Here is a 72089-nt window from a genome sequence, read left to right on the forward strand (position 1 = left end):
GTGTACCTTGTGTTACCCTATTATGTATTTTCATTTCTTTTCATGTACTAAATGATCTGTTTGAGCTGCTCACAGAAAAATACTGGGCGCGATTCTCCGATCGCGGAACAGAGTGTCCGCTCCGTCGTGACTGCCGTCGCGTTTCACGATGGTGTGAAACGGGCACGGGCAGTAGCGATTCTGGCCCCCACAGGGAGCCAGCACGGCGCTGGAGCGGTTCACGCCGTTCCAGCCTTACTTCGTGGCGCGCACTGGGTGCGGTGCCAACCCGCACATGCGCAGCGGCGACGCGCCAACCCGTGCATGCGTGGTGGCCTTACTGAACGCTCCGGCCCCCCCGCAGCATGGCACGGGGGTTCTGGGGCCGGACGTGCAACAAAGTAGGCCCGTAGGCCCGGGGGGGGGGGGGGGGGGGGGGGGGGGAGGCTGGCCCGCCGATCGGTGGACCCCGATCGCGGGCCAGGCCCCATCGGAGGCCCCCCTCGGGGATGGAGCCCCCCTCCCACCGCCCCTCCCCCTCCACAGGCCGCCCCCCGACCCTTCGCGCAGAGTTCCCGCCGGCAGTGACCAGGTATTTCCGTGTGGCCACTCTGCCCATCCAGGCCGGAAAGTCGGTGGCCCTGCCGCGTACAGCGGCCCGCGACCGACGCCGCGCCAAATGGCGCCGATTCTCCACACCTCGGAGAATCGAGCGCCGGCGTCGGGGCGGCGCGGTTGCACCGATTCTCCGGCCCAGCGCGGGGCCGGAAGAATCGCACCCATTTTTTACTGTACTTCGGTACACATGACAATAAACATATCCACAATGTATGCAGCAGTATCTATATAATGTACCTGAATTTTCTTTTTATTTTCTTTTCATGTACTTAATGAGCTGCTCGCAGAAAAATACTTTTCACTCGGTACACGTGACAATAAACATCCTCTGCATTCCCAGTGTAGGTAACAAGCTGAATGATTTCTGAAGAAGACGAGCATTAAATATAACATTGAAATTGTTTATGACCTTCAGGTGGCAACTAGGTATTAAAATGAAATTGTTCTGGTGTCAAATATTGTGCCTACTAATTACAAGTTTTAAATAGAGTAACCTAGAAGCAACTGCTTGCAATGTCAGCAAATGCTTGTGTTGATTTGGCACTCCTCTTCCTAGTATTTTTGGTATCGGCACACACCCATTCAGCCTCTGCTACAATTCTGGGTAGTAGAATGTTCTGGTACTGTCGACAGTAATTCCAGGTTACAGTTTCCAAAGAATCTTACTGGCTTAAAATGTAATAAAGAGACTGTATGTTTGTATGAAAATCTATAGCTACCCCTCTCTTATTCTTATGCTCATGAGACAGTCTATAACTGCGCTTGTCCTAGTATCCTGTGGCACAAGACCTGTGAAAATTAGCATGGAAAATAATCCGAAGAACCTCGCAACTTCATGATTGTGTAAATAGTTTCAACTTAAAATGCTTTCTGTGTGGTATCAGTCTGGTTTGTGCATTCACCCATATTAAAATATTTCACCTACCATCCAAATAAAACAAACTACAGAAATTCCAGCATTGATTGGCTGACTTTTTAGTGACGGTTCTCCCTCATATTACATCAGGTAAATCCTTAAAGTAAAGGCTGATTCTAGGTACAGAATTCTCCGTTGAAGTTGGGATTGTGAAGGTTAAAATGAACTTAGAATGTGCATCAATACCATCTAAAATCAATGATAACCTTTCTGAGTTTGTAATTTTTTAAACTATTAAATGTTTGGTATAATGGTACTTGGAAACCGTCATTTTTCACGTCCAGGTTCAAGTCCAGAACAAACTAATGGAATTGAAGTTTTCTCTGTAAAATTGTATGCAGTTTACAATCCAGTGGACACGCACACACAGCCCAACACTGCTGTCACTCCCAAGGTGACTGCTAGATTTCCAATAGATGCATGCTCGGGTTCAGTGACACCACAAAACAAAGGGGCTGGTTTAGCACACTGGGCTAAATCGCTGGCTTTGAAAGCAGACCAAGGCAGGCCAGCAGCACGGTTCGATTCCCGTATCAGCCTCCCCGAACAGGCGCCGGAATGTGGCGACTAGGGGCTTTTCACAGTAACTTCATTTGAAGCCTACTTGTGACAATATGCAATTTTCATTTTTTTAATTTCATAATACTGTGAGATGAAGCCAAGTGTGAATCATTAAAAGCTCCTTTATTGCAGAACTAGTGACCACAGAGTACCAGCCACTCAGTTTTACTTCTCTTCAATGCATAAAGAAGCTCCCCTTTAGAGGGATGGTATCACAGTGGCAATGTTACTGGATCTCCAATCCAGAGGCTGAGGTAAATGCTCTGAAAGTATGTGTGCAAATCTGACCACGGCAGTTGGGGGTAATTTACATTCAAATGAATCCAAATTAAAAATGCTAGTCTCATTAAAAAGAATCATGGAACTACCGTATCGGTCACTAATGTCCTTCAGGGGAGGAAATCTGCTGTCTTTACCCAGTCTAGCTTACTCGTGAATCCAGACCCCTGGCAACATGCTTGACTCTTCACTGCCAGAAGGACATGGAAGCTTTGGAGAGAGTACAGAAAAGATGTTGCCTGGTATGAAGGGTATTAGCTATGAGGAGAGATTGAATAAACGGGGATTGTTCTCTTTCGAGAGACGGAGGCTGAGGGGTGACCTGATAGAGTTTATAAAATTATTAGGGGTATAGATAGGGTGAACAGTTGAAGGCTTCTTCCCAGGGTGCAAATGACAATTACAAGGGGGCACAAGTTCAAGGTGAGGAGGATAGGTTCAGTGGGCAAGTTTTTTACTCGGCGGAGGGGGGGGGGGGGGGCGGTGGTGGCAGCCTGGAATGCACTGCCAAGTGAGGTGGTTCAGGCAGATACATTAGGGACCTTTAAGATGTATCTGGATAGGCACATGAACAGACGGGGTATAGAAGGATACAGGCGGTTGGTCTAGATAGGACAGGTGATCGGTGCAGGCTTGGAGGGCCAACGGGCCTGTTCCTGTGCTGTATTGTTCTTTGTTCTTTGTTTTGTTCTTTAAAATGGCCGAGCAAGCTACTTCATTCAAGGGCCATTATGGATGAGCAATATATGTTGGTCTCGTTAATGATGTCCACTTCCCAAGAACAAATTTAAAAATAAATGTATTGCCTCCATAACATTTTCAGAATGAATTTACTTTCTGTTGAAAATACTGGCTATAAGAAATTGAAGGTATTACAGTGTGATCTTCACGCCAGAGCAGAGTATCATGTTGCTGCAGTCTGTTGTGCTGTTTCACGTCAGCCTGCCTCCTCTGTCTGTTTTCAGGCAAACAGACATCTCCTCTCTCCATCCAACAATATAATTTGGTCATGACCCCCATTGCTGCCACTTAACCTGAATAAATAAAGATGTCACAACAGCAACAGAATCTGAACAAACATTAGAATGTCAATGGACTTATCTTTGTCTACAGCATGACATCTGAATCCAAATGTACAACCTCTAAACCTTGCTGTCCTATGAATTTATTCCCTCTAGAGATCGATATAGGTTCACACGAACGTTTTGAACACATATTACACCAAGGTCATTCGGTGACAATACAGTCAGATATCCCTAAAAATGGTTAAAAAAAGTTATTTTGGACAAGCTAAGAAAATGTTAGATGTTCCATTAAGTGCTTTCATTCTAATTAGACAATCAACCATAGGGCGGCTGGTGTGTGGGCCACAGTAGTAGAAATGATCTGATAAGTTACCATTTGAATGTGCTACATCTGGCCTTGGCGTGCTCAATGTTGACTAAAAAAAAATCATTCTTTTGCTGCACAGTTTCCCAATGGTGAGTTGATTTCTAGACCGCCTTAAGAAGGGTCGAATTGGAAAAGAGCTTCCTGTTCACGGAAGAGTCCACGTTGTTCAGAGGAGCATTGAGAATGTTCAGAATCTTCTTTTCATCTGATTTTGTCACATTGACTTTCATGTGCAAGATGGTTCTAATGTGCTCCTTTCTGCAGAGAGAAGAATGTTGGATGAGGAGGAGTGATTCAAAAGAATTCTGTTGTAACAGAAACTATGCTTGCAGCTACAGAAAAGTGAAGCATGATTATTCTCTCCAGGCATAGTGGTCAGCAGATATCTGTGTGTAAGTGCGAATTGCTAGCTTAGCTAGTAACAATTCTAGAAAGAAATCATCCTATTATAGGAACAAAATCTTAGTCTGTTATGCCTATTTTCCGCATTAACATGAATCGGAATTCTCAAAATTGTGACATGAGTTCTATGGAGTTTTGTGGCAATGGTGTGTGGCAAGTCTAACTTTACACTTTGGAAATTTCTATATCGGTAGATGAAAGAGTCAACAATGTCACCTGCTTTTTAGGAACACTGCTGGCTTCAGACTGGGGGGGGGCAGAAACTTGAGTTGACCGATATCACATACGATTTGAGCAGCTTTTGCTCTGATTAATGCAATTTCTTTAAGGTTATTGAAGTATGGATAATAATTGCCTATGCAAGTGATTGCAGAAGCTATTTTGGAATTAAAATGATGATACTGCCAGCTTGTATCTTGCCATAGGACTGCCAGTTACATGCTCAACAAGCCTCCAAGGCCACGAGTAATCCATACTTGCAGCATTCATTTTATGTCACCTCCGGGCAGACTCCCTGGCAGAGGCTGCAGAGCCTGTTTCAAATATACAAAATAATCTGACCCGGAAATTGGGCTGGGGTCAGAAAACTACAGTTGTGACGGATGATACTCAGTAGTTGTGCAAATATGGGAAGTCCAGGCCCATTTATGGAGGACTTAATAGAGAGTTTGCCTCTAACATTGTGTGCGAACAAAGCACTCATTCCATCATCACTACTGAGCCTGGAGATTCAATGCTGAGTGTAGACCTGCACATTAATGGCAGTACCAGGCAAAGTTTTCATAGAAGCACAGAATTGTCACAGGACAGAAGGAGGCCAGTCGGCCCAGCGCATCTGTACCAGCTCCCCATAGGAGCATTTTACCATCTGTCATCCCCTCACCTTGCCATAACCCTACACATTCTTCCTTTTCAGATAACAATCCAATTCACCCTTGGCTGCCTCGATTAAACCTGCCTCCACCACACATTCACAGTTAGTGCATCCCACAGTCTAATACTCATTGCGTGAAGAGGTTTTTCCCCTCATGCCAATATTACTGGGGCAGCACGATAACCGTGGTTATCATTGTTGTTTCACAGCGCCAGGGTCCCAGGTTCGATTCCCGACTTGGGTCACTGTCTGCGGAATCTGCACGGACTCCCTGTGTCTGCGTGGGTTTCCTCCGGTTTCCTCCCACAAGTCCCGAAAGACGTGTTGTTAGGTGAATTGGACATTCTGAATTCTCCCTCTGTGTACCTGAACAGGTGCCGGAATGTGGCGACTAGGGGCTTTTCACAGAAACGACATAAGCCTACTTGTGACAATAAAGATTATTATTATCATTGTACCTCTTTTCCCAGTTACCTTTTATCTGTGTATTCTTGTTCTTGATCCTACCACCAATGGGAACATTTTCCCCTCTCTACTCTGTCCAGATTTTGAATACCTCCATCAAATCTCCTCTCAACCTGTCCTGCTCCAAGGAAAACAACCCTTTCTCCAATCTATCTTTGTAACTGAAGTTCCCCATTCTTGGAACCATTCCTGTGAATCTTTCCTACCCTCTCTCTAATTCCTTCACATTTTTCCAAAAGTGTGGCAGCCAGAACTGGATGCAATATTACAGCTGAGGCCAAACCTGATGGTCGAGAGACATTTTACATAAGCTTCCTTGCTTTATACTGTATGCCCCTAATAACAAAAAAGCAGAGGATGCTGTATGTTTTATCAACCAATCTCTCCTGCCACCCATGATTTATGGACATATAAACCCAGGTTCCTCTGCTCCTGCACCCCCTTTAGAATTGTACCCTTTGTCTTTCCGAGTGTGAAAGGGAAATTAAATTTGTGAAGTTACTATTGAGAAAAGGGGTATATCGGCTATCTGTAAACCAGAAAGAATAATTTCCTATTGCGCGTCAGCCATTTCTTAGTGATTCCTTTTCATTGCCAGTATACTGCAGCCATTGTAGGGGTTCTACCAGGAGGCATGGTTACATCATCAGTTCACACAATCAACCCCTCACAAAGTCACAAACATTTCTTTAACATCAATTATCATTCAGTTTTGTAATAAAAATGTTTGCCTAGGCATGATTTGAAAGGAGCTGTAAACGGATCGCGTTAAGTTCCTGCTTTGCTGCATCGGATTACTCCATTTCCAATGAGATTGCACATTTTTTCACAAACATTTGGCAATACCCAGATTTGTTTAGAAGATGATTTCCTGTTGCAGAACTACTTTTCCCACGCATCGTTATTGCATATTTAGCTTTCATACAAAGATTAACTGAACATTGTGACAAAATGCTGTTTGAATGAGGTTACGAATATAAGTAAAGTCGATACGGTCCCAGATGACCATAGGCTGCTTTCCCCTTTGAGGGGGAGAGCCGACTGGTGGTGATTTAACCTGAGGGTCACCACACCTCAGGCAAAGGGCAAGGTTGAGAAGGCATCATGAATAACCTCAGCCGGTATGGGAATTGAACCCACGCTGCTGGCCTTGCTCTGCACCATGAACCAGCTGTCCAGCCAACTGAGCTAAACCGGCTGGGATCTGATGTGTATTGCACAGTGGGCTAAACAGCTGGCTTGTAATGCAGAACAAGACCAGCAGCGTGGGTTCAATTCCTGTACTGACCTCTCCGAACAGGCGCCGGAATGTGGCGACTAGGGGCTTTTCACAGTAACTTCATTGAATCCGACTTGCGACATTAAGCGATTATTATTATTATAATTAAATGCCATTGTGTTGTAATAAACCAAGTTTTATTTAACCTTCTCGGTACGGACTCACTTGTGGTCTACAAAATACAGCTTTCAAAATATGGAAACATCTTAGCAAAATGATCTGTGTAGATTTCAAAATGCAAGTACTACAAAGATTGCTTAAAGATCTTTAAATAACTTCACTACATGCCTGAACAGATGAGAATTGAACTCTTTTAAAAGCGAAAGCCAATTTCTAATGGGTCAACTTCCTTTACTAAATGTCCCGATCAGATGTATTGATATTTTTGTTTGAGACTTTTGTAACTGTTCTTACCCAACATCAGGGAAATCTTGAAAGAGTGCAGCAACTTCTATTATAATTGCATCAACATCTTTCAGCCTGATGATTTCAGCTATCTCAGGGAGTGCAGACCTGAGATATGTAGCTTCAGATCCCTGGTTAAGTGAAAAACAAAAACAATCCTCTTGTTAGATATATATATTTTTTAATGTTATGAAAGTGGCTGCAGAACAGTAATCAATGTATCTTGGTAATGTGATGAAATGCAACAAGTGATTTATAACCATCATCTGAAATCTCATATATAAAGTAACAACAATCAACTCATCCCTTTGTATTTGTTATTATTAATGATGGTGCATTGCTAGATTAACACCCTAAACCTCTGATGTATTTAATTGGGTGAGAAAGTGCAATGTGGGAACCCCACCAGCTTCCACCTGATCAAGTCTGGGATGGGAAGGCTCATGGACAGCTTTCCCAATTGGACTCCAATTGAAGCCCTTAAGTGGGCAATGCATAATGAAGCATACTCAAGTAAATCATGCATAATAAGACATGGCTGGGAGCCCAGGCAACCATTAGCGTACTAAAACACCTGTGCTCCAAAGAGAACACTGTTTGATTGACAGATCAAGCTTTCTGATCTCTGCAGTCAATTTCACAATGTTTGTTCACACAGGTTAAGTGGTTTCAATGGTTTGTAGGTTTTGGTATTGATACTTTAAAGGGTCTGAATGATTGTCACTTTTATTAGTTTGTAGTGAAATTACTTTTTGTTGAACGTAGGAGAAGTTATGAATTTCTTACAAAGCTTTTTTTTTCCACATCCCACTTTAAACTATGGGGTTCATTGGTTCCAGACAGTGTATAGTTAATCAATAGGCATGTAAGTGCCAAAGATTGGCAGTGGGCAAGAGGGGCCATATAAAGTGTGTGGAAGGACAGAGCATGGCCTCGAGGCATGAGCGGCCATAGGGGCTGGGTGGCAGGGCATAAACTGGAATAGAGGGCTTCAGGGACCATGAGGGAATATTAGGATGCATCGGGTGGAATGGATGGGGCCTGGGGAGTGTTTTGAGGGTGAGGGGTTCGGGTCTTTGTGTTTCTATTTTAACTGGGACATGGTACAAAGGTAGGCCTTTGAAACAATCCATTTCCACACGAGCAACTCCGAGGGCTGGCTCAAAACTCCTTCATGGGTCAGCTTGCTCTGCGTGGGTTTCCTCCGAGTGCTCCGGCTTACTCCCACAGTCCAAAGATGTGCAGGTTAGGTGGATTGGCCATGTTAAATTGTCCTTGGTGTCCAAAAAGGTTAGGTGTGGTTACTAGGTTATGGGGATAGGGTGGAGGTGTGGGCTTAAGTAGGGTGCTCTTTCCAAGGGCTGGTGCAGACTCGATGGGCTGAATGGCCTCCTTCTTTACAGTAAATTCTATGATTCTGACTCCAGCCCACACCTTGGCGATGCCTTTATGGTGACTTTCTATCGAGGCGGGCAGACCAAGACTGTAATTTTCGCGCCACCCACCTCAAGAATGAAATGCCACCACCGCCCCACCCGCTCCCCATGTCTTGGATAGGAAATAGCCCTTCTGTGATCTAGAATTTGGCACTTAAGAGTTTAAATTGGGGCAAGGGTGGGTGGGCCAGCAGAGGCCTCGCACGCCCTGGTGTAAAATTGCGGCGAGTTTTGGCATGCACTGGGGCCTTTTGGGAAGGCCATCTGAAACATATTTTCTGGTCGTCCACTCCCTTACCGACCAACCTGTTGGCGGGAAAATATGTAATCCTGCCCTTGAAAGTGAACACAGAAACATGACAGAAGTTGGCTTGTAAATTTACTGCAAATTATAGCATTTACTGGATTGGTGATATGAACAATGGGCTTGATTCTCCACTTGGCCATGCCGGAAGCGAGATTCATGATCGGGCAGAGAATTGCGCGAAAAGGAAACCAATCTGTTTGAGCCCGGCACCTATTCTGACACATTGCTCCAGTCCCTCGCTGGCGGTGATATTGAGGCTTGTGCTCCGTGTCGGCCGATCCATGGGAAAGCATGATTTGCATGGAATTTAACATCAATAACAGCTTGGACATTACAGGCTCCCCGATGCTCTGCCCCTCTTAGACGGAGGTGTCGCGGGCACAGATTAGTGAATGTATTTGCAAGCAGGTCTGGGTGCCATGGCTGCGGAGGGAGAGTGGGAGGCTAAAATAATTCTGAAAAAGCCTGAAAGTTGACGGGCTTGCTTGGGCATTGCTGCCCGGGCTGGGGGAATGACTTGGTGCCCCCTCGGGATTGGGTGGCCTGGATCAAACTGCCATTGCTGCAGTATGTGGATTTAAATGCGCCTCTTTGATGCTACTTACATGCCCCTGGCTGTTCACACTGCTGACTGCTCAGTGTGTCCTGGAAATGTTCAGCGAGCCTCTGGTCATCTGGAAGCCCACCCAGGCCACCCCTCTGGATATCCTCATACCCCAGCTGTTTCATGAAGGGGAAGGGCATGGCCAAGCTCAATCAAGGGCCCACCAGGTTTTAAAACTCCTCAGAAGCACTGCCCCACTGCAGAGGAAGCTGGAGATCAGCAGAGCTCACCTCAACCAAAGGACACCTGCACCGTGGCTGTTAGAGCTCCCCTGGTGCTCTGCCGCTCTCAGGGCAGAGGCCTCACCAGTGACCCTCCTGCCCAAGGATCACCAGCGGTCTTCTGGTGATGCTGGTAGCACTGACTGCCTCTGCCACTAACTCACAGACACTGTACAGGAGGGCAGGCTTGAGACTGTGGCCCACCCTGGGGAAGAGGGTGTCCCTCCTCTCCTCGATGGCATGGAGCTCTGGGTCCACCTTAGACTCCTGAACTCGAGGGGGCAAGTCTTCTGGGAGCCACCTTCATGGCTGCAGTGAGTGTTTGTGGTAAGTGGAGCGCTTAAAAGCAGCTCCATCTATCAGGCCACTAATTCCAGCCCCAGTGGTTACAACGTCCGCTGGGCCGGGAATTGCTCACAATTTGTTCCGGCAGAGTGCTGGCTCATTTGTATTTCCTAACTCGCTTACCGAATAGCGCCCCCAATGAAAGTGCGAATCGCATGTCATTCAGTCCCGGCGGGAATACTTGGGCCGAAATTCTCCGTTTGGGCGATTATGGGTGCGATTCTCCCAAAATATTTCTAAGTTAATTTGTGGGGGGGTTTTCAGGGAGTTTCCTGCAGGCTCTGCCAGCGGGTTCCCCACTGTTATTCAATGACACTTAGTCACTTTTTTGGGCCCTGGTTTAGTCCACACTTTGGGTGCGATTCTCTGGCCGCGTTATGTTCAAGGGAGAGCGCAACACAGCCGCTGAATGCCAGGAGTGGCTTCCTGCGAGATGTCAGAACTCCGCCCCAAGTGGGCGGGACTGAATGACGCTTCCGGAATTAGGTCATACCGTCATCCCTCGATTCTTTGGCCTCCCCAGGGAGGCTGCATCTACGTGCCGATCTGTGCTGGTCCACACAAATTGGGACCAGGCAGAACGGCACCCTGGGGGTCACCATGGCAATCGGACACCCCTGAGTGGTCAGGGTAGGTGCAGGGTGGCTCCCTGGCCCTCCCCCTCGAATGCGGGCAGCTTGGCACAGCCACCCTGGCACAGCGGGAACTCCGCTACCAGCGGCAGGAGGAGGAGAATCCATACCTTAGTCTCCCAAACGGAGACTTCCGGCCAATACAACAATATACCAGAATGCTTTTGTTAAATAGTTTAATGCTATTCTAAGTCGTCTTCAAATGGCAAAGGTTGTCTTTCTCAAATGCTCACTGGGAGATGTGTAGTGAACATTCCAACAGAGCAAATCCAGAGCAAAACAGGCCATTTGCCTCAGAAAGCCAACTCCATTCTGACGCCTCTTGGATTGATGTGTATCCAGACTGTTCAGGTTTTCTCTTGTCAAGTGGCTCTACTTATCTGGATCTAACTTTTTAAAATGTATTTTTTCATGAGGATGTGAGTATTGGTGGCAAGGCCATCATGAATTGCCCGTCTTTAATTGCCCTTGAGAAGGTGCTGGTGAGCTGTCATCTTGATCCAATGCAGTCCATGTGGTTTGGGTACACTCATGGTGATGTTATGTAGGGGATTCCAGCCTTTTGACACAGTAACACTGAAGAAACGGTAAAATAATTCCAAGGTGGGATGGTGTGAGACTTGGAGGGGAATTTGCAGGCGGTGGTTCTACGCATCTGTTGCCCTTGCCCTTCTTGGGGGAAGGGGTTGCACGGTGGTTAGCACTGCCGCCTCAATGTCAGGGGCCCAGGTTCAATTCTGACCTCGGTTGACTGTGTTGAGTTTGTACATTCTCCTCGTGTCTGTGTGGGCTTCCTCCGGATGCTCCGGTTTGCTCCTACAACCCAAAGATGTGCAAGTTAGGTGGATTGGCCGTGTTGAATTGCCCCGTAGGGTGGGGTTGCAGGAATAGGGCGGGGGGATTGGACCTAGGTAGGGTGGTCTTTCGAAGGGTCGGTGCAGACACGATGGGCCGAATAGCCTCCTGCACTGTAGAGATTCTATGATTTGCAAGGTGCTGGCAAAGAAGCCTTGGCAAGTAGCTGCAGTGCATCTGGAAAGACACTGCTGCCACTTTGCATCAGTGGTCGAGGGAGCACCATGTTTCTGTATGTATTTTTTATGTATTACTATTATTAATTATTATTGCACTATATTGTTCCTTATCTTTTTCCATGGCGGACCCAAACATTATTATGCTGTGACCACTGTTGCCTAAGGATTCCATTTTGACACTTCTCTTATTTTCCCCAATTAAGGGGCAATTTAGCGCGGCCAATCAACCTACCTTGCACATCTTTGGGTTGTGGGGGGGAACCCACTCAGACACAGGGAGAATGTGCAAACTCCACACGGACAGTGACCCAGGGTCGGGATCGAAACTGGGACCGCTGTGCCGAGAAGCAGCAGTGCTAACCACTGCGCCATCATGCTGCCTCCCATTTTGACACTTGATCCATTTTTTACCCATCTCATTCCTCAGGATCACCTTCCTTGTTGAGTTGGAAGCATTCTGATCAAGAACATTCTCCTGAAAACATTTCAACAACATGTCCCCCTTCCCTGACCTTTACACTATTTCTATCCCAATTTGTATTAGGATAATTAAAGAGCCCATTATCACTACCCTGTACTTTGTACTTCACAATAGTTTCCCTGCAAATTTACTACTCTCTATCTTTCCAACTATATATGGTCTGTAGAATACACCAGTCCCAGTATGGTACTTCTATTGTTTCTTAACTCTACCCAAATGAATTATCTCATTGAACCAGCAGCACGGTAGCACAGTTACTTCACAGCTCCAGGGTCCCAGGTTCGATTCCCGGCTTGGGTCACTGTCTGTGCGGAGTCTGCACGTTCTCTCTGTGTCTGCGTGGGTTTCCTCCGGGTGCTCCGGTTTCCTCCCACAGTCCAAAGTTGTGCAGGTTAGGTGGATTGGCCATGCTAAATTGCCCCTTAGTGTCCAAAAAGGTGGGGTGGGGTTACGGGGATAGGGTGAAGGTGTGGGCTTGGGTAGGGTGTTCTTTTCTAGGGCCGGTGCAGACTCGATGGGCTGAATGGCCTCCTTCAACACTGTAAATTCTATGAACCCGTTGGGACGTACTCTTCCCCCCCAGCACTGTAATTGTCTCCTTGATCAACACTGTCACCTCTTCTTCTTTCTTTCCTTCCCTATCTTTTCTGAATAACTTGTATCCATGAACATTTAGCGCCTAGTCCTTTTTTGAGCCTGAACTCCATTATCACCGCAACATCATACTAGCCTATGCTCGTCTGTGCCTGCAGCTTACCAGCCTTATTTGCTGAGCTTAGTGTGTTTGCATAGATGCACTGTAAACCTAATTTAGACCCATCACATCAGTATTTCTTACTCTAGTCTCTCCCAATCCTTTGTGCAACTTGTTCCTCCTTTCCGATGTCACATCCCGGGTCCCCATCATTGTCAGAACTCCTTTGGTTTACTTACAAAGCAACAGAATAATGCCCACAACTGGTCAGCTTCATACTGTATCTGGTCTGCCACTTGTTTCTGTTGATTTTCTGTTTTGCAATTCAGCCTTCTCTTCATAATTCTTAGGATATATTCCGTAATGAGCTGCTTGTGGATTTCTCTCAATAGATCCTGTTTTTGAAAAAGACAAGAAGAAAAGCTATAGTCGGGTGTGGACACAGAACATTTTTTATTCCTCTAAAAGCAAACATGTACAGGCACGGCAGAATCCTTTTTTTTAATGAAAGGACGTTCTGTTTCCAAGTAAAATGTTTATCGAAGAACTTTACTCAGAAGGGGAGGCTCCCCTCCAGCCCGCTGTTTCCTACAGTTTTTCTCTTCTGAAGGTTTGTTTTCATTCTGGCCACTTTCCACCAGCTGCCTGTGCTCTTTATGGATTGACTTTTCCCAAGGTAGAAGATAATTAGTAGGAGGAAACAGTTTTGGGCCCTGACGCCGCTCGTTGTCATAGGCCATTCAATGGCATAGTTCCTCCCTGTTCGCTGTCCAGCTTGGGACTCCGGCTTGGGGATGTCGGAGAGCCAATCAGAGGGCCAAAGTGAAGGGTGGTTGACAACCCCACTGTGAGTGCTGCTGAGGTGAATGGAGAGGGAGAGAGCGGAATCAGATAGAGGTTTGACATTGCTGATGGTGCTGATATATATTCCCTTATTTCCCCTTTTATTTTGCTGTCGCACCTTTGATCGATGGTTGATTTAAAAAAAAAAAACATTTTTTAAAATTCTCCTTTTTCACATTTTTTACCAAATTTACACCCACCAACAATAAACAATAATCAGTAACAAATATGTCAACCCCCATATCAATAACAACGATCCCATCCTCCCACCAACATTAGCCCGCATGTTCCCACAAACAAATGACAAAAAGGAATTAGGGATCACCCATAGTCGCCATTAATACACACCGGCCCCCTCCCCCCAACCCTCCCACCCACACGCCACAACTAATGTCCGATGTTATCCAGTTCTTGAAAGTGCATAATGATAATGCCCATGAATTGTAGAACCCCTCCATCCTTCCCCTCAGTTCAAACTTAACCTTCTCCAGAGTCAAGAATTCCAACAGGTCCCCCCCCGCCACGCCAGGGCACAGGGTGGAGCGGTTGCTCTCCAACCTATCAGGATCTGCCTTTGGGTGATCAATGAGGCAAAGGCTACAACATCTGCCTCCGCACCCGTTTCCAACCATGGCTGGTCTGACACTCCGAATATGGCCTGTCGAGGGCCTGGGTTCAGTTTCACGTGCACCACTTTAGAAATTACCCTAAAAACCTCCTTCCAGTAATCCTCCAGCTTTGGACCAAAACATATGAACGTGATTAGCGCCCCCCCCCCTCCTCATCTTTTACTCCTTCAAAGAATCGGCTCATCCTCGCCCTCGTGAGGTGTGCTCTGTATACCACCTTCAGCTGTATCAGCCCCAACCTCGCGCACGAGGTGGAGGCATTCACTCTCCGGAGCACCTCACGCCAGAACCCCTCCTTCATATCCTCTCCCAACTCTTCCTCCCACTTTGCTTTGATCCCTTCCAGTGGTGCCTTCTCCTCTTCCAAAATAGCCCCGTAAACCGCCGACACTACCCCCTTCTCCAGTCCCCCTGTCGTCAGCACCTGCTCCAGCAATGTGGAGGCCGGCTCCTCCGGGAAGTTCTGCATCTCCTTTCTGGCAAAATCTCGAAACTGCATGTATCTAAACATTTCCCCCTGCTCCAGCCCATACTTCGCTTCCAGCTCCTTCAATCCTGCAAACCGACCCCATAGAAACAAATCTTTCAGTGTCTTAATCCCCTTCTCCTCCCATTTCTAAAAATTTCCATCCCACCTCCCTGGCTCAAACCTGTGGTTCCCCCGAATCTGCATTTCCCTTGACCCTGCCCCCAACCCGAACTGTTAGCGAAACTGCCTCAAATTCTCAATTAAGTTATTATTACCGGACTCCCTGAATATTTCCCCGGAGCTATCGGGAGCGGCGCTGTTGCTAGTGCTTTCAATTCCGACCCCCTGCACAAACTCTCCTCCATTCTGACCCACATGAATCATCCCCTCTGACCCAGCTCCGCACCTTCTCCACATTCGCCGCCCAGTAGTAATACATCAGGTTCGGAAGACCCAAACCCCCTGCCTGCCTTCCCCTCTGTAGCAGCACCTTTCTAACTCTGGCCACCTTCCCTCCCCATATGAACGACGTAATCCTTCCCTCAATCTCTCTGAAAAAAGCCTTTGGCAGGAAAATCGGCAGGCATTAAAAAATAAACAGAAATCGCGGCAACACGTTCATTTTAACCGCCTGTACCCGACCCGCCAGTGACAGAGGGAGACCATCCCACCTTGCCAGATTAGCTTTCACTCTCCCCACCAAACTAGAAATGTTGTACCTGCGGAGCCCCCCCCACCCCCGGGCAAGCTGCACCCCCAGGTACCTAAAGTGAGTCCCTGCCCCACGGAATGGCCCACCCCTGCACCCATCCCCGACCGAGACACCACAAAATACTCACTCTTGTCTAGATTTAGTTTGTACCCCGAGAAAGACCCAAATATTCGAAGCAGCTCCAATATTCCTCCTATCGACACACTCTGTTCCGACACGTATAACTGCAAGTCATCGGCACATAAGGATACCTTATATGCTCTATCCCCCCCCGCACTATTCCTTTCCACACCCCCAAACTTCTTAATGCGATGGCCAACGGCTCAATCGCGAGTGCAAACAGCAGGGGGGACATAGGACATCCCTGCCTAGTCCCACAGTGGAGAGAAAAGTATCTTGAGCTGATCTTGTTTATGTGGACACTCGCCCTCGGCTCTTTATATAGTAGTATTACCCAGTTCGCAAATCTTGGTCCAATCCCAAACCGCTTCAGAACTGCCATCAAGTATCCCCATTCTACCCGGTCAAACGCCTTCTCAGCGTCCAATGCCACAACCACCTCTGTTTCCTTCCCCTCTGCCGGTGCCATAACAACGTTCAATACCCTTCTAATGTTTGAAAAGAGCTGCCTCCCTCTCACGAACCCCGTCTGATCTTCACCTATCACCTTCGGAAGGCACTCCTCCAGCCTACACGCCAGTACCTTTGCTAATACTTTTGCGTCCACATTCAGATGTGATATGGGCCTATACCACCCACACCCCATCGGATCTTTATCTTTTTTTAGTAACAGGGAAATCGACGCCTGCCCCAAAGTTTGTGGCAACAACCCCTTCCCTCTCGCCTCTTCAAACATCCCCACCATCAGGGGTGCCAGCTTATCCTTGAATTTTTTATAATATTCCACCGGAAACCCATCCGGCCCTGCTACCTTCCCCGACTGCATCCTCCCAATCGCATCCTTTATCTCCTGCTCCACTATCGCTCCTTCTAAGGCAGCCCTGTCCCCCTCCCGTAACCTCGGGTACTCCAACCCATCTAGAAATTCCTGCATCTCACGGTCTCCCCCAGGTGGCTCTGACTTGTACAACCTCACATAAAATTCCTCAAAAAACTTGTGAATCAGTTCCGGAGCCACCACCATCTTCCCTGCCCTATCCCTCACCTGAACAATTTCCCTTACCGCTGCTTCCCTCTGGAGCTGACCTGCTAACATACCTTATAACATGCCTTATCTCCATGTTCGTAAACTGCACCTTGCTCGTCTCAGTTGGCGCACCGCCTTCCTGGTAGATAGTGGGTCAAAGCTTGCCCGTAGTTCCTTCCTCTTTTCCATCTTCTGCATAACTCCTATCTACCTCCAACATCTCATCTATTGCCCTCTGCCGCTCCAACCTCTCCTCTTTGTCCACCCTGGCCTTAAACGAAATCACCTTACCCCTCAACGCCGCCTTTAGAGCCTCCCAGACGACTGCCTTCGACACCTCACCCGTACAATTGAAACCTACATATTCCTCAATTACCTATTCAATTTTGTCACAGAACCCTTGGTCCCCCAAATGTCCCACATCTAATTTCCACCCCGGCCTCTGCGCTACCCCCTTCTCCAGTACCATATCCACCCAATGCGGAGCGCGATCTGACACTGCAATTGCCGAGTATTCTGACCCCTTAACCCCAGCCAGCAAAGCCTTCCCCACCACAAAAAAGTCGATCCGCGAGTATACCTTATGGACTGCTGAGAAAAACGAGTACTCCTGTTCCCTTGGGTGCAGGAACCTCCAAGGGTCCACCCCTCCCATTTCCACCATTAGCCCAGCCAGCACCTTTGCCCCCCCCCCCGATGGGACCAGCGAGCGCGGCCGTGATCTGTCCAACCTTGGCTCCTGCACCAAGTTCCAGTCCCCCCCCACAATCAGCTCATGCGTGTCCAAGTCGGGAATGGCCCCAAACCCTTCTTTGCGAATCCCACATCGTCCAAATTGGGGTCATATGCACTTAACGGCGCCACTAACCTCCCCTCCAGCGCCCCTGTTACAATCACATATCTACCCCCCTGATCTGCCGCCACCTTCTCCATCTGGAAGCGTACCCTTTTGTTGACCAACACCACTACCCCTCGAGCCCTTCCATCAAATCCGGAGTGAAACACTTGGCTAACCCAGCCCTTTTTAAGTCTCACCTGGTCCTTCACCCTCAAGTGAGTCTCCTGCAGCATTGCTACATCGGCTTTCAAACTTTTAAGATGCGCAAGCACCCTTGACCTCTTGACCGGACCTCCTAACCCCTCACATGACTATCCTAACTGGGCGTCTCTCACCCCCCCCCCCCCCCCATTCTTCTTATCCACCATCATCATAGCACCGGGCCCTGCCCCATGAGCCTGACCCACCCCTTTCCATTGTTAACATCGACCCCCCCCCCGCCCCCAGAAACCCCTCCTACATTTCCTATTGAAGGGCTCCAATGTCCGCAGCCCTCCTCTCACCTCACCCCCATTCACTAACCGACTTTAGTTAGCTAGCGCGGGTGGCTCCCCCCATCAAGGTATACTGTCCCCTCCCACCCTGTCCCAGAGAAAGAAAAAACAACAACCCACCTCGGCCCATGTCTTTGCCACAGCTACCCTCACCGGGGCGATTGCCTCCACCAATTACTTCAATGCGACCACCATCTCCTGCCTCAAAGCTTCCATGTGCCTCGCAAACTGCTTTTCCAGCTCCACCGCCATCACGTCAGTCATCTTCTCCACCGTAAGCAGTGCGGCCCCCACCATGCGTTCCGGCATCCGCCATCCTGTCAGCACTTTTGCTGGTCCTCTCATTCAACAGCGAGCCCGCGCTTCCTCCCTTCCTCGACGCAGCTTTTCACATCATTTAACGACATTATTTTTCCTTTTTGTTTTTCACCCTTCTTTCCTGCTTCAATCTTTTTTTTAAACAGAAAAACAAAAAATGTCTTCCTTCAAAAAAAAACTTTCACCAAGTTTCTTTAAAACTTCTTTCTTTTCTTTTCTGTATTCCTCCAGAATTTCCCTGCGACCAGACTTCAGTTTTCTTACAACATTCTAGGCAGGAGCCACCCGATGTGGGACATCTCACCTACATCGCACCCTGGCTTCGGGCCTGCCGCCTTGACCTCCGTTTGGCTCCGCCCCCGTTGCTCCGACCTCCGCAGCACCAGTCGCCCGACACCTGCGCGGGGTTCCTCGCCGGTTTTCGAACCGGCCCCGCTTGATGCCCGGGTGGCCCCAAATGCCGACAATAATGGGGGCGGGGGACAGCGAAGAATCGGGGAAACCCCCGAAAGCGCTGCAAATAGTGGCCACCGGTGGGAGCTCCTCTCGATGTGGCTGACCCGCTTGCAAATGCCACCGGACTGATCGATGGTTGATTGATGGTCATCTCGCTTTAAGGTAAGCAGCCTGTAAGAAGCCTGTACCTTTCATTCAAACAGAAGAATCTGGAAGGTTGTGCTCATTTAAACTGGTGGTTGCAAACTGGCTGGCATCAGTGAGGACTCGGTTTAATTGACTGGCTGGTGGCCAATGAATTGGCCCAACGATTGTGCTCTGTCCGGTAACAGGTGGTGATTGGATCTGATCCCATTGATGTTTTTGACAGTCCCAAGGGCTTGATTTTGGTTTCAGTTTTTATTCTGGCAGCCTGGAGAAGAGATCCAACTAACTCTCTCCAAAAAGATCCAGCTAATTCTCTCCAGAAGGTCAGTGGGAGAGCTGACTCCCCCTCCAGCAAGCCTCTGGGTGCTATTGTCTTGAGACCGCACAGGCCTGAAGTCAAACCAGGAGCAGAAAGCAAAGTTTGATGTGAAATAGAGTTTGTCCCCTGAAAGACAGAGGCCTAAATGTGAACCTTGAGCTGAAGGCCCAGTTTGATGAGAAATAAGGGGCGTGATTCTCCGTTGGCCGATGCCGAAATCGGGAAAGGCGGTTGGGCGGAGAATCGGGTCCGGCGCCAAAATCGTGGTAGGCGCCGATTTGACGCCAAATCGCGATTCTCCGTCACCTCGAAAATGGGGTCAATGCGTTTCACCCTGCATGTACAGTAGTCACAGTTTGCATATCATGAACTGGTCCGACCTGGTATTTCCGGGACCTCCGCGATTCTCTGCCTCTGATGGGCCACGTTTCTGATGGAGTGGTTCACTTGTGCTTTTAAAAATCATGAAACTGGCGTGGCGGCTGCTGAGGGAGAGAGAGGGGGTACGGAAGGTGTCCAACATGGCCATAGTGTGCTGACAGTTGTGCCGCTGGCTGGGTGGTTTCTGCCAGGACCGTGGGGAGAAGTGTTGGGTGGCCAGGAGGTGGGCTGTGGGGTCATAGTGCGTGAGCACGGAGCACCATTGCCGCAGCCATGCAGCTGCGCACACAGCTAACAGCCCATTTTGAATCTGGCGCCACGGTTCATATAGGTGTCCCCTCAGGGCACCCCCCTGGGTGCCCTCTGGCCCCAGATGACCCATCAGCTGTATGGGTGTGCTCCAGCACAACCATTGACATCTTTTTGGCTGGGATGGTGTGTGGGGAGTGTAATGTGTTTATGCGGCTGCAGCTTGTCGGCCTCCCAAGTGGCAATCACCGGACCCAGCGAATCAGGCACCATTTTTCATTGGAATCGATTGCGTTACACGCGGCATCGGTGCTAGCCCCTCAATGGTAGCGGAATAGGTCCAGGTGCGGCGCCAAATTTTCTGTCGTGAATGTCCACGGATTCTCTGTTGGCGTCAACACTGAGTCTCAGAAATGGAGAAATAAGGCCTAAGGTGTCTCTCCAGAAAGCCTGCTGCCCATGAGTATGGCATTTCCCAAACTACAGGGCCTCTGAATGAATGAATCTATAAAGGAGAACATTACCGGCTGTAAACCAGAGACTTTAATCAGCAAGTTTTCTGTTAAGAAAGTGTGCTAAAGGACCACCATCTGAAGCAAAGACTCATGTTTTGACCTTCTCCCGTATTATTTTTTACTCCTTTTGTACCATCTGTGTTTGTCTGTCTTGTGTGTAGGTAATGGGTGGGGAGGTTAAAGTATGTAGCAGGTATTAGCTTGTCATTAACCAGTTGTATTTATTGCATTTTTCATGATCGTCCTTGTTATAAATAAACAGTAATCGTGTTTAAACTTTCAAACCTGGTGACTGTAATTATTGGGCAGCTAAGGCTTCGGGTATTTTTATAAGAATTATTGGTTCATTCACTTGTTGTGACTCCAGGGCACGCGGGACTGGAATTGACTGTGCACTAGCCCAAGGTGTCAGAACAATGGTACTGGCAGTTAATTCTTGACAGCCAGTACTATCCAGTCACACTGTCAGCAGGTGAATCACATACAATTTTATGCTTATGCAGGCAGATGTTCTGAGGCTTGCTAATTTGGTTCAAGCTTCAAAGTAAACACTGCATATGCATTGCAGGGTGCTCTGAACTCCCATTGTACTCTGACCTTCTGTGAAGGTACTCTGACCTTTCCTTGTGAACGAAAAAGGAGTGGCAAGGAGGCACAGTGGTTAGCACTACTGTTTCACAGCGCCAGGGACTTGGTTCAATTCCGGCCTTGTGTGGACACCTCCAGTGCTCCGGCTTCCTCCCATAGTCCAAGGATGTGCAGGTTAAGTGGATTGGCCATGATAAATTTCCCCTTAGTGTCCAAAGATGGGTAGATTGGGTGGAGTTATGGGGATGAAGTGGGGCAGTGGGCCTTGGTGATGTGCTCTTTCAGAGGGTCGGTGCAGACTCAATGGGCTGAATGGCTTCCTTCTGCACCGTAGGGATTCCATGATTCTAGAGTAGAAAAACTGCAGACAAGGCGCGTCTCCTGTGTGCTCTATTCTGCCTCAACAATGCCCCACTAATTGACTCAATACTTACTTTATTTGGCTTCCTGTCGCTGCTGAGTGAGCTCCCGTCAAATCCTTGAAGCTACCTCTGGAAAAATCATAAGGAGGCGTCAGCCTGTCGGGAAACCAGCACACTGTCCTTGACCGCAAATCTGTCACCACCCCTCCACCTCCAAAGGTGCCTCTGAATCTTTTGAAAAAGTCTCCCCCTCCATGTCCCCATGAATGGTGCAATTTTGATATCTGAGGTTTGGCACTGACTGTGAACCTTTGCAATCACACTTGATTCCGCCCACACCCATGCATGATTCCAGCATGGGTCCCTGGGCGGAGGTCACTGGGCATTTGGAAAAAGCTGACCATCATGATGTGTTTTCCTTCCCGAGCCCCAATCCTGTCGAATCTGTGACATACCTGATACTGTGGTGGTTTCAATTTCTTTAGCTCTGTGAGGTGCTCCTCTGTTATTTCAAATATTTTGTCTATGGGCTCCGGGCAGTCCAGCCACTTTGCTGTCACCAGCATTTTGCAGTGAGGCTAAGGAAGAATGTAAAGGACTTCATTTATAATAACTCTGAATTATGCAAATGGAAAATTAATAATTGTTCCTTTCAAAACCTGACCCTGAACAAAAGTCAACAATTTGTTAAGCCAGATATTTCCAAATTTTATTAAATATTTTCTAATGGAGATTTACACATTGTCAAGAGCAATGTAAGTTCAACAATTGTTTAAATAATGTGAGTAAAAACAGTGGAAAATGGAAGGGGTTACACACAGTACACTGAAGTGTTTATATACCATATACTAAATACGATGAAGAATCTTACTCCACATTTCTCAATTTTATGGGAACTTCTTCTCAAAATTCATGTTTTGCATACATGTTTATTGTGCTCACATCATACCTTTAATTTACAAAACAAGATCTTTATCAAGGTGTCTTTTCTCCTCTTTTCCACTTCATTCAGAATTGAAAGGATATTATCTTTCAGCGCAATATTTGTGATTTTCTCATCTTTATTGAGGTAATCCCTAAAGCAGAATAAAAAATTCAGAAATTAAACCGGTTTAAACCCAAAAGAGTCTTGAGAAAGTCACCTGCAAAGGTGAATCTATTGAATATTTGCTGCCTTGTTGGCAGCAGACCCTGGGTATATCCTGGAAGGTGGTAGGGTGGGAATTGGAGTGGGGAGGTAACTGGGTGTGCTGGGGAAAGAGCATGGAAGAAGGGTCAGTCGTGGGACATCAGCAGACCTCAGCAGTGCTGGTAGAGCTGCACCACTCCTGCTCCTCCCGGCTCCATAGGACAGTGAGTCAAATCTTCTTCTCTCGTTAGCATTGAATATATTTCTTGGGGCACCAGATACAGCCCTGTGAAATTGGTGGTTATTGTTTTCGTTTTCATCCTGGTAATGGGTGCATCGAGGATTATTTATCCCTTGTGTCAATTGTACCTCTTAAGTGTGGTCTATTTATGGTCGTAAAGAGATTTTTATATATTTTATTGATCTAAAAATCAATCTGAGAAATCTAACTTTTGTAAGGGGCAACAAAAGGAGACAACACTGAGTTGTAGAGAAAATCAAAACTTATTTTTATTTAAAATGTTAACTACATACACAGCTCCAGTAGTTCCCAACCTCGGTCTTCGCTAGCCGGTGCCTGACTGATCGACTCTATTTATATAAAACCACGTTGACTTAGTTAAGGGTGCTCCCCCCACCCCCCCACCCTTTATCGGGGGAAGCTCGTATTCTGCCAGATCCACTCTCTAGTGGATCACTCTGACCCATAAGACCCGTGTGGGATATAACATAAACTAAATTCCGTCAACTAATTATTGTCCACACCAAAATATTTTAAATTATTTTGCAGAAACTCTGGGCGGGATTCTCCACTCCCACGCCGTTGTGAACGCCGTCGAGGTTCACGACGGCGCGAAACGGCCCCGATCCCGACCGATTCAGGCCCTGACAATGGGCTAGGATCGGGGCCATGTCATCTACACGCGCCAGGCCTTGTCGCCCGCGTAAAGGCGGCGCCGCATAGATGACGCGGCCGGCGCCGCATAACAGGCGTCATCCCCGCATGCGCGGGTTGGCCGGCGCCAACCCGCGCATGCGTGGTTGCCGTCCTCTGAGTCCGCCCTGCAAGAAGATGGCGGATGGATCTTGCGGGGCCGCGGAAGGAAGGAGGTCCTCCTTCAGAGAGGATGGCCCGACGATTGGTGGGCACTGATTGCGGGCCATGCCACATTTGAGGTACCCCCCGGTGCAGGATCCCCCCCCCCCGCAGGCCCCCCCCCCCCCCCCCCCCCCCCCCCAGCGTTCCTGCGCTGTTCCCGACGGCAGCGACCAGGTGTGGACGGCGCCGGGGGGAACCCGCCATTTTGGCCTGGCCGCTCGGCCCATCCGGGCCTGAGAATAGCGGGGGTGCCGGAGAATCGCCGTTTTGGGTGTCTCCGGCGATTCTCCGGCCCGCGGAACTCGACGGTGCCGTTCCTGCCGCTTGGGAGAATCGCGGGAGGGCGTCGGACCGGCGTCCCGGGAAATTTTGGCGGCCCAGGCGATTCTCCCAACCAGCGCGGGAGTGAAGAATCTCGCCCCATGTTCACACGTCTATACAACTTCATTTATGCTTAGCATTGCATGATGCTGGACTCATTTTCAATTTGGCAGATTAAAACACTCAGTTTACCAAAGGTACCTGATAGCTTCACAGCTGTTGATAATTGCGATTACAACGGGAATGAAATTTGGATGGTTAAAATGCTTCTTTTCAAAATTCTCTGCAGAACTCTGGAAGCTGAAAAATATTTGATATTTTATTCATTATTTGTGCCACAAGAGCTATAAACATATCAACGTATTTGTATCACTATATGAAGTGCAGTGGTATTTCAGAATAATTCAAATTTATCAATTAGATCATTGATTTGTCTCAGCTTTCTCTGTTTATCAATATTATTGAATATAGAAGCTTGGAGGCAGCATGACTGAGGTTTCAAAATATTATAAAAATTGAATAGATAGAAATACACTATTTTCTTTGATGGGAAATCAGGAACAAAGGAGCATAATCATAAAATCATTGAAACGGCACTTATGAGTGAAGTCATGGAAATCAAAAGACTTGGACCCTGTGTCAATTGAAATTTTAAAGATTAAGATTGAAAGATTTGTTAAGGTACAGATACAAAGGATATGGAGAATGAAGGGTTAATAAACTTGAAGAATAGATCAATCATGCTCTGGTTAAATGCTGGAAAAAGTTCAAGGGCTACATCTATTCTAATGTTACAATGTACCAATGTTACAATGTACCATAGGCAATATTTCTCTGAATGTGCCACCCTCTTTCTCCTAAATACGTTATCCTTCACAATTATGCTTATCTTTGCGCCCTTATCTATTTCCTTCTTGTTCACTGCAATCTCCAGCCATTCCAGCAGCAGTTCTAATGGAACACGATAATACATTCTGAAGCTGGGTACATGCTGTGACTTTAACACAGTTTTCACAAAATTATAGTTTTGGAGCTGAAACTAAGCATCACATTGCCATTGGAGGTATTGTGGTCCAGTGGGTAATGTCCCTGCCTCTGAGCCAGACGCTCTGGGTTTGAGCTCCACCCTGGATTTGATGGCCAAGGAAGGTGCGTTCATAACGTGATCAAACAGGTGGAGTGTCAGCCTGTAAATCCTTCTAAACGTGCCGATGGCTGGTGGTAGGAATGGGAGAGGCTCCTGGCCGGCCACTCTTGATGTGGAGTGGCACCCCGCAAGCGCTAAGCTCCTGGCAACAGACGAGCTACCTGTTCCGGGAATTGATAGCTATGGAAACAGACAAAAGTCTGCCTTTGTGCACTACTAGGTGCGGGAAGAGAATTGAAATTGGAACCACTGCCATTATATTTTCCCTAAAACAGATGGCAGCGTGCGGGGAGGGGCGGGTGGCATAACAAGAACTGTGAGTATCACTTCTGCTCTCTGGCGTTTTGCTGTTTTCTGCATGGTTCTAATTCAAAGTTAAATTGCTGGTGGTGTGCAGGGGGATGCATTCAACCACCTGGCAGGGAAAGCTTTTCAGTGACAATGCTTCCGATATGGGTGAGCTATATACCCGATGGTGAAACAGATCTGCATCACCAACAAAACCTTCCTGCCCAACTCCATTGCCTTTAACATAAGACTTGAGAACACAGAGCTTGTACAGGTGTTTTCGAAAGTTAAATTTCACTTAGAAATATTTCACATAAAATTGGCTCCACTTTACTCACATGTGCATTACAGTTGTTTGTTGAGACTAGCTTAGTCAGAGAGCTCATGGTTGCCATACATTGATGGTTATGGGGCATTTCCTTAATTGTGGGAGGAACAATGTTGTGTTTATATGTTCACCCCTTATTGAGTGTTTATGTTAGTGTCCAGTGTTGTATTTGCCACTCTGTGAGACATGGCTGGACTTGCAGACTCCAGTGGCCCTCCCTTCAATACATTGTAAAGGACATTGTCCGAGATAGCTCAGCAGGGTTAACTGAATTGTTGCGGGTGAACCCAGGACCCGGTAAGGACTCTCTGCCAGTCAAAACCTGAGATTGACACACATTTGGACAGTACTGACATTGCCATTCAAGCCCCTCATTTTTTACCTTGATTGATTGTATATACCCACCACTACCCTGCAGCCCCCCCCCCTCCCCACACACACAACAGATGATAATTTTGTGTTCTATTCTTTCACAGGAAATAACCATACAATCATGAATAAGCCACTTCCTTCCTGTTAACTGCAACCTTCAGACATTCAAGCTGCAGTTCAGAAAAATGAAAACATTCTGAGGCTGGCTACTTGCTGTGTCTTTACCGCAGCTTTCACAAAATTATAGCTTTGTAGCTGAAACATTGCTTTGCCATCACATTTCCTTCAAACGCATCTGTTTTCTATTATAGGAAGCCAAGGAAAATAATGTTTTATCCCAATAGTTTCCATCCAAGAATTCTTGGCTGTATGAAATTAGGAAGGGGGAAAGGAATATATCCCTTCTTTAGTGGGATGAAATGGTGGCCTGACGACAGCATCCATTTATCAAATTTAAGGTGTAAAAAGTTGGAGAGCTGGAACATCAAAATGGAAGAGTTTGAGATTGTGCAGTTCCATCAATTAAGTTTTTAAGTCACTCAGGGACTCATAGGCCACTGGTAATTTTTCCCAGCCTGGCCGGGTCCATGTTCCACATATGTAAAAAATGTGAGAGGTTGCAGTTCCTCTTCCATTATTGGAAGGACTTGTGCCTAATTTCTGGCAACTTTTCTGTCCTATTATCCTGATCTTTGGCCACCCAGTGCAGAATGGAGTGGACAAATCAGAGGACCTCCTCATGGATATGTTCTTGGGACTGGCCAAGGTAGCCATTGTATCACTTAATCCATGCAGGAACTGATCCAGCGTGACAGGTCATTGACTTGCTCGATTGGTGAAGAACATCCACCAAACACCAAGACATTGTAAGGACCAAAATTCCAAGGGGAAGAAGACCAATGTCTCAGGCAGAAATTAGCCTGACCCAAAAGAGAAATTCCATGAAAAACCCAGAAAATCTTCACACATCCAACTAAATTCCAGAACAGTGGGATAAAACAAAGTCAGCTTTACTAGATTCCTATACCCAGGCCATTGGGTGTGGGTATTATCATCACCAGAAATGGTTTGATGTGCAAATAAGTGACCTCCTGGAACAAAAATGAATAGCCCTCATTGCCTGGCAGAACAACCCAAGAAGGCAGCATTTCAACAACTCAAAGCTGATGTTAAAAGATAACGGCGTTGAGAAGAGAAAGCCAGGACATCCAACAATATGCTGATCATCTGTCATGTAAAGTTTTTTTTGAAGTCACCAAGGTCAAATGGAGAAAATCCCCTTTGCTCATAGGGTGGTGGTCCAGCGATGCTGGAAAGAATAGTTTGACCAACTCCTCAACTGTAAATCCGCAGTGACAGCTGGTACTCTCCAGGCTATACCCTGGTAACCTGTGATAGAATCCTTGGGTGAACTACCATTGATGGGAGAACTGCATCAAGTAATCAAACGCTTGGAAAACAACCAAGTCGACAGTCCTGACTGTATTCTAGTGGAGGTCTTCAAAGCTGGCAGATTTTTGTTCTCATCAAGTCCCAATGCTTTTATTCTATGGATTTGGGAGGAAAATTAATTCCCCCCTCCCCTGACTTCAGGAATTCAACAATTCAAGAAGGAAGATGGATCATGCAGCGGAAATTGAGATATTTTCCTTTTGACCATAGCAGGGAAAATCATGAGACACAGTCTCCCGAATCATCTACTTCCAATAGCTGGCACAGCGTTCCTTCAGAACTTATAGGGGAACTTCAATTGTCTGTTGCCAGACAAATTCAAGAAAAATGCTGAGAACAGCACCATTGCATTCCTCAACCTGACCGAAGCATTTGACTCAGTAAATCACCAGGCTCTGTGAATTGTGCTCCAAATTTGGATGTCCAAGAAACCTCATTGCTACCTTGCAATTGCTTCATGCTGATATGACTGCAATTGTCTCGAGTGGGAGATCTGAAACTGACAGCTTCAAGATCAGGACCCGGGTCAGGTAAGGCTGTGTGATAGCCCACATATAATTCACAGTCTACGTGACAGTAGATACTTTCCCCTGCTCTTTGGTGTCGGGATCAAATACCAACTAGATGGAAAACTCCATAAGCTTAGTTGCCTTTGTACCAAAACTGAACTGACCACCAGAAATACACATTGTCTACAGTTTGTGGAAACTGCAGTGTGATGTCTACTCTGCACCAGATTTGCAAGGCCCTCTCGATCTCTTCAGTTCTCCATAGAAAAAAACCCAGTCTGTCCTTATAGGTTGCCAAAATAAAATTCACATATCAACCCATATGTGTTGAAGGAGAGACTCTAGAATATGTTGAGCAGTTCCTAGACCTCCCCTCTCTCAAAGGCCACCAATGATGAGCAGATCCAATACCGGATCAGAGCACAGCCATCTACAAACTACAGCAGCAAGTGTTTGACAACAAAGCCTTTAGCGACTTTACTTTATTACTTTACTCTCTGTAAAAGGTAAAGTCGACATAGTCCCAGATGACCATTGGCTGCTTTCCCCTTTGAGGGGGAGAGCTGATTGGTGGTGATTTAACCTGAGGATCACCACACCTCCGGTGAGGGGCAAGGTTGAGAAGGCGGGGCCTTCATGAATCATAGAATTTACAGTGCAGAAGGAGCCCATCGAGTGAGCCCATCGAGTCTGCACCGGCTCTTGGAAGAACATCCTACCTAAGCACCCGGCGGAAACCCACGCAGACACGGAGAGAATGTGCAGACTCCGCACAGACAGTGACCCAGCCGGGAATCGAACCTGGGACCCTGGCGCTGTGAAGCAACTGTGCTAACCACCGTGCTGCTGTGTAGGTACCGGAATTGAACCTGCACTGTTGGCCTTTTTCTGCATCACAAACCAATGATCGAGCCAACTGAGTTAAACCGGCCCCATCTGGGGTTTTGGGACAACCTCTGTGCTATGATATAAATAGCATTAAGTTAATAACCTCTAACATTATCTACATTTCACAGCCTTTACAGTACCTTTCCAGGAAGTAATTTGTTTCCTCAAGCATGATGCTTAGTGCTCGGTCACCGAGTTCACAAGTGAGATTTCCGGTGTTGCGAACGGCTCCGTTAATTATCTGACAGATAAGAGAAACATATTTTGCAAACTCTTGGTGAGTAAAAAGTAGGAAAAGCTTTAGTCCCTCAGAACCAGTAAATCAACGTGATAAAATCGTCATGGTTTGATAAAATTTAAACAGAAAGACAGCCCAGTCTGGGAATAGATAAATATCGAAGGAATGAAGGTGCAAGTTACTCAAAATACTGATTTGTAAAAATGAATTTCTACAATACTGTAAACTGCATTTGTAAATAGAAAGAAAATGACTCGATACCGATTTTTTTTTCTTTCTTTTTACAGCTGATTTTCAGATTACTGAATCAAAAAGCTTTTCTTTCAAAGCTGGGAACAAGGTTGGAATCTGTTCAAAATGATTTTAAGGCATCAGTGCTGACTAATTAGTTTGAATAGTTATCTCCACTCAGTTTCTGATGAGCAGCAGATTATAGTATAAAAGACCTCAATCCAGAGCACCAACTGGGGACTGAAGCGACAATCTGACCACAAGTCTCAAAAATAACTGCTATGCAAACAGAAGTGCTACACTCATAGGGCACTGTTTGGGGTTAGGTGTGTTGTTAGGAAAGGGCAATGGGAGTTTTGCTCTCCTTCTGCTCATATTGTGCTTGGCATGGGATTGCTTGGTGTCAAGCCAGAAAGTTTCATTCTCCAGCACTGCCATTCCTCACCGTGAGGACAGTTACTCCCTATTCCAAACAAAAGCAGATTGAGGTATAAATCATTACACATTTATTATCCATAGAATCTCTACAGTGCAGAAGAAGGCCATTAAGCCCATTGAGTCAGCACTGACCCTCTGAAAGACTACTTTACCCAAGCTCACTCTACCCCCCCCCCCCCCCCCCCCCCCCAACCATTAACCCCTTAATCTAACCTACACATCTTTTTGGACACTAAGGGGAAATTTAGCATGGCCAATCCACCTAACCTGCACATCTTTGGACTGTGGGAGGAAACCAGAGGAAACCCCCGCAGATATGGGGAGAATGTGCAAATTCCACACAGACGGTCACCCAAGGTTGGATTGAACCCGGGTTTCAGGCGCTTGGAGACAGCAGTGCTAGACCCTGTGCCACCGTGCCGCCCCAATACAATATTGAAAGAAGCACGTTGCATCTTCTGAAGCAATGGTGGAATTTACAGAAAGGGAGTCCTGCCATTGTTTCCAATCCTCATCGCTATACCTCAATTTCCTTTTGCCCTGTTTGGTTTAAAGCTAATGGTTTTGGAGGACCAGTGGGAACCTCCCTTTTCATGGGAGGCCTATGGCTATTTCAGTTCAATCAGGCACTTAGCTGTCTACCTTTTCAACCTCGCACTGAGTTAAGGCCCCAGTGTGGGGGAAATCCCAGTCCCGAGAGCTGACAGTGAATCAGAGGCCAGCAGCTCTGCAGTTTTGGCAGCACCATTGGAAGTAATGGCCCCTGCCAATATTGCTCTGGGGCCGATGCAGAGGATCGGTAATTAATCCTCCAGAGCCAGGTCAGTGGGGTGGGATGGGATTCCCATGAAGGGGGTGCAGGGAGGCAGATTGACAACAAAGGTTGGGGGAGTCTTCCTGTGGGACCTCCTTTCCTGAGCCCCCAATCAGACAGTGTTTGAGAATGAGGGACCCCCCCCCCACCCCCCAGACCATGGAGAGAGGGGGGTGCAAATGGGGAGGGAGTTTGGTGGTGTCCCTGGATGACAAATCCCCTGCTCGCCAATTAGCTAAATTGCAACAGCAGCAGGATGAGGCCTTTGATGTGGCCATTTAAGGGCCTCATTTGGTTTCTGGGTAGGAAGGTTGCCTGCAAGAGGCAAAAAGGTAGTGGCACAATCCCCACCCTGAATACTGCTGCCTGATTACACAATCCTCCCTGTCTCCCAACTCATACCCAGGGGCAGGGCATTAAATTTCACCCAATGTGTTTAAGAGAAATAAAACCTGGACATCGTAGTGACGACGCCACAATGGAAAACGTATTTAACTGGAAGTTGTTAAAATCAGATTTGTGCAGAAATAACACTCTGGTTTCTGCATCAGTCTTGCTACCCTAAATTTCCTATTGACTTCTTGATGAATTTGTGACGGTAGGTCATACTTGACCAATCTGATTGTATTTTTTGTTTTAGAAAATATTTTATTAAGGCATTTATAATTTTAACAGTTTTAAGCAGAAAAATCCAAGAAAGATAAACCCCCCCACCCCCCCCAAACAGAGCCCAACCAACATGATCCATATAAACACTCCGTCTCACGGCCCTCCCTTCATTCATTTTCCTCCCCTTATTCGTCACTTCCATGCCTCCCCCTTTCCCCCCCCCCTCCATCTCCACCCCCCTCCATCTCCACCCCGCCCCCGCCCCCCCCGCTTTGCTGACAGACTAATTTTAATTTTCCTTAAAGAAGGTCGATGAATGGCTGCCACCTCCGAGCGAATCCCTGTAAGGAACACCTTAAGGCAAATTTGATTTTCTCCAACCTGAGGAACCCCGCCATGTTGCTTACCCAAACCCCTGACTTAGGAGGCTCCGAGTCCCTCCACCCCAGCAGAATCCGTCTACGGGCCACCAGGGAAGCAAAGGCCAAAAGGTTGTAAACCTACTTATGACCTGCTTACCCTGGATCTACCGGCCTCCCGAGACTGCAACTTGACGCCAATCAGCGCTCGTCCACACAAACGCGGACCAGGCTGAACAGCATCCCGGGGGTATCCTGGGCTATCGGAGACCACTGGGTGGTCACGGTCAGTGCAGAGTGGCTCCCTGGCCCTCATCCTGATACCTGGGCACTACCACGCTAGCACTGCCAAGCCAGAAGGAGCACTGCCTGGGTGCAAGGGTGCCCAAGTGCCAGGGTGGCACTGCCAATGGTCAGGGGCGAGGGGGGCCATGCCAATGAAATGAGGGCAGGGGGGGGGGGTTTGAAGGGTGGGGGAGTGCAGGGCAGGTAAGTAGGGGCCTCCAGAAGGTTGGGGGTTGATAGGTGGGTATCCTAGTTGGGAGGGGGTGCTGTAAGGGGCTTGAAGAGGGGGATCCCCAGGGACCCCATAGCGGGGTGTTCTCACTTGAGGGGGGGTTGGGGTAGTGTCCATGTGTGTGGGGGGCGACATTGGAGATTGGGACACCCTTTCGGAATGGTGTCCCGATCTCTGAGTTCAGCTCCACTAAAAAATTCTAAGGGTTGGATTCCTCCGCCCTGCCCTCTGCAAGAACTCCCACGGGTGAGCCCCAAACAATGAAGAAGTCCATGACCTTGGGTGGGTTTCTCCGGTTGTCGGGATGACGTGGCTGGAGAATCCCACCCTAAATGGCGGCTAAACCGGTGAGAAACCCTCCAGGGCCCAAACAAGTGACTTAAGTGTAATTGAATAGTGGTGGGGAACTCGCCGGAAGAGCCGGCGGGAAACTCCCTGAAAAACCCGTCACAAATTAACTTAGAAATTTTTGGGGAAAATTACGCCCTTAGACAATGGAATAGAAAGCCTTATATTCAGTAATGATAATAAAAACAGAGAATACTGGATAAACTCAACAGCATCTGGTGAGAGAGATACAGAGTTAATGGGCGGACCTAATGGCCTTGTCATGCCCAACGTGGTACGCAACAAATTCTCTCGCGAGATTTACTTTTTAAAATAAATTTAGAGAACCCAATTCTTTTTTCCAATTAAGGGGCAATTTAGCGTGGCCAATTCACCTCCGCTGCACATCTTTGGGTTATGGGAGTGAGACCCACGCAGACATGGGGAGAATGTGCGAACTCTACTCGGACAGTGACCCAGGGCCGGGATCAAACCCTGGTCCTCGGCGCCGTGAGGCAGCAGTGCTAACCACTGTGCCACCCTGCCACCCCATTCTTAAATGTTAAGTACAATGTTTATTGCTGTATATGGTGCCTCAGTTGCTCTGTTAAGTGGGTAAGAAAAGCTTGCTAACTTGGAACAACTTGTGTCCAATAACACTGAACAAAAATAAATTGTAATTTGTCCTGTACTGTACATGTTCAGAAGAATACCTAGACATTGACTTGCACTGCCTCCCCTCGCTCACGAGTTTTATGATGCTCGTTATGCCTAAGGAGATCTAATGGGATCTCGCAAGGCATCGTGATCTGGATCTCCAGACAGACAAATTTAAATGAGTCATTATGCTAATTTCAATGTGTCTGTGCCAAATTATCCTGGAGTCCAGGAACGAACGGCCTCCCCAGCGAGGCCTAGACCGGGCTCCAATTTGCACTGGTCCACACAAACCTGGATCAGTCATACCGGTGCCAGGGTTGGCGGGGGGGGGGGGGGTGCTCCCAGGCAATTGGAGACCCCTGGGTGGTCAGGGACAGGGCAAGGTGGCAGCTTGGAACCTGGACACTTCTAGGCTGGCACAGCCAAGGTACATGAGTGACACTGCCAGGATGGCAATGCCAAGGTGGCAATGCCAGGGTGCCCGGGAGTCAGGGTAGCACTGCTAATGACCAGGATGGCATTGTCATGCCCATGAAAGGGGGGTTGAAGGGGTATGAAGGGTGGGGGTGTGATGGGCAGGTGTGAAGGGGCCTCCAAAATGTTGGAGGGGGTGAAGGGTTGGGGTTCTGAAAGGGGGGGGGTCCGGAAGAAGGCATGGGGAGGCCTGAAAAGATGGGGCCTTCAGTGACCCCATGCGGGGTGTTCTCACTTGGAGGGGGGGGGGGGGGGGTGTGTGGGGAAATGCTCATGTGGATGGGGGTTGACATTGCCCACGGGTGGAGGATATGGGGAACCCTCAAGCTCACTTAGAGATCAAAATGACGCTCCGATCTCTGAGGAGCCGGTCTCGCTGACGAGTTCAGCTCCCTGTTGCTGAAAGAATATCCCTCAAGTGCCAGTACACCCGGTCCCCATTTGTGGAGACCAGTACTAACTAGTCTCCAAGATGAGGGAGTTAGATCCTGTGTCTTGGGTAACTTCGGCGAATGCAAATTAAAGTGCGCCTGACTGCAACATTTTAATATGCAGATTAGCCGGATCTGGGTCCCGCCCATTATTTCACAACAGTGAAATGGAAGAGAAATAGGCATGCCCTATTTTGGAAATTAATTCTAATTTAGGTACCTGAATTATGTCAATAGGTAACTCGCTGTGGTAACAGTCATTTATCACCAAAGGCTCCTCGTCACTACTCCAATTCTCTTCTTCCACACGCAGACCGTTAATCATGTGCTTTCTCGCATCCGACTAAAATGCAGAAATGAAAAAAAAAACCATTACCCTTATAATTCATAGAATTTGCAGTGCAGAAGGAGGCCACTCGGCCAATCGAGTCTGCACCGGCTCCTGGAAATAGCACCCTACCCAAGGTCAACACCTCCACCCTATCCCCACAACCCAGTTACCCCACCCAACAGTAAGGGCCATTTTGGACACTAAGGGCAATTTATCACGGCCAATCCACCTAAGGTGCACATCTTTGGACTGTGGGAGGAAACCAGAGCACCCGGAGGAAACCCACGCACACATGGGGAGAACGTGCAGACTCCGCACAGACAGTGACCCAAGCCGGGAATCGAACCTGGGACCCTGGAGCTGTGAAGCAATTGTGCTAACCACCATGCTACCGTGCTGCCCACTAATGGCCACCAAGGACTAAGAGTCACCATAATGTTACTCTGAAGTATTTTTTGAACTTATTTCAAAATGAGTAAGTGATCATCATTTACCTGTAAAGCAGAAAGGTACTCATTTTTCAAATTACTGATCGTCCTTTCTGGGAGCAGGGTGTTCAACAGTTGCTGTCTTGCATCTTCAGAAGGTAGGAGAGCAACCATTATGCTAAACAAGTAAACAGAAATGATCGAATTCACTAATCTGATGTGATCCACAAGACTCGCTTGTAATAAACATGAAATTAAATCCGTCTTTCAATTTTTTGTTTTCCATTCTTTTAATACCCTAGACGCCATTGATGGAAATAACTCCAGCAAACATACAGGGCAAAATTTTAAGCCCTCTCTGTGATATGCTTGGTGGCAGGGGGCATTTAATTGGGCGGGGCCCCAGCCATCTTCCTGCCTCTGCCCTGAGTAAGTCCGTAATGGGAAGGCCTTCCTGCCTCGCCGCCAATAAGTCCCTTAAGTGTGAAAGTAATGCCTGCTTAAGAGCCTTGTCCTACTGCCACAGGTATTCAACCAGCGGTGGGCCGGGATACCGCCATGTAGGAACCTTGAAACATAAACGCTGTTCGCTGTTGGGGTTACTTTGGGGGGGGGGGGGGGCTTCTGGGGCCGGCCAATAATGAGCAGCATTTTGCGTAATGGAATTGTCGGCCGTCCAGTCTCACTTATGTTTCTCCACCGAGAGATCCAGGCAGCCTGGAATACTAAACAATGTAAGGTGCTTCTTCATAAGGAAGGCAGAAAAACAAGAGGATAGGCTTAAACGCATAAAAGATGCTGGTTGCACAGGGGTACTTACAGGAACTGTATTGACAGGGAATTTATATATAAGTATTCATAAGGAGAACAAGAAAGGGGAAAAGCAATTTACTGAAAATGTGCAAGGAGAAATCAAGGTAGTTAAAAATTCAAAATGAGAAATCTAGGTCAGTGATCAAAGTTCAGGCTGAGTGATGGAAAAATGTTGCTGCTTCACAACTCTTCTTTTCTTTATCTTTCTTTGGTGCACAAAGGGATGGGAAAATGAGAATTTTCTGACGTGAACAGTCATATAGATTTGCCATGGTTAAGGTAATAATATTGCAAGCTCAAAGCCATGTGACTTACTCTGGATAACAATTGTAAATCCAGTACAGAAGTGGATGAACTTCTTTTTCTTTAAGTCCATTTTCTGCGAACAATACGATGTGGGAAGAAACTTTTTTATGATAGCATTCAGCATACTTTGCACTTATGTTATATCCCGGGAGGTAACATGGTTTAATACACTTCACAATGGTGTCAAAATCCGCTTTGAGTTGGCTACGAAGCTGCGTTAAACAATGTGTGAGCCATTCAACTTTGTTGTCATCAGACCTAGTGGGGAATTCACCTATTCTTTCGTTCACAGAGTCCTGTAAAACGCTCAGCCATTTCGTGTCCCATTGTCTTGGCCTGGCCTCTGGAATACTTCCTGATTTTTCCTTTTCCTCCAGGTACGTTTGATCTGCTTTTCCTTCTTGGATTTTCACTTGCACTGCCTCTTTCAAGAGGTTTGGATATTCTTTGGAAATGTTCATTGATTCTTTCACCACTGTGAAAATTTCAGCACCAAGGAGCTCATACAGTGAATCGATTTCTGTCTTCTGCTTTTTGTTGCTTTCTTCATTTGTGCCTGTTGCATTATTAGTGAACAGCTCATATTCTAACTTGATGAGATGCTGGTCAGCCTTAAAATATCTTTTTTGTTCAATAAGTTCTTTGATGTCTTTTTCTAGGCAGAAGAAAGTTGTTATTAGTATTCAGCTGAGATATGCCAATATTTCTGCTTGGATGTTAATTGAAAATGGTCCGATTTATAAAAGAAAGTTGATAACTAAAACTAGTTTCCAGTTAACGTTTTGATTGCGATCAGAATCGTCACTGCATAAATATTTACCAACTTCAAATGCTACTAATTTTCGGGGTTCTGTGTCAGTTTGAACTAACATTTAGGATTTTACCATGTCTATCTTTGTAAATAGTTAAACAGCAGGACTCATTGTTGCAATAGCTCAAATTGCTAGTCCTGTGAGAAGAATGTCTTGTTAAAGGCCTGGGGCGTCATTCTCCGACCCCCCGCCGGGTCGGAGAATGGCCGTTGGCTGCCGTGAATCCCGCCCCCGCCGAAGTCTCCGCTCCCGGAGATTGGGCGGGGGCGGGAATCGGGCCGCGCCGGTTGGCGGGACCCCCCGCTGGATTCTCCGGCCCGGGTGGGCCGAAGTCCCGCCCAGGAATTGCCTGTCCCGCCGACGTAAATCAAACCTGGTATTTACCGGCGGGACCAGGCGGCGTGGGCGGGCTCCGGGGTCCTGGGGGGGGGGGCGCGGGGCCCACCGATCCGCGGGCGGGCCTGTGCCGTGGGGGCACTCTTTCCCTTCCGCCTCCGCTACGGCCTCCACCATGGCGGAGGCGGAAGAGACTCTCCCCACTGCGCATGCGCGGGAAACTGACAGCGGCCGCTGACGCTCCCGCGCATGCGCTGGGAAACTGACAGCGGCCGCTGACGCTCCCGCGCATGCGCCGCATTTCCGCGCCAGCTGGCGGGGAAACAAACGCCATTTCCGCCAGCTGGCGGGGCGGAAATCCCTCCGGCGTCGGCCTAGCCCCTCAATGTTGGGGCGAGGCCGCCAAAGATGCGGAGCCTTCCGCACCTTTGGGCCGGCGCGATGCCCGTCTGATTGGCGCCGGCTTTGGCGCCAGTCGGCGGACATCCCGCCGTTGGGGGAGAATTTCGCCCCTGGTGCCTGCTAGGACGATGAGTTACAGCATCCACCTTTTTTTTTAAATGTTGCCACAATTTGAGGTTTCTCTGACAGCTTGAAAGGACTAAGTAAAAGTTTGGAAAGCAGCATTTTGAGCTCAGCATGGATTCTTTATCTTGACATTTGTTAAACAGGAAACTGGGGCGAAATTCTCCTACCCACCCCGCCACATTTCTGCGCCGACCGGCCGGCGGGAGTCTCCGTAACACCGGCCGGTCAATGGGGTTTCCCATTGTGGGGCAGCCCCACGCCGTCGGGAAACCCCCGGGCGCCGGCAAAACGGAGACTCCCGCCGGCGGAGAATGACGCCCCCAGGTCTTTGAATTAAACTGCTAATGGTGAGATCTATTAGCCATATCAAGTACAACCGAGGACCCCATTTTTACAACTGAGGAATGTGGAGTCTAGATATTTTAATTAAAAGGGTTTTATACCTCAACTTCTCAAAGTTACAAAGTTTATATAAATATATTCTTCATTTTTAGAATAGACTGTTGTATTATCCGTTCATTGGTGAAGAGTTCAATATTCCCTAGTTGACTAGAACCATACTCAATTATTCAGGATTGAATCTCAATAACATTAAGCTTGGAAAATGTATCTTATCTATGCTGCAAATTTGATTTTAACCTATTTTAATACTGCTTAAACTGAAATAAGTGCATTGTTACAAGCTTTCAGCAATGTTCTTATTACTACAGTGACATCTATTCATCCTTCTGAAAATGAACAGTGTAAATGTATGTGAGGACGAGGTGGGCCTTCTGAAAAGACTGAGGGGGGAATTTTTTGCTTTGGTTTCCAGGAAGTGGTGGTGGAAGTTGTGTGAGTCCAGAAATGCGGAGTATACTGGCGGAATTTCCCGTTGCGATTTCCTCCACCCCTCGACAATGATGTAATGGGAATCCCAATGTTCAATGTTGGAATCCCCATTTGAATAAACTTAATTGTCATTATCAGACCTTTACGCCTGATGATTGCCCCCCAACCCAAACCCAAGTTGAGTTGTCCATTTAAATTGGTGTGAGGACATGTGGATGTGAATCACAAAAGGTCTCCCAAAGTGTGCACCTGGTGAACAGGATGCTGGAGGGGTTCAGGGGGCAGTGCCAAGGAGCAGGGTCGGAGGGCATTCCTTTGGGGAGTGGTATGTTGCAGTGTTATGTGGGTGAGCAGTCTGTGGGGGATTAGTTACGTGGAGGGGGTGAGGGTGAGGGGTGCTTTCTAGTTTTAATTTCTTGTAAAAGACAATCCGATCTATTAAAACTGTGCCGCCCGGCCAGCTTGACGGTGTGGAACCCGCCCCTTCATTTTTTTTGTTGGCTATGAGTCAAACGATACGGTGGGGAAATATGCCTTTGGGGCTAGCGGCTTCCTCATTGTTTTCCCCACCCACGCCTGCCTATTTGGGGGAAAATTCCACCCATTAGGTCTATTTCTTTTTAAACGTGGCAGAGTTGAGGTGAAATTTCTCCCCCTCCCCACCCCGGTATGTTTTGCTGCAGTAGAGCTGCCCCACTATTGGCTGGTGGCAAAATCTTCAATCTCGCCGACACCCATGACCGTCTCCATGCTCGCACCCTCTGCCGCCGTGGAACCTGCCACCGGGGGTGGCCATCGGTGGGGGAGATCACACTGGAAGGGCCGGAAAAGCTTGCCGTTAGTGTGACAGTAATGGCCTCAATAAGGGAGTCGGTAGATTTGCCAGTTGGAATATCTGCCTGTTCCAGGTGGTAGATGGCTTTTAAAATGCTAATAACGTACCATGGCACCTACAGAACTCCAGTTACCATTTTGGCATTGCATTCTCTCTGAAAGGGTTCACTGCAGTTGAGGCCTTAGAAAGGTCCAACCCAAGTTATTTCCATGGAACCAGGTGGAACAGGAGTTCTGCTGTGGGTGCCATGGAAATAATCTGGACCATTGATTCCATACCAGCAATTTCAACATAACCTCCCAAACTCCACTCTCAGCCTCAGGTGACCTAACTTGTTCCTTAATTCAGCAGTTTTTGATCCACTTGATGTTGGATCAGCAAGCCGTACCAAAATGCCTGTTTAGGGCCTGCAGCTTGCCAGTTTGATTTAAAAGAGGTCTGGGTTTCAAAATGGCTCCAGCCTCCTTGCCTAACAATGCAATGGGCCGCGGGTGCCAGTCGACCATCCATAGGTAAACTTTACACTAATTTATTTTGTGACTAGCCACCATTAAATATTGAAGATAGTAATAACCTGTGAAAGCAGTAAGCGCCATCATATGGGTGGCACAGTGGTTAGCACAGCTGCCTCACAGCTCCAGGGACATGGGTTCAACTCCAGCCTCGGGTAACTGTCTGTGCGGAGTCTGCACGTTCTCCTAGTGTCTGCGTGGGTTTTCTCCGGGTGCTCCGGTTTCCTCCCACAGTTGAAAGATGTGCAGGTTAGGTGAATTGGCCATGCTAAATTGCCACTTAGCAGCCAAAGGTTAGGTGGGGTTATGGGGATAGGGTGGAGGCGTGGGCTTAAGCTCTTTCAAGGGCCAGTGTGCCAAATGGCCTCCTTCTACACTATAACTTCTATGATTTGTATGAAAGGAGCAAAGTTTTAATATGATAGGTTAGGTGGAGAACTGATATTTTCCCTAATTGGCATTAGTTAAATGGAATAACCAATGTAAGTTCCACTGTCTTCCAATTTAAAAACAAGATACACTGATATTTGCTGAATCAAATTTTTTTACAGCAATGTTGATTCATAGTGTTACTGTGGTTTGTTAAACAGTCTAATTTTGTTTTAAATTATCTGAATCCACGCAGCAAAGGAATTGAAACTTTTGGTCGATGTTTCTGTTCCCTCAGCAATCGTTTTAATTGTCCTTTTACAATATTTTTTTGTTTTAGTTTAAGTGCGTATCTGAAATTGGGGCAGGAAACTAGGCCGTGAATTTCCGCCCATGTTCAGCACAAGCCCAAATAGCGACATGGACGCAGATTATCGTGAGAGTCAAAAACACGAATCCCGACGGCAAGATCTCGCTTTCATATTTTCCCCACCGTTGATGTAACGGGATTCCCTCCCTTGAATACCAGGAACCTCATTTCCATACATTAGCCTCTCGTTAGTGAACTGCTGTAACCTCCCCCAATTGCATATTCAAATGTCACCAGCGCGGTTTACAACTGCTTTATAAAAACGTGAAACATGGTGATTTCACTTGTAAGGGCTTGTTTGGAGGTGAGCACGCAGGTTGCTGATATCCACCAGGGAGTCCATGGGTGAGAGGGCACTGGAAAGCCATGGGGGGAGGGAGGTCGAACCCAGATAAGAGAGTCTTGGGTCCAAGGGGGTTGCTCTCTGGCCTGAGGGGGAAGGAAGGAGGTTTTCTTGCAGGTCCGGAGTAGGGGTGTTTCTCCGGGGTTGCTTGCATGTCCTGGACAGGAGGAGGTGCTCATGGGTCCCGGGGGGGGGGGGGGGGGGGCGCATGGTAAGTGGTTGCTTGCAGGTCTGGGGGGGGGGGCATGAGTGTGGGTTCATGGTGAGAGGCAGCGTTGAGTGTGGATTCAAGTGGAGTGGAGTGTGGAGTTGAGTGTGGGTCTGGGTGGGTTGAATGGACACCTGAGAGGGAACCAGATCCTGGGAGTGTTATATATGGGTTATTGCAGTTGTGTGCACTGTCTCTTTAAGGATTGAGTCACGATGGCATGTGTGACATCATCGGCTCCTTGACGGGTTTTTGCCCTCAGTTTAGCATCAGCCTTTGTGCAGTGAAGATCTAGTTAATAAACCTCTGTTAATGTTGCCTTCAACTCATGTGCATTAGCCATCTATTTCTTTTGTACTGTTAGCCTAAAGATACAACAGTTTACAGAAAGAAGACTGGCGACGAGGAATAGTTCAGGGAAAAAATATTTTCAGAAGAAAGAGAAAAAGCCGAACTTCAATGGTTGATATAGAAGAGTTGCGCCGCATCAATAGATAAGTTAACCATGTAGATTAACAGATAAGTTAACCAAGTAGATTAACAGAAGGTCATAAATCGTACCTGGCAGCGGAAACAGGAAGGATTTTGGGCAAATAATTCAAAGGATGGCCCCTTACCGATTTTAAACTGGCAATCTGAGGAGTTCAGGCTGAAAAGCTCATCATATGCGACACAGTAGTAGAGCGGGGCATAGAACAAACGATTCTCACAGCTTGTGATGCGAGTCAAAGCTGGTACAAATTGGTAATCCTTTGTTATTTAACTAGGCCATTAATTTAAGGGAAGTTGGAAGAGCATTCCGATACAGTTAAAAATGGCAGGAAGGTTTGGCGCGATGGACTCATTTGCTGTTGACTCAGAGAACTGAAAATTCTACTCCGAAAGATTCCATTATTATATTCTAGCCAATAAGATTTCAGAAGATACAAAGGTCCTCCTCCATTCCTAAATACAACTGAAAACAAAACTTTCAATTTGTTAAGAAGCTTGGTTCAGCCTGGGAAACCAGGGGTAAGATGTATCAAGAATTGGTTGAAGTATTAGAAGACCATTATGCACCAAAGCCATTGATTATTGTGAAGAGGTTTCGATTTTATCAAAGGAACCGGTTAGAATAGGAAAATTTTGCACAAGTTTGTTGCATCCCTCAAATGAATTGTACAGTTTTGTGAATTTGACGACGCGTTAGAGGACACAATTAGAGATTGTTTGGTGTGTGGTTTGAAAAATGCGACCATTCAGGGAAGATTATTAAAGGAACAAAATCTAAGTCTGAAGACTGCATTAGATATTGGTATTTCAATGGAGTTTGCAGCTAAGGAGGCTTCTCAGCTTGGATCAAGCACAAGAATCCAAAAACTGGCTGCTGGTCAGAGGAAATCTACCCAGCAACAGATGCGTCATCGCTGTGTAAAAACAGGCCATTCACAGGCTGATTGTTGGAGAAAGGACAGCCAATGTTAAAATTGAGGCAGAACTGGCTACACAACAAGAGCTTGCTGGAGTAAAATAACTTCTTCAGAGATGAACACTCAAAGGAAGACACAGAATGCATTTAAAGGAAGAAACAAAACAAATTCAACAAAGAAAATTCACAATGTGGAAGAAAAGAACAAAACAACGGAGTATAGCTGCAGCACTTCATTCTGATGAAGAACTGAAACTGAACGTACTCTCAGTCCAGTATGGTTCACACCGTTTTTGGGTAGTTCCAAAACTGAATGGACAGCCTTTCAAATGGAGGTCGATATGGGGACTGCAGTCTCCCTAATTCCTGAGGCCATCTATGAACAGAAACACCTGCCTTTGAAGCCAGCAGATGTGATCTTGAGGACCCATACTGAGAGGTTACATCACAGTCATGTTTGAGCCAAGTGGACAAACTGCAGAGCTAACACTCCATGTGGTGCAAGGAAGCTTGCCATCTCTCTTTCGCTGCTCTTGGCTGAAAGGATTAAACTGGAATTTTGTAATCCGTTTAGTTGATTCAAATTCAGACTTTTAAAAAATAAATTTAGAGTACCCAATTCATTTTTTCCAATTAAGGGGCAATTTAGCGTGGCCAATCCACCTAGCCTGCACATCTTTGGGTTGTGGGGGCGAAACCCACACAAACACTGGGAGAATGTGCAAACTCCACACGGACAGTGACCCAGAGCTGGGACCGAACCTGGGACCTCAGCGCTGTGAGGTTGCAGGTCTAACCCACTGCGCCACCGTGCTGCCCCCAACGTCAGACTTACATTATTGAATTTGTCTGAAGGGGCAGCACGGTAGCATTGTGGATAGCACAATTGCTTCACAGCTCCAGGATCCCAGGTTAGATTCCGGCTTGGGTCACTGTCTGTGTGGAGTCTGCACATCCTCCCCGTGTGTGCGTGGGTTTCCTCCGGGTGCTCCGGTTTCCTCCCACAGTCCAAAGATGTGCAGGTTAGGTGGATTGGCCATGATAAAATTGCCCTTAGTGTCCAAAATTGCCCTTAGTGTTATGTGGGGTTACTGGGTTGTGGGGATAGGGTGGAGGTGTTGACCTTGGGTAGGGTGCTCTTTCCAAGAGCCGGTGCAGACTCGATGGGCCGAATGGCCTCCTTCTTCACTGCAAATTCTATGATATCTATGATATATGCGGTTGTGGAACCCACCTCTTCATTCACTTGAGGAAGGAGCTGCGCTCTGAAAGCTTGTGATTCGAAACAAACCTGGTGGACTTCAACCTGGTGTTGGAAGACTTCTTACTGTATCTAAGACATGTATTTGATAGTTAGGGTCTACACCAAGCACCTAAAAAGATGAAGTTACGGTGGCACATAGCGTAGTGGTTAGCACTGGGACTACAGTGCTGAGGACCCGGGTTTGAATCCTGGCCGTGGGTCACAGTCGGTGTGGAGTTTGCACATTCTCCCCCACAACCCAAAGATGTGCAAGTTAGGTAGATTGGCCACGCTAAATTGCCCCTTAATTGGAAAAAAGAAAATAATTGGGTGCTTTAAATTGAAAAAAACAAAGATGGAAGTTATTATGGCGGCTCCACGGCCAACGAATGTCACTCAACTTAGGTGATTCCTAGGGTTAATCGACTACTATGGCAAATTTGTCCAGAGTCTGGCAACCCGATAGAAACTATTACATATGGTTGCATGTAAAACAGGCATGGCAATGGACACCTGAATGCAAAAAAGCATATCAATTTGCAAAAGTAGCACTGAAGAAGTCAAAGGTATTGATACATTTCAACCCAAATTTACCATTACAACTTGCTGTACAGTGTTAGAGCGGTGATGTGAAATGGTAAGTTTCCACCCATAACATAATTCCAAATACTTCACAGCAATCATGCATTCCAATCTTTCTTAATTGTTTGGAAGATGGCGACCTACCTTTGATATCCTGGACATCCACAACTTTAAAGCTTTAATACCCCCAAAGGTATTTTCAATAGTAAGCCTTTCTTTACATGTTAATTAAGGAAACCTACCTGATAGCAGTTTCACTGAATGCCAGTTATCGCCATTGATTTCTAAGATATTCACAATGTTGTCTCCTGAATTCAAGTCTGATTTTGGATTTTTGTTTGAAGGGTCAGCTTTCTGTGGTGACAGGTGGCTCTTGGCAACAACCTTATTACCTGTCCCTGTAATATGTGCAAATTTCATAAGGCTTAAATTAAAACTACTGGTTGTCTTTACAATACATGACATTTCAAAATGCAACAGTAATATTATAATTGATCATAAAGTGGGGAGTAGGAGAGGCGGAAAGGGATAACTAGTGGCTTTCAAACTTCTGTTTGGGCTGGGATCATCGTGAGTATTACAAATCTGAGCTAACTACCACTTTATATTTATTTCCTTTTAAAAATACCTGCACATATGTTGATGCACCCAAGCCATTATCATAGTGAGATACCCTCAATTACGACTCAGGAGAGGAGTTCGATAATACAGAGGCTTTAACAACCAGAAAACCAGACAGCTGCCAGGAAGTGTGCTCGCTGCACGCTGCCTACTGAACGTAACCTTATATACAGCTTCCTGGGGGCGGAGCCAGAGGCGGAGTCCCCCAGGGTTCCAAACCCGGTGTTAAAGGGGCCTACGCATTAAGGGTACATATGTATACAGATCTCATTCCCCACACATAGCCTAGAAACCATCAGACAGAAAGAGAGATAGACGGACCTAGCAAAAACAGGTTTTTCAACCTTGGGGACAAAACTTAAAATCTTGTCAATCAAGTATTCTAAACAATCAAATCTTGTCAATAACAAAACAAGGACACTTGGTTTTACATTTTCTTTGCAAAAGAAACTAAATTTATGTGCTGTGGATAGACATGCAAAGTATATTCAGAATTAAGCAAGGGAATACTGTTTAAGATTATGCCAGTTGCAGTTAGATAAGAATAGTGTATATAATAACCATTAACCTTGGTTTGACAAACACAAGAAAGATCACATTGCGATCGGGCACCATCTGTTAACAATACTCCACTCGTAAATTGCTTTTCTTGCTGAATGAAGAAATACATGGAACCTCCCGAGCATTGACTATTTTTGTTACTACTCGAGGAACAACAGGAGGGTTGTTATAATAACAATATTTAGGTCTTTAACATGCTTCACATTCATTTGTAAGGAGAAAGGGTCTTTAATGTCAAAAGCTTACCTAAAAGCCTCTTAATTTTCTTCATGATTCTAACCAGTGGTAGCCAGATGTTTCTGAATTTGGTTCAGGCTCAGTCTTTTACTTTACTATAAGCCTGAATGACAATGACACAGAAAATAAGTGCTTTCCTGGAATGAATTCAAACATCATTGGCAGTTTTTCTGGCTGGTCAATTTCTTTAAGCATATTAAAATGAACAGCAAAAAGAGTTCCGGCGATATGAAGATCATGGGCGACATTCTCCGACCCTCCCGCCGGGTCGGAGAATCGCCGGGGGCTGGCGTGAATCCCGCCCCTGCCGGTTGCCGAAGTCTCCGGCACCGGAGATTCGTCGGGGGCGGGAATCGCGCCGCGCCGGTTGGCGGGCCCCCCCCCCCCCGCTCAATTCTCCGGCCCGGATGGGCCGAAGTCCCGCCGATAAATTGCCTGTCCCGCCGGCGTAAATTAAATCACCTACCTTACCGGCGGGACAAGGCGGCGCGGGCGGGCTCCGGAGTCCTGGGGGGGGGGGGGCGCGATCTGGCCCCGGGGGGTGCCCCCATGGTGGCCTGGCCCGCGATCGGGGCCCACCGATCCACGGGCGGGCCTGTGCCATGGGGGCACTCTTTCCCTTCAGCCTCCGCCACGGTCTCCACCATGGCGGAGGTGGAAGAGACTCACTCCACTGCACATGCGTGGGAAACTGTCGGCGGCCGCTGATGCTCCCGCGCATGCGCCGCCCAGAGATGTCATTTCCGCGCCAGCTGGTGGGGCGGAAATTCCTCCAGCGTCGGACTAGCCCCTCAATGTTGGGGCTCAGCCCCCAAAGATGCGGAGCATTCCACACCTTTGGGGTGGCGCGATGCCCGTCTGATTGGCGCCGTTTTGGGCGCCAGTCGGCGGACATAGCGCCGTTTCCAGCCAATTTCACCCCTCGGGCGAGATTCTCCGATCCCCCACCGGGTCGGAGAATCGCCGGGGGCGGGCGTGAATCCCGCCCCCGGGCGGGGCGGGAATCGCGCGCGCCAGTTGGCGGGCCTTCCTGCGCGATTCTCCGGCCCAGATGGGCCGAAGTCCCGCCGCTAAAATGCCTGTCCCACCGGCGTAGATTAAACCACCTCTCTTACCGGCGGGCAAGGCGGCGCGGGCGGGCTCCGGGGTCCTGGGGGGGGGGGGGGGGGGGCGATCTGGCCCCGGGGGGTGCCCCCACGGTGGCCTGGCCCGCGATCGGGGCACACCGATCCGCGGGCGGGTCCGTGCCGTGGGGGCACTCTTTCCCTTCCGCCTTCGCCACGGTCTTCACCATGGCGGAGGCGGAAGAGACTCCCTCCACTGCGCATGCGCGGGAATGCCGTCAGCGGCAGCTGACGCTCCCGCGCATGCGCCGCCCGGAGATGTCATTTCCGCGCCAGCTGGCGGGGCGAAAATTAGTCCCGCGCGGGCCTAGCCCCTTAACGTTGGGGCTCGGCCCCCAAAGATGCGGAGCATTCCGCACCTTTGGGGCGGCGCGATGCCCGACTGATTTGCGCCGTTTTGGGCGCTAGTCGGCGGACATCGCGCCGATACCGGAGAATTTCGCCCAATGACTGGGGTATTGCAGTCAAAGAATTATTTAAATATTTCATGATTTTTATCAATATCTGTTAAATCTGCATCCATCATATTTCAAACAAGTATCATAAGTATTTATGACAACAGCTTACAGCATGCACAACTACCCAAACACCCCAAGCGTAGAAGCACATGAAATTAGGGCTCTACGCCTCTCATTCTCCCGCTCAAACAGAGGGTGAGGCAGGTGAGAAAGTTAGAACATGTTACCTGAGCTTCATTACCACCAATCCCCTGACCCACAAACTCTCTCACTGACCCCGAATCACTCTTACTGTTCTTATTCACTCAAATTCCGATTCAGTCACTCATTCTCACTGATTAACACCATGCCACACTTCCACTCGCATGCAGATCTCCTCTGTAAAGATTTTGACCATTCTAAACCCAGTCACGTGTACAATCTTTCACCCCCGCAGACTTTCACTTAAACTTGGCCTTAGTCATTCCCTTACTCACACGCTCACTCGGGAACTTGCAGTGTCATTCACTCACTATCACAGCCACTTAGGGGGCCCATTCTCTTACCCACGTCCACATTCACTCATTTACACCCGAACTCCCTCATTTACTCACACCCTCACTCAGTTATCTTTCAGTCGGCGGCAGGTGGACGGGTAACTCTGAACCCAGGCTGGGAGGACTATGGCGTGCTGGATGGAGGGTTGCACTCCTTTCCATTTTATCTCACACTTGTTATTCGCTGTCGTGACCTCCCTGGCCGAAGCTATTCCACTCTCTTCTCCGTGTCTTATCTGGGGCCCCAGAGACAGAACAGCACACCCAGCGGAAGCACAGTATCCTCATCAGTCCCCGGAGTCAGCGCCTCAAATTCAGCAGGGACTGGCTGACTGGAGAAGAGGCAGACACCCATTAGCTTCATATATTCAGAGGGCGATATGGCTGGCACAGTGCACATTTGAATATAACAATCCCTGTTCATTTACTATTAGCCCGATTGCAAAACACAGCCGCCAGACCCTTTCTGCCATTTACCTCCAATAAGCTACACAAACTGAACAATTAGGTAAATATAACTACTTATTTGTCACTTCTTGTTAATATGCAAACGAGGTTAGAAACCTTGGGTGGATTGAGTTGAGTAAAATCAGAGGCTGCCAATGCTGTAACGTTGCAGTAATTCTGATAATGGATCTGTCTCTGAGCTGGAACATGAACTCCCCGTTTCTTCCTCCACAGATGCTGCCCAATCCTGTTCAATATTTACAGCATCTTGTTTCAGGTTAGGTTTTGTTTCTCTCTCTCTCTCGCTGGTTGTCTATCTATTTTGGGTCGGATGACCGACCCCCCCCCCCCCCCATTCCCCCAAACTGCCCGCAGATCCAGACCGTTATACATTGAACCAACCTGTGGAGGTGCGGATTGCTCCCCGGGGACCAGAGGAACGAATTGGATCAGTCCGCCTGTCCCCCAGCTCTTTACTTTCGCTGAATTTCGAAATGGACGGAAATTGACCCTGGAAAGTTGCTGCCGATTTCAGCTCTGCCTGTCTCAGTTCTACATTTATACCGACTCCACTGCAAGGGGGAGGAGCACAAATGCATTTCCCAACACTGGGAAATTACGCGGGGGGAATCAGGAGCTGCCTCTAGTGGTCCAGACAAAAGCACTCCCAGTCCCACCCCGTCACTCGAAAAATAAATATGATGTGGAGATGCCGGCGTTGGACTGGGGTGAGCACAGTAAGAAGTTTTACAACACCAGGTTACAAGTCCAACACAACAGATTATTGTCACCACCGCCATTTACTTTCCCCTTGTCTTTCTGTCCACCACATCTTGGTCAATCTCACCTATTCCTGTTCCGCTATCCAGCTCTACTGTTCCACACCTCCCCCCGCTAATAAATCTGACACCATTTCCAGTCCTCTCCAGCATTGACAAAGAGTCTTCCTGGAATGAAAACCAGGGCACAGCAAGGCCATTGGGGTGTGAGATGGCCATTCAATCCGTGCCATCCCCTCCAAATTATTCTCCCTTAACGCATTTCTTCAGTTTCTATTTGTGCGTTATTGATCCGGGTGGTTATTTTTGGATGGGTGGCAGAAAGGTAACAGTCAGGGTTCCCTCTCCTGATCATCCCTCTGAAAATGACCGGGACAAAAAAATCTAAGCAAAATAACTGGGGACTGTAGCCATCTAAGATGGCCACCTGCAAAGGACCATGGGAATGATGGCCAACCCAGGACTCAGACAGATACGGAGCCTATGTATATCTGAAACACAGGTAACCAGACCTGATCGAAACCCCCGCTCGTTTACATTTTAATGGCCCATTTTCCCAGGACAATAGGACTCCAATCAAGCAACTGGTACAGAGACAGACTGATCGGCGCCACTCCCTTTACTCAGAAAGCCAACTGCCAAGGTCAATGACGGCTAAGGACCCGCCCAGCCACCAAGGCCCCTTTATTGGCCGAAATCGAAGAGAGTGATCAGAGCCCTTTCGAACTATTGGGTCCAAGGTTAAGGACCGCCCCAAAGAGCGCAAAATCCCAGGGGGATAAAAGAGAGCGCAGCCATGTATTCTGTCTCTCTTGGATCTGGCCTGTGCCTACCCAATTGCAGCAGGAACAGCCAGCTAAGTTCAAGACCAACGATCGCTACCTGACGGCTGAGCCCAGCAGAGACAGAGGCACTTTCTTCGAACCAGCCAAGTGAAATCCAGATAAAGGCCTTATCCATTTGCACAGTGCCGGTCGCCCTGAAGTTAAGTATAGGTTATTGTAGCTGATACGTGTAGTTTAACACGTAGTAGATATTGTGTTTGCATGTTGAGATAACTCTTGTGTATGTAAATAAACCATCTTTTGAACGAACTAACTGGTTGTGTGGTCATTTGATCGATATAAGGGAAAGGCTTGTGGTTCACCGAGATAAATAAATAGAGCAACAGGAACGTGGAACCTCAGCAAAAAAATAAATGCCGAAAATGCGTGAAAGTCTCGGCAGCCTCTGTGGAGAGAGAAAAAGAGAGTTAACTTTTGGAGCCCTCAAAGGGCTCTGGAGGAATCATACCGGACTCCAAACGCCAGCTGCTGCCACGACCTGCTGAGATTTTCCAGCATTTTCTGCTTTTTTTGTTGTTGTTGTAATTCCTCCACCTCCAAACCCCAGTCCCCCTCACAGCCAGTAACCAATGGCAACCTGGCACTCCCACTTGGCTGCCAGGAACCCCAGCAGAAGTTACCCTCGTGTCCATACAGGTGTAGCTGGCTTTATAAACATGCGCGAACAAGGAAACCTGTCCCGAAAAAATCCAAACCAATTTCATCGTTGTGCGATGCTGTTAACTAAACAGTGGCATTTCTAACCCGATTTTTAAAACAATAACTTTGAGAAATGTTTTCTCAGAACATTTTAATTTCCATCTGCAACCCCCGCCCCCATGTTTCCGTCTTTAATTTGTTCCGTGTAAAAAATATTTTAAAAGCGATGTTATTTTGCTGCTGTCAAAGGTTTTCCTGTGGGTGGTGCCACCTGGGTTGTGATGGGTGGACGCGCGGCGCGGCCTTGCATTTAAGGACAATCCTTTAATCAGTGCCTGGGCAGCCTGATTCAGTTCCATGTTGGCAATGCCCAGTTGTGGTAGTCGGTATTACAGGTATTACGGTACCCTGTAATGCTGTAAGACCATTGGTGCAGGAGATACTGTTTTCAATGGTTAAGCCTGCCTGCTGGTTCCATCCAGTAAGGCGGAGTATAAGAGCCCGTGTCTCCCCAGCAGCTGCCTTCTGTACCTGTGCTGCTGGGGGAAACATCTAGTGTAATAAAGCCTTCAATTGTCTCCAATCTCACTTCTGGAGTTATTGATCGAGCATCAATTTATTACACTAGATTTTAAAGAATGGAGCTCCGAATCAAGCCGGAGTGTCTGCAACTCAGCCCCCACACGGCAAACTCAGCGGCAGCCTTCAAGCACTGGCTGGCGTGTTTCAATGGATATCTCAGGACGGCCACAATTACACCCACGAAGGACCAGAAAATACAAGTTCTGCACTCGAGGGTGAGCCCAGAGGTCTACACTCTCATCGAGGACGCGGATGATTTTGAGGCCGCAATGAATCTGCTGAAAGGACACTATATTCGCCCTGTAAACCAGGTCTACGCCCGACATCTACTAGCGTCGAGGTGACAAATCCCTGGGGAATCGCTGGAGGAGTTCTACTGTGCGCTCCGGGTGTTGGGGAGGAACTGTAACTGCCCGCAAGTTTCGGCCAGCGACCAAACAGAACTTTTGATCCGAGACGCATTTGTTGCAGATATCCTGTCCTCCCAAATCCGCCAGCGATTGCTGGAGAAAGGGACACTAGGCCTCAAGGAGGCATGGGCCCTTGCTAGCTCCCTGGATGTGGCCTCCCGCGACCGACTCCGATGCATCCCCCATCCCCCCACAAGCTTGTCCTGCGAGACTGCCAGGCAACCCTGGGAGGCCCCGCTGCTATTTTTGCGGGCAAGCCAAGCAACCCCGACAGCGCTGTCCGGCCTGCTCATCCCTCTGCAAAAGAGGCGGCAAAAAGGGCCGCTTTGTGGCGGTATGCCAGGCCCAGGCGGTCGTTGCGGTCTCCGGAGGCAAATCGGGACCGCCACTACAACCCTCTCCACGGGGCACGTGCGGCCAGCGGGCGCCGCCATCCACCTCCTTCAGGGCCATGTGTGGCCTCGAGACGCCGCCATCTTGTCTCTCGGACACCACGTGTGATGGATGGGCGCCGCCATCTTGTGCACCCCTAGCCATGTGCGACCAGTGGGTGCCGCCATCTTGGCTGGACTCTCAAGACCCCGACTCGGATGACTACACACCGCCCGAGGAGAACATCCAACTTCTGCCACGACTAGCCTCGGTGACCCTGGACCAGTCTCGGCCCCGAACACTCTTGACTGCAATGACGACCGTGCTCATCAATGGGCATGAAACATCCTGTCTGATCAACTCTGGGAGCACGGAGAGCTTCATACACCCCAACACGGTAAGGCACTATTCTCTCCTCGCCCACCCTGTTAATCAAAAAATCTCCCTGGCCTCCGGGTCTCATTCAGTGGAGATCAAGGGGTTCGGCATAGCGAACCTCACGTTCTAGGGAAGGGAGTTTAAAAATTACCGGCTCGACATCCTTCCCCACCTCTGCGCTGCCACACTCCTAGGGTTAGATTTTTAATGCAACCTCCAAAGCTTAACCTTTAAATTCGGCGGCCCTATACCCCCCCCCTCTCACTGTCTGCAGCCTCGCGGCCCTCAAGGTCGATCCGCCTTCCCTGTTTGCGAACCTCACCCTGGATTGCAAAACCGTCGCCACCAGGAGCAGACGGTACAGTGCCCAGGACCGGACCTTTATTAGGTCGGAGGTCCAGTCATTACTAAGGGAAGGTGTCATTGAGGCTAGCAACAGTCCCTGGAGAGCTCAAGTAGCGGTTGTAAAGACCGGGGAGAACCATAGGATGGTAATCGATTATAGCCAGACCATCAACAGGTATACGCAGCTTTACGCATTCCCTCTTCCCCGCATATCCGATCTGGCCAACAGGATCGCACAAAATAAGGTCTTTTCCACGGTGGATCTAAACTCCGCTTACCACCAGCTCCCCATCTGCCCTAGCAACGCAAATATACTGCTTTCGAAGCAGATGGGCGGCTCTACCACTTCCTAAGGGTTCCCTTCGGTGTCACTAATGGAGTCTCGGTCGTCCAACGAGAGATGGACCGAATGGTTGACCGGTACGGTTTGTGGACCACGTTTCCATACCTCGATAATGTCACCATCTGCGGCCACGACCAGCAGGACCACGACACCAACCTCCGAAAATTCCTCCATACCGCAAAAATCCTTAATCTCACATATAACAAGGATAAATGCGTGTTCAGCACCGACCGTCTAGCCATCCTCGGCTACGTAGTGCATGATGGAGTTATAGGCCCAGACACATATCGCATGCGCCCCCTCATGGAGATCCCCCTCCCTCACTGCTCCAAGGCCCTGAAATGTTGCCTGGGATTTTTCTCTTATTATGCCCAGTGGTTCCCCAACTATGCAGACAAGGCCCGCCCGCTAATTCAATCCACGTTTTTTCCCTGTCGACAGAGGCCCGCCAGGCCTTCAGCCGCATCAAAGCGGACATCGCAAAGGCCACGATGCACGCCATTGACGAGTCTCTCCCCTTCCAAATCGAGAGCGACTCGTCCGACGTAGCTCTGGCGGCAACCCTCAACCAAGCGGGCAGACCCGTGGCCTTCTTCTCACACACCCTCCACGCTTCAGAAATCCGCCATTCCTCAGTTGAAAAGGAGGCCTAGGCCATAGTAGAAGCTGTGCAGCATTGGAGGCATTACCTGGCCGGCAGGAGATTCACTCTCCTCACTGATCAACGGTCAGTGGCCTTCATGTTTGATAATGTACAGCGGGGCAAGATAAAGAATGACAAGATCTTACGGTGGAGGAACAAACCCTCCAGCTACAACTGTGAGATCTTATATCGTCCCGGGAAGCTAAACGTGCCTCCTGATGCCCTGTCCCGTGGCACATGTGCCACCGCACAAGTGGACCGCCTCCGAGCCCTCCACCAGGACCTCTGCCACCCGGGGGTCACTCGATTTTTCCACTTCATTAAGACCCGCAACCTGCCCTACTCCATCGAGGAGGTCAGGACAGCCACCAGGAACTGCCAAATCTACGCGGAGTGCAAGCCGCACTTCTACAGGCCAGAGAAAGCGCACCTGATAAAGGCTTCCCGTCCCTTTGAACGCCTCAGTATGAACTTCAAAGGGCCCCTCCCCTCCACCGACCGCAACACGTACTTCCTGAACGTGATTGACGAGTACTCCCGGTTCCCATTCGCCATCCCCTGCCCCGACATGACCGCAGCCACCGTCATAACAGCCCTCCACAGTATCTTTACGCCTACATACACAGTGATAGGGGGTCCTCCTTTATGAGCGACGAACTGCGTCAATTCCTGCATTGCAAGGGCATTGCCTCGAGCAGGATGACCAGTTACAACCCCCGGGGAAACAGAAAGGTAGAGAGGGAGAACGGAACGGTCTGGAAGGCCGTCCTACTGGTCCTACGGTCCAGGAATCTCCCAGTCTCCCACTGGCAGGAGATCCTCTCGGATGCCCTCCACTCCATCCGGTCACTGCTGTGTACCACGACCAACCAAACACCTCATGAACGTCTCCTTGTCTTCCCAAGGAAGTCCTCCTCTGGGACCTCGCTCCCAACCTGGCTGGCAGCTCCTGGACCCATCCTGCTCCGCAAACACATGCGGGCGCACAAGTCGGACCCATTGGTCGAGAGGGTCCATCTCCTCCACGCTAATCCTCAGTACGCCTACGTGGCGTACACCGATGACCGACAGGATACGGTCTCCCTACGGGACCTGGCACCCACTGGAACCCCACACACACCCCCACCACCAGTCCCACCCTCCCTCCCACCGGCGCACCCCACAGCCGCCCCCTTCCCAGGTGGATCGGTCCTCCCACCGGTCCCGTCTAGGGGTGACAAAGCTGCCGAAGAAGCCGAAGCCACGCTCCCGGAGCCACAGATGCCCGAGCCGCCGCCTGCATCGCCACCGAAGCTACGACGATCGCAGAGGACGACCAGGGCCCCCGATTGACTAATTGCTTCATTCTGAACTGTAAATAAATTTTGTAAATAGTTGCGATGTAACGAGGCAAAACCAGTGTACTGATGTATACCGGGTACCTCCATAACCGTAACCTCTACCACTGTGTAATGCGAGGCCACCAAGAGATCGCAGGGTTGTCCGAAGAGAGAGTTATCATTGACAGTGTCGTTGGCCTGTGCTGCAGATGTGAGGAGCCACAGCCCCTTCATCCAGATGACCTCTCTCAAGTGAGATATTCATGTCAGACAAAATGATCCTTACGTCTCACTGACTACATGTCCATTCTCTTACAGGATCTCTATCTGATGCAGCCTGGCCACCCGGAGTCATCTCCCCCGCCGATACCCGAGAGACCATCTCGGAGGAGGCCAGCTCAAAGTTGATATAGTCTGCTTGCCGGGCTGACCTTATAAATCACACTGACCATTAATCAAGAAGCGAAAGGCACCGTGCCATATACACACCAGTACCTTTCCGCGACACAATATCGATACAAACACAAAGCTACAACAGTTCAATTGTACAAAGAAAACTAAACACACTGTATCATCCCTCAAAGGTCCTCAACAGAAGGGAGGATCCTTGTTGTTCGGTCATTTTACGTATCAGTCTCTGTTCATGAGCCTCCATTGTACAGGCTTTCTTATACAGCTTAATGTCTTGGAACCAAAGCTCGGTATCGATATGTTCCACTGGCGTTCAGGGTGCCTCAACAACCAGCATGTTTGACTCAGTGACGTGCTAGTCGACATGCAATCGCAATAAATTCTCCAGTAATCTGCAAAAGCATTTCTCCAACACCTTCATCAAGTTGCTCATTCGGATCCATCCGCCTCTCTCTCTCGTCTGCAGCTTCCAGCAGTAGACTCACAAGCAGTGTGAAATCGCATTGACTCAGAGCACACCAGAAAAGAGAAAGAGCTCCACTTCCCCTTCTCCAGGCCAGGCAGCAGGTCATCTTCCATCCTTCCTTTCCTTACTCCATGCTGCAGAAAAAGAAGGAAACAGCAGCAGCAGCCAACAGGCATTTGCAGCCACAAGCCACATGCAAACACAACCTGCAGCACCCCTTGTTAATATTGTTTATTAAACGGTCAACAGTAACATTGATTTAGGGCGGCACAGTGGTTAGCACTGCTGCCTCACGGCATCGAGGATCTGGGTTCGATCCCGGTCTCGGGTCACTGTCCGTGTGGAGTTTGCACATTCTCCCCATGTCTGCGTGGGTATCACCCCCACAACCCAAAAAGATGGGGCTGCTTTAGCACAGGGCTAAATCACTGGCTTTTAAAGCAGACCAAGGCAGGCCAGCAGCACGGTTCAATTCCCATACCAGCCTCCCCGAACAAGTGCCGGAATGTGGCGACTAGGGGCTTTTCACAGTAACTTCATTTGAAGCCTATTTGTGACAATAAGCGATTTTCATTTCATTTCATTTCATGTGCAGGGTAGGTGAATTGGCCACACTAAATTGCCCCTTCATTGGAAAAAAAGAATTGGCTACTCTAAATTTATAAAAGAAATAGTAACATAGATTTGAAAATCAACTGCGTAACTTTCTACGTATCACACCAACCATTAAGCAACAAGGAAATGGCACCTTTCCATATTGGTACCAACACAAAGCTACATCAGCTCATTTTCACAGAAAAAAAAACTCCACTATCCCCCCTCACAGGTTTCTCAAAAGAAATGGAAGATATGCCTGAGAATGTGTTTGTTATAGAAATAATCTGTCCAGCTGTGAAGTGCTCTCACAACTAACAAGGCCAATTCCTTATTAACAATAGCCTTCAGCTATGAAGCTAGAGGCCACTCACAGTCAAAGAGAGTTAAAGTGACTTTCAGCATAGAATCAAGCGCAGGGCTGTGTCCTGGAAGGTTTTGGCAGGACAGACAGACAACCGCTGTAGTTACCCCTGTTATGGGACCCCACAATATTTAAAGATGGCTTGAAGGCCTCATGGATGAAAAGCACCCCCTCGGTCCAAGGGCGACCCCTGACATGGAATGCTTCAGTCACCCCAGCAAGGTCAACCCCTCCCTGTGGGGTCCTGCATCCACCCTGAGCACTGGGGAAGCAATTCCAGTGTCCTTGCGTTCTATGCCCCTAAATGGAAATGGCTACTCAACTCCTCAGTTCCTCTCAGCAGCTACAATGCCAGCTTTACACTTTTAAAAAGGAGTACTAAACGATGCCCGTGTGATTTCTCGCTGGGGAGCCGGTTAATACCCGGATGTCAGTTTAAAGGCAGAGTGGACAGTGAACCTACTGTAAATTATCAGGTAGAGAATTTTAATATTATCTCAGTGAGGCTGAGAGTCAATCTGGTGGAGGCCTGTACAAATGAAAGTGCCTCTCCGAAGAGTTCCTTCAGCCCGCAAGGTCTAATTGAAGGCAGATACCAAAAGATCCAGACCAACCGATGGTTTTCAACCCTTTGCATTCTGAGAAAATCATCACCCCCCCAAGACCACCTCAGCAGCGAAGATACACATCTCTCATTCCCAGTTTAATCCCTGTCATTTTGGTCCTTTCCTACCCCTACCATGTGTCTGTCTTGTGTGTGTCTGGCTGGAGGGTAGGACGGGTTAGGGGAATAATTAGATTAGTAGTCCATTGTTATATTATCGCCATGACACTCTTTTCCCATTATAAATAAACAGTTTTTAAAAATGTTTTGATTTCAAATCTGCTGCCTCTTAAGTTATTGGAGCAGTTAATTCACTTGTGTTGGGTCTCCGGGGCCTGTGCGGCTGGAATTGACCGGGCATTAGCCCAGGGTGTCGTAACAGAAGGGACGTTTTCTAGGATAGCCTTATAGATTAGAGAAAGAGGGCTTGTATTTATCCATCACCTTTCATGAGCACCTGACTTCCCAAAGCACTTTACAGAAAATTATGTGCTTTTGAAGTCTGTTCACTGTTGCAATATGGGAAATTCAGCAGCCAATTTGTACACAGCAAGGATCCACACACAGCATTTTGATAATGACCAGAAAATCTGTTTGTGTAATGTTGATTAAAGGTTTAAAATTGGCCATGCACCAACATTAACCCCCTTGTTCGTCGTTAAAATAATGCTTTTGGAACTTTTATGTCAATACAATTCCGAGAAATTGCAGAAGGAAGGGAGAGCTGAGGGCGTGAAGGGAACGGCTGTCACAGGATTGAAAACAAGATGGGGAACCAGAGTATAAACAGCTCAGAGAGGATGGGGATGAGGATGATTAGGAAGTGAAACAGAGAATTGAAAGTCCATTACTATGCCGCTGGGAGATTAGAACTGAGAAAGTACTCAAAGTCAAGCCAACCTCAATGGAGGACAAGGTGAAGGATCAATTTAAAACAGAGAAACCTGAACCAATCATTGAAGAATTGGATGGCCTCCACCTGATTCCATTGAAGAATTAGATGGTTTCCATCTGATTGAACTTACTTAGTCAGAGGCAGCACTGCAGGAGGGCATTGTGGAACACAGTGTTAGTGTGAATACAGGCATTGTAGCCAGTAGGATTTCAGGGCCATAGTGTTCAGAGTTCTCATTTACCTTTCCAACACAACCTTGTCCCAACTTGGCAAAAACAATTTTATATCAGCCTTGCCTTCATCTGTCTCCCATTGAAAATGACCAAGTATGCTCTCTTACAACATGGTTATTGCTGTAACAGTGAGGCGGTATGGTGGTAAGCACTGGTGCCTCACAGCTCCAAGGACCCGAGGTTGATTTCAACCTTGGGTGAATGTCGGTGTGGAGTTTGCACATTCTCCCTGAGTTTGTGGGCAGCACAGTAGCGCAATGGTTAGCACTGTTGCTTCACATGCCTGTCCTCTCAGTTGATCCAGATCCATTGTACATTTGGATTTGGCAATGTATTTTAAGCTGTGTTGTTTAAGAGTCTCCCTGATGTAATGTTTATCCTTACAAGCCTCAGTGATTATTTCAAATGCCTTAACAAAGTTTAATGCCTTAGTTGACGTATGCAGGCTTCCTGTAAGCTAATGTGAACCATCTCTCTGACAGTTACTGCAGAATCCAGTCCAGATTGAAAATCTGTAGTCATGCTTCACCTCCACTAGGGCATCACACTCGTAGCTTAGCTTCTTAAAATTTTTGAACTTCCTTTGAGGCTTCAACATAGGTACAGGGATCATGAGAGAAGATACAGACGTCATCTCTGCTTGGCGAAGAAGCAATCAATTACCCACCCCTAAGCATGTAAAGGCAAAGGACACCATATGAAATGATGTCGGAGGAGATGTGTGACAGGAGACTGTGCTTCAGCAAGGAAGCAATGGGACGCCTTTGTGAAATTTTGACAGATGACCTGAAGCTTCACAGAATGCTGCTAAGACATGTATTCACAAGGTAATGCAGCACAGTGGTTAAAACTGTTGCTTAACAGCACCAGGGACCCGGGTTTGATTCCCGGCTTGGGTCACTGTCTGTGTGGAGTCTGCAGTTTTCCCCATGTCTGCATGGGTTTCTTCCGGGTGCTCCATTTTTCTCCCGCAAGTCCCGAAAGACGTGCTTGTTAGGTGAATTGGACATTCTGAATTCACCCTCAGTGTACCCGAACAGGCACCGGAGTGTGGTGACTAGCGGCTTTTCACAGTAACTTCATTGCAGTTAAAGTAAGCCTAATTGTGAAACTAATAAAGATTATTATTATTCTGAATGCAATTTATCAAAAGGCTTCGGTGATTATTATCTTTGACCAACCCTTGTGAAGATGAAGGAGAGGTTCATCGCATTCTACAGGATTGCTGGTTTCTCAAATGTAATCAGGCTGTCGATGATACAAATATTTGGAAGGTCTAATACAGGTAGGGAATATACAGTGAATGGTAGAACTCTCAAGAGTATTGACAGTCGGAGAGATCTAGGTGTACAGGTCCACAGGTCACTGAAAGGGGCAACACAGGTGGAGAATTATGTCAAGAAGGCACACGGCATGCTTGCCTGCATTGGCCGGGGCATTGAGTATAAGAATTGGCAAGTCATGTTGCAGCTGTATAGAACCTTAGTTAGGCCACACTGGTCGCGTACTACCAGAAGGATGTGGAGGCTTTAGAGTGGGTGCAGAAGAGATTTACCAGGATGTTGCCTGGTATGGAGGGAATTAGCTATGAGGAGAGGTCGAATAAACTTGGTTTGTTCTCACTGGAACGAAGGAGGTTGAGGGGCGACCTGATAGAGGTCACAAAATTATGAGGGGCATAGACAGAGTGGATAGTCAGAGGCTTTTTCCCAGGGTAGAGGGGTCAATTACTAGGGGGCATAGGTTTAAGGTGCAAGGGGCAAGGTTTAGAGGAGATGTACGAGGCAAGTTTTTTACACGGAGGATCGTGGGTGCCTGGAACACGCTGCCGGAGGAGGTGTGGAAGCAGGGATGATAGTGACTTTTAAGGGGCGTCTTGACAAATACATGAATAGGATGGGAATAGAGGGATACGGACCCAGGAAGTGTAGAACATTTTAGTTTAGACGGGCAGCATGATCGGCTCAGGCTTGGAGGGCCGAAGGGCCTGTTCCTGTGCTGTACTTTTCTTTGTTCTTTGTTCTTTATTTGTCAAAACCGTCCTCCCCCCACTTTCCTCCCCTTGCCCGCTCTTCCCTCCCCTCCTTTCACTTCCTTCCATCCCTCCCTCTCTCCCCCCCTTTACAAATTCATAGAACCGTTGTATTTATGTGGAAAAATATATTTTATTGACTTTTGTTTATTGCAAGAAATTTGTAAAAGTTATGGTTATTTTATGTCATTGTTCAGCTGATAAAGTTAAACGTTAAGTAAAATGTTGACTGGTTTCAAAGTTTGGTATTTGGAAAATTGTTTTTGTTCATAAATGTTTTCCATTAAACTTTACAAGCTTCTACAAAAATGTCTTACTGAAATATCAAAACACAACATTTAATTATGAGATAATTATAAATGAATAAGATAATTGAAGTAAACAAGCCAGAAATATAACAACATGGGTGACATGGTGGTACACTGGTTAGCACTGCTGCCTCACAAAACCAGGGACTCGTTCAAACTTGGGTGACTGTGTGGTGTTGCAAATTCTCCCTGTGTATTTGTGGGTTTCCTCTGGGTGCTTTGGTTTCCTCCCACAGTCCAACGATGTGCAGGTGAGATGGATTGGCCATGATAAATTGCCCCTTAGTGTCCAACGGTTAGTTGTGGTTATGGGGATAGGGCGGGCCGTAGGCCTGGGCAGGGAGCTCTGTTGGATCATTGGCGCAGACTCGATGGGCTGAATGGCTTACTTCTGCAATGTGGTTATTCTATAAACACAAATCAAAAAAATATCAGATATTACAAGGACAATGACTGCAAAAAGCCCTGGGGTGCTTTTAACATCTTATGGCCATAATCTAAATTAAAACATACAAACACTTTTAAGAATGCCACATGTAAAGCTATGTAATAATATAGTGTCGACTTAAAACAAATAACAAAACCAATGTTAACTTATAAATAATAATAACCTTTAATCATAAAAATAAATTAAAACTACTTTAAAAGAACCAATAACAGCAGCAATGTCTGTTTAAAAGAAAGAGGGTGCGATAGAACATAGAAAATACAGCACAGAACAGGCCCTTCGGCCCACGATGTTGTGCCGAACCTTTGTCCTGGATTAATCATAGATTATCATTGAATTTACAGTGCAGAAGGAGGCCATTCGGCCCTTTGAGTCTGCACCGGCTCTTGGAAAGAGCCCCCTATCCAAACTCAACACCTCCACCCAACACCAAGGGCAATTTTGGACACTAAGGGCAATTTATCATTGGCCAATTCACCTAACCTGCACATCTTTGGACTGTGGGAGGAAACCGGAGCACCCGGAGGAAACCCACGCACACACGGGGAGGATGTGCAGACTCCGCACAGAGAGTGATCCAAGCCGGAATCGAACCTGGGACCCTGGAGCTGTGAAGCAATTGCGCTATCCACAATGCTACCGTGCTGCCCTTAAGAACAAATAAATCTACACTCTATCATTTTACCGTAATCCATGAACCTATCCAATAGCTGCTTGAAGGTCCCTAATGTTTCCGACTCAACTACTTCCACAGGCAGTGCATTCCATGCCCCCACTACTCTCTGGGTAAAGAACCTACCTCTGATATCCCTCCTATATCTTCCACCTTTCACCTTAAATTTATGTCCCCTTGTAATGGTTTGTTCCACCCGGGGAAAAAAGTCTCTGACTGTCTACTCTATCTATTCCCCTGATCATCTTATAAACCTCTATCAAGTCACCCCTCATCCTTCTCCGTTCTAATGAGAAAAGGCCTAGCACCCTCAACCTTTCCTCGTAAGACCTACTCTCCATTCCAGGCAACATCCTGGTAAATCTCCTTTGCACCTTTTCCAAAACTTCCACATCCTTCCTAAAATGAGGCGACCAGAACTGTACACAGTACTCCAAATGTGGCCTTACCAAAGTTTTGTACAGCTGCATCATCACCTCACGGCTCTTAAATCAATCCCTCTGTTAATGAACGCGAGCACACCATAGGCCTTCTTCACAGCTCTATCCACTTGAGTGGCAACTTTCAAAGATGTATGAACATGGACCTCTCTGCTCCTCCACATTGCCAAGAACTCTACCGTTAACCCTGTATTCCGCATTCATATTTGTCCTTCCAAAATGGACAACCTCACACTTTTCAGGGTTCAACTCCATCTGCCACTTCTCAGCCCAGCTCTGCATCCTATCTATGTCTCTTTGCAGCCGACAACAGCCCTCCTTACTATCCACAACTCCACCAATCTTCGTATCGTCTGCAAATTTACTGACCCACCCTTCAACTCCCTCATCCAAGTCATTAATGAAAATCACAAACAGCAGAGGACCCAGAACTGATCCCTGCGGTACGCCACTGGTAACTGGGCTCCAGGCTGAATATTTGCCATCCACCACCACTCTCTGACTTCTATCGGTTAGCCAGTTCGTTATCCAACTGGCCAAATTTCCCACTATACCATGCCTCCTTACTTTCTGCAGAAGCCTACCATGGGGAACCTTATCAAATGCCTTACTAAAATCCATGTACACTACATCCACTGCTTTATTTCATCCACATGCTTGGTCACCTCCTCAAAGAATTCAATAAGACTTATAAGGCAAGACCTACCCCTCACAAATCCGTGCTGACTATCCCTAATCAAGCAGTGTCTTTCCAGATGCTCAGAAATCCTATCCTTCAGTACCCTTTCCATTACTTTGCCTACCACCGAAGTAAGACTAACTGGCCTGTAATTCCCAGGGTTATCCCTAGTCCCTTTTTTGAACAGGGGCACGACATTTGCCACTCTCCAATCCCCTGGTACCACCAGTGAGGACGAAAAGATCATTGCCAATGGCTCTGCAATTTCATCTCTTGCTTCCCATAGAATCCTTGGATATATCCCGTCAGGCCCAGGGGACTTGTCTATCCTCAAGTTTTTCAAAATGCCCAACACATCTTCCTTCCTAACAACTATTTCCTCGAGCTTACCAATCTGTTTCACACTGTCCTCTCCAACAATATCGCCCCTCTCATTAGTAAATACAGAAGAAAAGTACTCGTTCAAGACCTCTCCTATCTCTTCAGACTCAATGCACAATCTCCCGCTACTGTCATTGATCCGACCTACCCTTGCTCTAGTCATTCTCATATTTCTCACATATGTGTAAAAGGCCTTGGAGTTTTCCTTGATCCTACCTGCCAAAGATTGTTCATGCCCTCTCTTAGCTCTCCTAATCCCTTTCTTCAGTTCCCTCCTGGCTATCCTGTATCCCTCCAATGCCCTGTCTGAACCTTGTTTCCTCAGCCTTACATAAGTCTCCTTTTTCCTCTTAACAAGACATTCAACCTCTCTTGTCAACCACGGTTCCCTCACTCGACCATCTCTTCCCTGCCTGACAGGGACATACATATCAAGGACACGTAGTACCTGTTCCTTGAACAAGTTCCACATTTCACTTGTGTCCTTCCCTGACAGCCTATGTTCCCAACTTATGCACTTCAATTCTTGTCTGACAACATCGTATTTACCCTTCCCCCAATTGTAAACCTTGCCCTGTTGCACGCACCTATCCCTCTCCATTATTAAAGTGAAAGCCAGAGAATTGTGGTCACTATCTCCAAAATGCTCCCCCACTAACAAATCTATCACTTGCCCTGGTTCATTACCAAGTACTAAATCCAATATTGCCCCTCCTCTGGTCGGACAATCTACATACTGTGTTAGAAAAGCTTCCAGGACACACTGCACAAACACCACCCCATCCAAACTATTTGATCTAAAGAGTTTCCACTCAATATTTGGGAAGTTAAAGTCATCCATGACTACTACCCTGTGACTTCTGCACCTTTCCAAAATCTGTTTCCCAATCTGTTCCTCCACATCTCTGCTACTATTGGGGGGCCTATAGAAAACTCCTAACAAGGTGACTGCTCCTTTCCTATTTCTGACTTCAACCCATACTACCTCAGTAGGGTGATACTCCTCGAACTGCCTTTCTGCAGCTGTTATACTATCTCTAATTAACAATGCCACCCCCCCACCTCTTTTACCACCCTCCCTAATCTTATTGAAACATCTATAACCGGGGACCTCCAACAACCATTTCTGCCCCTCTTTTATCCAAGTTTCGGTGATGGCCACCACATCGTAGTCCCAAGTACCGATCCATGCCTTAAGTTCACCCACCTTATTCCTGATGCTTCTTGCGTTGAAGTATACACACTTCAACCCATCTCCGTGCCTGCAAGTACTCTCCTTTGTCAGTGTTCCCTTCCCCACTGCCTCAATACACGCTTTGGCGTCCTGAATATCGGCTACCTTAGTTGCTGGACTACAAATCCGGTTCCCATTCCCCTGCCAAATTAGTTTAAACCCTCCCGAAGAGTACTAGAAAACCTCCCTCCCAGGATATTGGTGCCCCTCTGGTTCAGATGCAACCCGTCCTGCTTGTACAGGTCCCACCTTCCCCAGAATGCGCTCCAATTATCCAAATACCTGAAGCCCTCCCTCCTACACCGTTCCTGCAGCCACGTGTTCAGCTGCACTCTCTCCCTATTCCTAGCCTCGCTATCACGTGGCACCGGCAACAAACCAGAGATGACAACTCTGTCTGTCCTGGCTTTTAACTTCCAGCCTAACTCCCTAAACTTGTTTATTACCTCCACACCCCTTTTCCTACCTATGTCGTTGGTACCAATGTGCACCACAACTTCTGGCTGCTCCCCCTCCCCCTTAAGGATCCTGAAGACACGATCCGAGTCATCCCTGGCCCTGGCACCCGGGAGGCAACATACCTTCTGGGAGTCTCGCTCGCGACCACAGAATCTCCTATCTATTCCCCTAACCATTGAATCTCCTACAACTATTGCTTTTCTATTCTTCCCCCCTTCCCTTCTGAGCCCCAGAGCCAGACTCAGTGCCAGAGACCTGGCCGCAAGGGCCTTCCCCCGGTAGGTCATCCACCCCAACAGCATCCAAAACGGTATACTTGTTTTGAAGGGGAACGACCACGAGGGATCCCTGCACAGTCTGCCTGTTTGTTTTTTTCCCCCTGACTGTAACCCAGCTATTCTTGCCCTGTACCTTGGGTGTGGTTACCTCCCGGTAACTCTTCTCAATCACCCCCTCTGCCTCCCGGATGATCCGAAGTTCATCCAGCTTCAGCTCCAGAAAGATTTCTAAGTTCATTTATGGCAAGTTTTTCAGAGAGTTTCCCGTCGGTTCCTCCGGCTAGTTCCCCACCGTTATTCAATGGCACCCTGGGGAGTTTAGCCCACACAGAATTTTCTTTAGTACCGGGGAGCTAAACTCCGAGATTGGGTCGCCATTTTGAAAGTGTGTCTCCATCTCTATGTGAGCTTGTGCCCCCCCCCCCCCCCACCCATTGGCAATATCACCCCCCACACACTGGGGCACTACCCCACACCCCCCAAGTGAGGACACCCCACTATGGGGTCCCAGGGGGACCCCTCTCTTCAGGCTCCTCAAGCCCTCTTCACCCGGTCCCTTTCAGGACCCCCCATCACACCCAACCTCCAGAGGCCAATACTACCTCAGGAAACGAAAGAAATTATGCATGCCCACACTGACTCGTACCAACTTTTACAGTTGCACGACTATCTGGCTGCATCACAGCCTGGTATGGCAACTGCTCGGCTGAAGACCGCAAGAAACTTCAGAGAGTCATGAGAAAAGCCCAGTCCATCACACAAATCTACCTCCCATCCATTGACTCTATCTACACCTTGTGGTAAACCACTGTTGCACCTATATTAGGTGATGTAAGGTAGGACCTGTACTACAGGTTCACCGGTAGTCCCTGCCTGCTGGCTCCGCCCAGTATGCGGAGTATAAATATGCATGTCCTCCATTCAGCAGTCATTTCGCCAGCTGCTGTGGGAGGCCACACATCTTAGAGCAATAAAGCCTCAGTTGTATCCAACTCTAGTCTTTGTTCAATCGATCGTGCCTCAATTTATTGGTCTAAGATTTTCTAAAAGATGGACCTCCGAATCAAGCCAGATCGCCTGCAGCTGGATCCGCAATCAAGCGACGCTAAAAAGGACTTTAATCACTGGCTAGCTTGTTTTGAGGCGTACATCAACTCACCGACCACCCCTGTTCCGGAGGCTCAGAAGATACAGATCCTGTACTCAAGGTTGAGCTCCAACGTGTTTCCGCTGATCCAGGACGCCCCGAACTACGCCGATGCCATGGCGCTTCTCAAAGAAATGTACGCACAGAAAACGAACACACTCTTCGTCAGGCACGTACTCGCCACTCGCTCTCAACTCCCTGGTGAGCCCTTAGAAGACTTCTGGCGGGCCCTAATCCCACTCGTCCAGGACTGTGACTGTCAGGCCGTTACGGCCACTGAACATTCAAACCTCCTTATGTGGGACGCGTTCGTTACGGGGATTGGGTCGGACCTCATACGCCAAAGACTATTAGAAGGGGCCACGCTCGATCTAGCTGAGACAAAGAAGCTAGCGCTCTCTATGACGGTCGCCTCGCGCAGCAGCAGCCATGCGGCCCACCCCTCCTACGCATTGTGGACCCCAAAGACGGCCGCCCCAGCGGGGGGCTTACCCAGCCAGTACGCCTGCGTCATGCGCCAGCCCACGCACCCCGGGGGTCCCCAATGTTACTTCTGCGGCCAGCAGAAACACCCTCGCCAACGCTGCGCGGCCTGCGCGGCCCCTTGCAAGGCTTGTGGCAAAAAAGGGCACTTCGCCGTGGTGTGCCAGGCCCCGCAGTCACTGCTATCACCCCCACCCCCCTAGTCTACACACAATGGGCGCCGCTATCATCTCCCCGGACCACGCGCGGCCAGTGGGCGCTGCCATCCCCCCCTCAGTCCACGTGCGGCCCGTGGGCGCCGCCATCTTGTCCAACCTCTGCAACGTGCGGCCCATGGGTGCCGCCATTTTGTCCCCTGCAGGATCTTCAGGCGCCACCATCTTGTCTCCCCCACGGGGCATGAACAGCGACGGCATTCCAGGACCTGGGCCACGCAGGCTCCCCATCATCCGACTGCAGCGACGACCAACCACGACTCGCCTCAGCGACGATCAACTAGTCTCGTCCGCACAACCTGGCCATCGCATCGACCTGCGTGAAAATCAACGGCCACGTGACCTCTTGCCTGCTGGACTCCGGGAGCACCGAAAGCTTCATACACCCGGATACGGTAAGGCGCTGCTCCCTCGCGGTACTCCCCGCCAACCAAAGAATCTCCCTGGCCTCCGGATCCCATTCCATCGCGATCCGGGGGTACAGTACGGTCACACTCACGGTCCAGGGCATAGAATTCAGCGGCTTCCGCCTCTACGTCCTCTCTAACCTCTGCCCTGCTCTACTACTAGGCCTGGACTTCCAGTGCAATCTCCAGAGCCTAACCCTCAAATTCGGAGGTCCCCTACCACCCCTCACTGTGTGCAGTCTCACGACCCTAAAGGTCGCTCTGCCTTCTCTCTTCGCAAATCTAACCCCGGATTGCAAACCTGTCACCACCAGGAGCAGACGGTACAGCACCCAGGACAGGACCTTCATCAGGTCCGAGGTCCAGCGGCTGCTTCGGGAAGGCATCATCGAGGCCAGCAACAGCCCCTGGAGAGCCCAAGTGGTAGTCGTTAAAACTGGGGAGAAACACAGAATGGTCGTGAACTATAGCCAGACCATCAATCGGTACACGCAGCTCGACGCGTACCCCCTCCCACGCATATCTGATATGGTCAATCGGATTGCACAGTACCGGGTCTTCTCAACTGTAGACCTCAAATCCACCTATCACCAGCTCCCCATTCGTAAATCAGACCGTCCATACACTGCCTTTGAGGCGACGGTCATCTCTATCACTTCCTCAGGGTTCCCTTCGGCGTCACTAACGGGTTCTCGGTCTTCCAAAGGGAGATGGACCAAATGGTCGACCGGTACGGTTTGCGGGCCAGGTTCCCGTACCTAGCAACGTCACCATCTGCCACCATGACCAGCAGGACCACGATGCCAACCGTGCCAAATATCTCCACACCGCCACTCCCCTCAAGCTCACCTACAACAAGGAGAAGTGCATGTTTAGCACAACCCGCTTAGCCATACTTGGCTATGTGGTCCAGAACAGAGTTCTGGGGATCGATCCCGACCGCATGCGCCCCCTCATGGAGCCCCCCCTTCCCCACTGCCCCACGGTCCTCAAACACTGCCTGGGGTTCTTCTCATAGTACGCCCAGTGGGTCCCATACTATGTGGACAAGGCCCGCCCACTCATACAGTCCACACACATTCCACTGGCGGCCGAGGCACAACAGGCCTTCGCTCGTATCAGAGCCGATATCGCCAAGGCCGGGATGCACGCAGTAGAAGAGACACTGCCCTTTCAAGTAGAGAGCGACGCATCGGACGTCGCCCTAGCCGCCACCCTCAATCAGGCAGGCAGACCCGTGGCATTCTTCTCCCGCACACTTCATGCCTCAGAAATACGGCACTCATCCGTCGAAAAAGAGGCCCAAGCTATTGTTGAGGCTGTGCAGCATTGGTGGACGGCAGGCAATTCACCCTCCTCACTGACCAATGGTCGGTAGCCTTCATGTTCAATAACACACAGCGGGACAAGATCAAAAACGATAAAATCTTGAGGTGGAGGATCAAGCTCTCCACCTATAATTACGAGATTTTGTATCGCCCTGGCAAGCTCAACGAGCCCCCCGACACCCTATCCCGAGGTACATGTGCCAGCGCACAAGTAGACCGACTCCGGGACCTGCACGACAGCCTTTGTCACCCGTGAGTCACACGGTTGTACCATTTTGTCACAGCTCGCAATCTGCCCTACTCCGTCGAGGAAGTACGGACAATCACCAGGGACTGCCAGGTATGCGCGGAGTGCAAGCGACACTTCTACCAGCCGGACCGTGCGCACCTGGTGAAGGCCTCCTGCCCCTTTGAACACCTCAGCGTGGATTTCAAAGGGCTCCTCCCCTCTACCGACCGAAACACGTATATTCTCAGTGTGGTCGATGAGTACTCCAGATTCCCCTTCACCATCCCATGCCCCGATATGACGTCTGCCACCGTCATCAAAGCCCTAAACACTATCTTCGCTCTGTTCGGTTTCCCCGCCTATATCAACAGTGACAGGGGATCTTCATTCATGAGCGATGAGCTGCGTCAGTTCCTGCTCAGCAGGAGTATCGCCTCCAGCAGGACGACCAGCTATACGTGTTCTCCCTCTCAGGTAGAGAGGGAGAACGGGACGGTGTGGAGGGCCGTACAACTGGCCCTAGGGTCCAGGAACCTCCCAGCTTCTTGCTGGCAGAAGGTCCTCCCTGATGCACTCCACTCCATTCGGTCACTGCTGTGCACCGCCACTAACAACACACCCCATGAACGTCTTTTTGTCTTCCCCAGGAAGTCCACATCCGGGCTGTCGCTCCCGACTTGGCTCATGGCTCCAGGACCAGTCCTGCTCTGTAAGCACGTCTGACTCCACAAGGCGGACCGGTTGGCGAAGAGGGTGCAATTGCTCCATGTAAACCCCCAGTATGCCTACCTGGTGTACCCCGATGGCCGCCAAGATACTGTTTCCCTCAGGGACCTGGCACCAGCAGGTTCCACACACACACACCCGGCCCGGCGCCATCCTCCCCTCCCCCAGTGCGCCCAGCATTAACCCCACCAGGACCATCCGTCCTTCCCCTGGCCACGCCCGAGGATGAAGAGGATTTCGGCACGCTCCCGGAGTCACCGAACATCGGACCAGCATCGGCATCACCGCCACCACTACGTCGCTCCCAGCAGAACATCAAGGCACCGGACCAGTTAAACCTCTAACTGGTCCGCCAGACTTCAAAAGACAAATATAGATTCATTGCTGTATATAGTTCTCCACCACCCCCGCCGGACTCAATTTTAACTGGGGGTGAATGTGGTAAACCACTGTTGCACCTATATAGGTGATGTAAGGTAGGACCTGTACTTCAGGTTCGCCAGTATTCCCTGCCAGCTGGCTCCACCCAGTAGACGGAGTATAAATATGCGTGTCCTCCATTCAGCAGCCATTTCACCAGCTGCTGTGGGAGGCCACACATCTTAGAGCAATAAAGCCTCAGTCGTATCCAACTCTAGTCTTTGTTCAATTGATCGTGCATCACACCTCCTGCTGCCCGGGGAAAGCGGGCAGCATAATCAAAGACCCCTTCCACCCGGCTTACTCTTCCAACTTCTTCCATCGGGCAGGAGATACAAAAGTCTGAGAACACTCACAAACAGATTCAAAAACCGCTTCTTCCCCGCTGTTACCAGACTCCTAAACGAACCTCTTATGGACTGACCTGATTAATACTACACTCATGTATGCTGCACCTGATGCCGGTGTCTATGTATTTACATTGTGTACCTTGTGTTGCCTATTATGTATTTTATTTTTCTTTTCTTTTCATGTACTAAATGATCTGTTTGAGCTGCTCGCAGAAAAATGCTTATCACTGTAACTCGGTACAAGTGACAATAAAGAAACCCAATCCAATCCCTACTTGCCTGCCCTGCACATGCCCACCCTTCAAATCCCCCCTCCACCCTCATTTCATGGATATGGACCTGTCAGACCCTGACCCTTGGCAGTGCCACCCTGGCACTTGGGCAACCTTGCACTGCCACCCTGGCACCCATGCAGTGCTCCAGCCATCTTGCAGTGCCACCTGGGCACCTTGGAAGTTCCAGGGCGGCAGTATTAAGGTGACAGCTGTGCAGTGCCAAGGTGCCTGCATTACAGGTGGAGGGCCATCCTGCACTGAGCCTAACCACCCAGGGGTCTCTGATGGCTTGTGGACCACCCCCCCCCCCCCCCCCCCCCCCCCCCGGGTGCCGTTCCGCCTGGTACACATTTGTACTCACTGGGGAGGCTGGTCGATTACGCAAGGCTGGTGGATGCTGGGTAAGTAGGTCGTAAGTAGGTTTAAGGCGTACTTCCGCAAGTCTTATTTGGTCCCGCTCTTTTTGGGTGGAGCTCCGACTCCGACCTGCTGCGGGACTTGAGCAAGTCCTGGGAGGCACAGAGGCTGCCGGGAGCCCCGCTGGAGAGCTCCCCCGAGATTCTCCAGCTGCGTTGTTCTCTCGTTCAAGCACAACGCAGCAAGAGAATCACGCCAGAGCAAAAAAAAACATACCTTTTAAAAGACTTGTAAAAACATGTTGCCTGTTGTCTTCAATATAAACCTACAGTTTAAATGCCTGCCCTCAATGGGGGTTCCTGTAGATGGTATGTCATAAGGGCGCACGGCTATATCGAAATTGTGCTGTGCTGACGCCTGCGCAGACTGTCCCGCAGGAGGCCCGTGGCTACCGTTGGAACAGGGAGTTTCGTCGCAATTTCTGAGTGAAAGTAAGTGCACGGTTTTCTCTTACAGTATCGGCTGGCCATGGCCTTTTGCCATGAAGTTATGGGGCACTCTTAATAATGGACTAACAGAACTGTACGGTACAAAAGCTAAATGCTGTGGGCACTGGAAATCTGCAATAGAAACAGAAAATGCTTTTATTAGAAAAGTCACAGATCTGAAATGCCAACTTTGTTTTTCTCTCTGCAGTTGGTGCCAGAGATGCTGAAGACTTAGTACTGTACAGTGGT

At 48.4% G+C, this 72089-nt stretch overlaps 1 protein-coding gene and 1 long non-coding RNA gene across 3 annotated transcripts in view; one reads left to right on the forward strand and one right to left on the reverse strand.

The window, feature by feature from the left end:
• Positions 1 to 3164: 3164 nt before the first annotated feature.
• On the reverse strand, positions 3165 to 48819 carry LOC140402513 (tumor necrosis factor alpha-induced protein 2-like). Of its 2 annotated transcripts, none has more exons than XM_072490376.1 (13): positions 48664 to 48819; positions 45706 to 45799; positions 44520 to 44675; positions 35910 to 36555; positions 34848 to 34959; positions 34243 to 34365; positions 29065 to 29165; positions 24142 to 24240; positions 22341 to 22467; positions 21847 to 21969; positions 13164 to 13319; positions 7180 to 7301; positions 3165 to 4003 (listed from the first exon to the last, which is right to left on the reverse strand). In XM_072490376.1, the coding sequence occupies exons 2-13, from the start codon at positions 45728 to 45730 to the stop codon at positions 3847 to 3849; spliced, it is 1947 nt and encodes a 648-aa protein (XP_072346477.1). In that variant the 5' UTR covers positions 45731 to 45799; positions 48664 to 48819; the 3' UTR covers positions 3165 to 3846. The 2 variants fall into 2 exon arrangements, with proteins under 2 accessions (XP_072346477.1, XP_072346480.1); XM_072490379.1 differs by lacking the exon at positions 48664 to 48819 and adding an exon at positions 47872 to 48017.
• A 22608-nt stretch (positions 48820 to 71427) lies between these two features.
• LOC140402527 (uncharacterized) overlaps positions 71428 to 72089 on the forward strand; it is a 16602-nt gene continuing 15940 nt past the window's right edge. The window contains exon 1 of the long non-coding RNA XR_011938159.1: positions 71428 to 71843. This is a non-coding gene — a long non-coding RNA (uncharacterized lncRNA). The remainder of the gene's footprint in view (positions 71844 to 72089) is intronic.

Source organism: Scyliorhinus torazame, chromosome 2 (assembly GCF_047496885.1).
Source record: "Scyliorhinus torazame isolate Kashiwa2021f chromosome 2, sScyTor2.1, whole genome shotgun sequence".
NCBI classification, from domain to species: Eukaryota; Metazoa; Chordata; class Chondrichthyes; order Carcharhiniformes; family Scyliorhinidae; genus Scyliorhinus; species Scyliorhinus torazame.

Bases quoted from the DNA above. Each gene is read 5' to 3' on its own strand.
- LOC140402513 (XM_072490376.1), bottom strand. From the start codon at position 45,730: ATGAAGAAAATTAAGAGGCTTTTAG. The intron at 34,960-35,909 runs GTAAGTCACATG...TTACTTGTTTAG, and splicing joins ATTTACAATTGTTATCCAGA to CATAATGGTTGCTCTCCTAC. The intron at 7,302-13,163 runs GTAAGTAAACCA...TCACTTAACCAG, and splicing joins GGGCATTATTCTGTTGCTTT to GGATCTGAAGCTACATATCT.